The 61,820-nt window shown below is 43.7% G+C and overlaps 5 protein-coding genes and 1 long non-coding RNA gene across 13 annotated transcripts in view; 2 read left to right on the top strand and 4 right to left on the bottom strand.

The window, feature by feature from the left end:
• The first annotated feature begins 1,896 nt into the window (after positions 1-1,896).
• On the top strand, positions 1,897-20,578 carry mcf2b (MCF.2 cell line derived transforming sequence b). 2 transcript variants are annotated; one of them, XM_077019511.1, is made up of 27 exons: positions 1,897-2,404; positions 3,503-3,622; positions 3,876-3,992; positions 4,429-4,578; positions 5,027-5,151; positions 5,346-5,460; positions 5,914-6,033; positions 6,207-6,398; positions 6,576-6,794; positions 6,881-7,052; positions 9,916-10,004; positions 11,045-11,130; positions 11,467-11,533; positions 11,622-11,737; positions 11,848-11,917; positions 12,239-12,331; positions 12,447-12,539; positions 12,770-12,895; positions 13,485-13,706; positions 14,346-14,438; positions 14,733-14,811; positions 15,107-15,158; positions 16,514-16,704; positions 16,938-17,044; positions 17,243-17,355; positions 17,829-17,943; positions 20,439-20,578. In XM_077019511.1, the coding sequence occupies exons 1-27, from the start codon at positions 2,354-2,356 to the stop codon at positions 20,451-20,453; spliced, it is 3,108 nt and encodes a 1,035-aa protein (XP_076875626.1). In that variant the 5' UTR covers positions 1,897-2,353; the 3' UTR covers positions 20,454-20,578. The 2 variants fall into 2 exon arrangements, with proteins under 2 accessions (XP_076875626.1, XP_076875627.1); XM_077019512.1 differs by having other exon boundaries at positions 1,898-2,404; positions 16,592-16,704.
• A 1,882-nt stretch (positions 20,579-22,460) lies between these two features.
• Positions 22,461-28,968, bottom strand: f9b (coagulation factor IXb). 2 transcript variants are annotated; one of them, XM_077019514.1, is made up of 9 exons: positions 28,845-28,968; positions 27,688-27,834; positions 26,941-27,110; positions 26,493-26,517; positions 25,392-25,505; positions 25,055-25,189; positions 24,546-24,826; positions 24,215-24,341; positions 22,461-23,196 (listed from the first exon to the last, which is right to left on the bottom strand). In XM_077019514.1, the coding sequence occupies exons 2-9, from the start codon at positions 27,767-27,769 to the stop codon at positions 22,637-22,639; spliced, it is 1,494 nt and encodes a 497-aa protein (XP_076875629.1). In that variant the 5' UTR covers positions 27,770-27,834; positions 28,845-28,968; the 3' UTR covers positions 22,461-22,636. The 2 variants fall into 2 exon arrangements, with proteins under 2 accessions (XP_076875629.1, XP_076875628.1); XM_077019513.1 differs by having other exon boundaries at positions 27,688-27,884; positions 28,501-28,941.
• On the top strand, positions 28,818-41,940 carry fgf13b (fibroblast growth factor 13b). 5 transcript variants are annotated; one of them, XM_077019516.1, is made up of 6 exons: positions 28,818-28,953; positions 29,247-29,422; positions 39,511-39,621; positions 40,051-40,154; positions 41,325-41,523; positions 41,734-41,940. In XM_077019516.1, the coding sequence occupies exons 2-6, from the start codon at positions 29,374-29,376 to the stop codon at positions 41,868-41,870; spliced, it is 600 nt and encodes a 199-aa protein (XP_076875631.1). In that variant the 5' UTR covers positions 28,818-28,953; positions 29,247-29,373; the 3' UTR covers positions 41,871-41,940. The 5 variants fall into 5 exon arrangements, with proteins under 5 accessions (XP_076875631.1, XP_076875632.1, XP_076875634.1 ...); XM_077019517.1 differs by having other exon boundaries at positions 28,826-28,953; positions 29,250-29,422; XM_077019519.1 differs by lacking the exons at positions 28,818-28,953; positions 29,247-29,422 and adding exons at positions 34,451-35,966; positions 36,241-36,332.
• LOC143525495 (uncharacterized) lies at positions 31,647-36,240 on the bottom strand. Its single transcript, XR_013133675.1, has 3 exons — positions 36,050-36,240; positions 33,985-34,155; positions 31,647-33,564 (listed from the first exon to the last, which is right to left on the bottom strand). It is a non-coding gene; the product is annotated as an uncharacterized LOC143525495 (long non-coding RNA).
• Positions 41,941-56,358: 14,418 nt separating the features above from the next.
• LOC143524896 (uncharacterized) lies at positions 56,359-58,714 on the bottom strand. Of its 2 annotated transcripts, none has more exons than XM_077018303.1 (4): positions 58,417-58,714; positions 57,911-58,144; positions 57,281-57,631; positions 56,359-57,078 (listed from the first exon to the last, which is right to left on the bottom strand). In XM_077018303.1, the coding sequence occupies exons 2-4, from the start codon at positions 58,137-58,139 to the stop codon at positions 57,035-57,037; spliced, it is 624 nt and encodes a 207-aa protein (XP_076874418.1). In that variant the 5' UTR covers positions 58,140-58,144; positions 58,417-58,714; the 3' UTR covers positions 56,359-57,034. The 2 variants fall into 2 exon arrangements, with proteins under 2 accessions (XP_076874418.1, XP_076874419.1); XM_077018304.1 differs by having other exon boundaries at positions 56,360-57,078; positions 57,953-58,144; positions 58,417-58,704.
• Positions 58,715-59,037: 323 nt separating this feature from the next.
• The window catches only part of htatsf1 (HIV-1 Tat specific factor 1), a 5,250-nt gene continuing 2,467 nt past the window's right edge, over positions 59,038-61,820 (bottom strand). Inside the window, exons 7-10 of the mRNA XM_077019510.1 lie at positions 60,747-60,843; positions 60,166-60,255; positions 59,820-59,957; positions 59,038-59,596 (exon numbers count right to left, since the gene is read on the bottom strand). Coding sequence (XP_076875625.1) covers positions 59,303-59,596; positions 59,820-59,957; positions 60,166-60,255; positions 60,747-60,843 — 619 coding nt within the window. The 3' untranslated portion in view covers positions 59,038-59,302. The remainder of the gene's footprint in view (positions 59,597-59,819; positions 59,958-60,165; positions 60,256-60,746; positions 60,844-61,820) is intronic.

The following is a 61,820-nucleotide window of genomic DNA, read 5'->3' as shown; positions in this document are numbered from 1 at the left end:
GTATTATTACAGACTTACACAACCACAGCAAAGTATTCTTACAGACTTATACAACCTCAGTGAAGTATTCTCACAGACTTACACAACTACATAGTGCATCGTACTAAAATACAAAAATACAATCAACTCCAACGACAGAAGCCAGTGGCCAAAACACCAGAGAAGCACAATACACATTTGGAGGAAGACTGCATTTCTTCCTGAACATTTGATTCTCTATAAAGAGAGCATCAGGTCTATTTGATTATATTTGGCAGTGCAGCTCTGTTTGGGTCATTTCACTGATGTATGAAGGACATGTGGCTGCTAGGGTTAATCCCCTTATTGCTAAGCGCTGTCTAAAATAGTTACACTGGAGCAAAACATGGAGTTGAGAAGACCTGTGGCTCATGGAGATTCAGTAGAAGCACTGTACCAGGAAGCTCACCGCCACGTGATCACATCAAGCACTGATCATTCTCTCCCACCAGCTTCAGATCAAAGCATACATGCTGCCATCTTTATGTTAAAGGGATGTGATCTGTGAGCCTACAGAGAAATAGCAGTGCTTTTATAACATTACAACTTGTTCAATGACTTTAAAAGACTGCAGTACATTAAACAAAACAAACACAATTATGAACATAATTATTTCATTATTTAAATTATTATTATATTGGTAATATTAAAGAATGTCAGTTTGTTCAAGTCATGCAGATCCCTAAAAACTCGTTAGCCTAAACCTGCTTTAAAGGGGTACCATCTGGATATAGCTGGCTTAACCTGTATGTAGTTGTGTGCAAAGCTGACATTTAATGTCTATGAGATTAAGATTATTTCATGATTTTATAATTTATGATAAAATACTGGACAACAAAATGCTGACTCTCTCTCAAATATTAAGATTTCATAACACTTTTAGAATTCTAACATGTTTTTTTTAAGTTGCAGATTAATTAAAATGTAACACATAAGTACCCAATACGTATCCATACATAAGGCTGTTAGTGCACTAAGATATGCACATGTATGGGGTTTGATTATATTTGACCTCATAACCTCTTCTGTGTCCAGCAGGAGTCAGCTAACACAGTAGGTCTCCTCTGTCCATTGTGATGCTTTTCCACACACACTGAATATATATAGTATAATGACTGCAAATATACTGATAAAATTGTGGGTGAAAACATATTTGGATTCAGCCTGTAAAAATACATGACAGGTATTTTTGCATGGGATACAATCTTTGTTTACCAGTTAAACTAGTGTTTCTATATAAAAAACAAATTTACACTATAATAGTTTCCTTAATCAATCAGCTCCTCATTTTCAAATCAAAATGTTGTACATTCACATAGCACACTCCGTGTTTACCTGAAGGTGTGTAAGGGTCTTGTCTCTTAGACATTCACTTTCAGCTACTGTGTCTGTGATTGCTGATTAAACATAAAGGCATCACTCTTTTTTGTAGAATTAGAACCTTTACTATTTTCACTACCATGTAATTGTTTTTACATTCTATAATTGAACTCAGCCATTAAATTGTTTTAGTTTTGCATGCTTTCTCAAGTTGATTAATAGTGTCAGAGGCGAGGGAACAGACTGCGGTCTGCACAGGATACAAATTAGTTTAATGGCTCTAATTAAAGAGGCTGGAGTGACACGAGACTGGGTTTTTAACTTCCTGACCTCAGATAAACTAAATAAAATCATCAGATTTAAATAAAGAAGCCTTGTAACCTGCACGAGGAGCGTTACTATTGTTCATGTCATCAGATTTAAATAAAGGAGCTTTGTAACCGGCACGAGGAGCGTTACTATTGTTCATGTTGGACAGAAGGATGTGAAACAAATGTAGTCATGCGGTGTTTAATACCGCATGCCCACTCTGATTACATGTCTGCGCTTTTAATGCTTTCCTCTGTACACTTTTACTTATACCTTTGATTTCCGATTTAGTATCTAGACCTCCCCAAGGACTTCAGCATCCTGGGTCAGAAACCAGCAGCGGTAGAATAAATCATTGTTGACCTCTGTCCGTGGTCCTGATATTACCTTACACAGGCTTCAACACGAGCGCCGTCCTGTATTTTACTGATATGAACATCGCATGCAAAAACGTCACGTTCGTTTGCTTGGGCGATAATTAAAAGGGTGGCGTAAACGCGAAGTGTGTCGCGCGACAGTGCTGTAAGCACAGGAATTAAGGTGTTGCAGGCAGCGAGTTTTGCTCCTACTGTCGTCGGCACTGCAGTAGCGCGCTCTGCGGCTGCCCACTGCCTCGTAGAGTCCCGCAGACAAAGTGATGGAGGGAGGCAAGTTGTGAGACAGAGGAAGGGGGTTACGTCCCCTCGAAAAGGCCACATCTGAAACAATGGCGGAGGACAATCCGCTGAGGGGGTTTCCCCGGATCCGGAGGGCTACGGTAAGACGCGTTTTTGGTCTGTTTTAACACGATGTCTCTGGAATCGTCTATATTGAGCTCGCGCAGGGTGCTAATAGCAGGCTCGTCCGGCATGCGCGCCTATGTACAATTTCCGAGGGGCTGGGTGGGTGTCACGTATGGCGAAGAAACAGTACACACGTCCTCTCTGCGTGTTTCAACTTTTAGACGGGCAGCTGCTACCTGTGTTTTAAAATAGCTTTTGTTGTCACCGATGCCATGTAGAGTGCGTGGTGTCATTCAGCGTAGGTTGTTCTAGCGGTTTAACCGGACCTACCAGTCACTTCACTCCAGCAGCGCAGACAGGATTTGGGGGTTGGGGGGAAAACACATCTTTAAACCTTAGTGCTGGTCTTCACCAACCAGTCATAATTTATACATGCTTTAGATTTTAATCTGAACCCACTGTAAATAGCCATATCTCATTAGTAAATCAACAGAGTTTTCGTAATCCTCTCAAACACCCCCAATCTAGGAAATGTAATCCGTTTATCTGCGCAAAGCCTGTCTCAGGGACGGGTGATTAGTGAGAGATGGGACAGCAGGGAGACTGGATGGGTCAGAGGCTGTGTTGGGTTGCATTGATTAGCCATCTGTCAAGTTAAACATGACACAGTACTGCCTGATGACTTGTCCAGCAACTTTTGAAGTAAACAAATGAAATAACACTCATACTGTTAGTAATTTTACCCCCAAAGTTTGTGGTCAAAGCCTGATTGTACTCAGTTTGGCCAAATCCTCCATTCACGCTGTAGATGGTGCTTCATGATTCACATGTGTGCAAGGGGGCGTCAGAGTGATCCAGATTCCTCTACATGTGTAAACACAGTTGTGGGTGGTTGAACTTCTAAGCCATATGCAATCCAATTACATAATGGATGAACTTGGCACTATTGCATGTGGGAGACCAGAGCTGAATATTAGACCTTGTTTTGTAAGGAAGCTGTGGCATCACAGAGAGGTTTTTGATCAGCGTAAGGCAGCATGAACGCACACACAGAAGCAGGCAGTGTAAGGCAAACAGCATAAGACACGGCCCAAACCATCTTGCATGAACGCGGCTGCTTGTGCGTGTTCCAGACCTCCTTCCCTGGAAACCTCCACCTGGTGTTTGTGCTACGCCCCAGGAATCAGCCCCAGGCCACCGGCTCAGACCTGGGCTTCCGTTTCACACAAGAGGACTTCATGCTCAAGATGCCGGTGAGGAGGACGACACAGTCCATCACAGTTACACTATAGGCATGAATAAAAGGAGAATCACTGAATCATCACTGACCACTTGACCTGCATGAAAAGCACAACACTATATATCTTTATCTCTTCACACAGGCATCACCCGATTACTTTCCCAACACTTATCTCGTTTAAAAAGACTTGGGCAGAATTTCATATCAGTTACTTCAGTGTTCATGTTGCTGATGACATCCACATTCTCTCTCTTTCTGTCTTTCAGGTGGTCATGCTGAGTTCAGTTACTGATCTGCTCCGCTATATCAACGAGAATCAATTAAGTTCTGAGTTTGGCGGAACTCTGGAATGCTGCCCTAGTGACTGGATAGTTCTGAGAACGGTAAACATTCTACTGCATAGCAACAGCATGTCACTAATAGGAATCTGCACAGAACCACACATGCCTGCCCTCCTATAAGCACCTTGCTTCATGCTCCAGGCAGAGTCCTGTCATCTACTGAACTGATTACATTTGAATTCATACAGAACCCTTATATTTATGGTACTCAGTTGACAGAAATGAGAAGATCAATAATCAATCCATTTTAGTTATTTAAAAAATAACTACTGTGAATACACATTACTCTGTATTTTGTACATTAATCTGAATGAACATTATTCCATATCTTACATACCATCAGAAGTGCTTACAATAAGATTCCCAGAATTACATTTGACCTAATATAATTTATTAACTTGTGTAAGTTTATAAACAGTTCTTGAACCATGACAATATGCTTTGTAATATATATCCGCATTTCTCATGCCCCCTGTAGGCCATAGAGAGCTTTGCAGTGACGGTAAAGGAGATAGCCCAGCTTCTCCAGACCTTCGGTACAGAACTGGCGGAAACAGAGTTACCAGATGACGCGAACACAATCGAATATCTACTCAGATCTCACACGGACAAGTACAGACAGATGAAGGTACCATGAGGATTTATGTCTCTATCAGATCGTTTCAGATTAAATGGGAGCTGTTAGATATTAGTTATATACAGACACAGTTGCCTTGTGCTGTTCAGATGTGTATAATCCAGGTTCAGAAAGTAAAAGTCCTCACCAGGATTTTGCTCAGGCTTCCTGGATTGTGTTGATTCCACTCATTTTACCTGGATTGTACTAATTAGAAAATCTAGCAAGCTTGAGCAAAATCCTGGTGAGGACTTTTACTTTCTGAACCTGCTGTTCACTACAGAACTGTGTATAGATTCATGTGTGCTGTAAATGGTAGAACCCAAGCATATAATAATCTAAATGAGAGCATGTTACCCTGGTAACAGTGAGCCTACCATCCTTTGAAGCTGGAATACATGGCGGGAGATGAAATTGCACTATTATAAGAGTGAATGACTGATGACATGAACTGAGGCAGGATGATATCCGGGCGGTCATACGAGAGGGGAGACAGATCCTGTCCAACCTGGAGGGGGCCAAAGCAGCGGAGGGCGCGGCAGCAGAGGACAGAGACATCAACCAGGACAGAGACACGGTGCAGAGGTACCACCACCCACAGACGTCCACACTGGAGCTTCAGCCATTTCATTTGACTTGTGTGTGTTTTCATAATTCATAAGCCGCCACATTATCTTAATTCAGGTGTAGTTATTGTAGTATTTTGTATTTTTTCTACTGGGTAAATTGAGTATAATCTGGTGGACCATTGAACTGGTTCTGTATTCATGTGCCTGCAGACTCCTGGCCCAGCTGAGGGATATGGAAACAGCTTTTGATGGTTTTTTTGAGAAGCACCATCTTAAACTACAGCAGTATCTCCAGCTGCTGAGATATGAGCTAAGCTTCCACGAGGTAACACTAGGTGGAGATATTTTCCTAAAATGATGTTTGATGACCAAGAATTCTTTTTTTAAGCTCAACCAAGGACAAACATGCTGAGATTCTAGAGGATGTGTGAGCAGGAACACAGTGCTGTCCTGCACAGAACTGTCCTGCATCAGCAAGACTTAATCTCCTTTGAGTGCGTCACCATCAGCAACTCTGCACGTTAACTCAAAATTATGCAGTCACAGACAGGGGTGTGGTCTCTCAGAGTTACAGTACAACGCATGTTGGTTCTAACCTGCAATATTAAAAAACAATGTGCAAAATACATTTATTCAAATGCCCAATATAACTTGGTGAGCATCACATCTGTCCTGAAAGTGCTGTCAGTTGAGTCTGTGTCTCTCTCTGTGTCTTTTTGCCTGTGTTTGCCTGTGTTTGCCTGTGCCTGTGTGTGTGCGTGTGCACTGTGTTGCGCAGATGGAGAGCGCCCTGGAGAAGCTGAGCGTGAAGGAGAAAGCCATCCCAACTGCAGGGGCGACGGTGGCTCAGACCGACCAGCTCCTCGTAGACCTGGAGGCCTTGGACTCTGCGGCCGAGGTCTCCCGAAGCTGCTCAGCTACCTTTTAAAAATCTCCTCAAAGTTGATCTAATAACATAAACCATCTGGGTTTATGTTATTACTATATCTGTTTTTATTTACATACAATGATAAACTCATGCGTGTATGTATCTATGTGTGTGTGTGTGTGTGTGTGTGTGTATGTTGGCAGGAGGAGATGGGGCATGCTCAGATTATCATCCTGCATGGTCATCAATTGGCCGCGAGTCACCACTACGCTCTGGCTCTCATAGTGCAGCGCTGTAATGAGCTACGACATCACTGTGACACACTGACCACCGCACTGCGCAACAAACACGACACACTCACACGCACACGGGAACTACTACAACGCCTTGAGGAGGTACATACACACTCAAACGTATACACACATGTATATACACAAACACACACACAAACACACACACACACAGGCAAACCTAACAGCACAAGCCAAGCACCAGTGTTCACCAGTGTTTAAACTGTTCTGTGTGTATGTGTGTGTGTATGCGTGCATGTGTGTGTTTGTTCATGTGTGCAGACAGTGCGCTGGTGTGACGAGGGGGCATATCTCTTGGCCAATCAGCTGATGGATAAGTTCCAGTCTAAGGAGGGGGCTCAGTCAGCCCTGCAGGACATAGACAGGCTGATGGAGTCAGCTCCACCTCACCTGCAGACACTGATGGAGGCATCTCCGACAGAACTCCACCCCGACGTGTTTACACTGGACTTCCAGGCAGTTCTCACCCCTCAGTTGCAGGTGCGCAAACTCCCACAGTAAACCGCAGACAGCAGACCGACAGTCAGCACCGCTGGGAATGATGGCTGTCTTGCTCTGATCCACAGTCCCAGATAGAAGCTGTGGTGCAGAAGCTGACCACCATGCAGGCCATGATCCACAGCAGACAGGCCTGTCTGCGCAAGCTCGCCGACATCCAGGTCAGACCCATCCAGCATGTGTCTCCCAGACCAGAGAGTCCCCCACGCTGCAAATCTCCCCTCTTCTCCCCAAAACACAGTATGCTCAGTACCCTCCACATACTGAACGTTACACTCTACAACAACCCACTCATCTACATGTACATTTAAAGCATTTGTCAGATACCCTTAACAAGAGTGACTTACAGAAGTATTCTGTAATACCTTTAAAACGCTGTAATGCTGTAAAACATACTACCAGGCTAAAGCCTGGTATTGGAAATTGGAAAAGAAGAGTTTTGAGAATTTAAGTGGTTACGAGCCAAATGAAGAGGTGAAACTTCAATCTTCAGTCAAACAGTCTTCAGTCTGTTTGAGTTCTCTCCTTCACCTGGGTGCCAAGTCAGAGTGTTTATGCATGTCTTCCTTTCATCGGAGAGCGATGGTGTGTCAAGCCAAGACAGGAGTGATCAGTTCCCAGCTTATCTTCAAGCAGCATGCAGCCATGGATAATTCTTTTTGATCCACAGTCATCTAGAGGACTTATCTGCTGTGGTGGCCAGGAAACTGTAGACCTTACACAGAGTCCGAGCTGCACCTTTCTGCAGTTCACCTCTATTCGTCACAAATTGTCTTCTCCATGCCTTTCTGCTATGCTCATCCACCAATGATTTATTACACAGAGATAGGACAAAACAAAGGAAGACAACCAAGTAAATGGGAATATACGTAATAGAAACATACAAACGACAACCTGGCTAACAAAACAACTAAGTGACAGAACTAATCATAAACTGACTAAGAAGACCACACACTACTAATAAGAACAGCACCCATATGACATAACCTAAAATCGACAGAGGAACTAAACGGACATAAGGAATAACAAACAAACACAGAGAGACTGAGAAAGGAAATCAGGGTAGGGCAGGGCAGGGTAGGGCAGGGCAGGGCAGGGCAGGGCAAGGCAGGGCAGGGTAGGGCAGGGCAGGGTAGGGCAGGGCAGGGCAGGGCAGGGCAGGGCAGGGCAAGGCAGGGCAGGGCAGGGCAGGGCAGGGTAGGGTAGGGCAGGGCAGGGTAGGGTAGGGCAGGGCAGGGTAGGGCAGGGCAGGGCAGGGTAGGGCAGGGTAGGGTAGGGCAGGGCAGGGCAGGGCAGGGCACGGCACGGCAGGGTAGGGCAGGGCAAGGCAGGGCAGGGCAGGGCAGGGCAAGGCAGGGCAGGGCAAGGCAGGGCAGGGCAGGGCAAGGCAGGGCAGGGCAAGGCAGGGCAGGGCAGGGCAAGGCAAGGCAGGGCAGGGGAGTACTCACAAACACAATGACCGACAATGAGGGATAAAACTGAGGGGATTCAATACACTGAAACAGGGAAGAGAAACGAGACGCAGGTGGAAACATTGAGGACAGGGGCATCAGAGACAGAAGGGAAACCAAGGAAACAGGAAAACAAGGCGGGGCTAGGGCAGATAACACGGGACTGGGAAGGAGGGCGGAGCTGGACGTGACAACAATGTCTGGCCTCAGGATGGTCTCTGGTGTTCTTTGGAAATCTGAGCTATTTGCAAATTCCACTGACTGTCTTGATTGTTGGAGGTGACTTGCTCAGCCTTTGGCATTGCAGCCTTCAGCACTTGGGCATGCCCCAGGTGTAGAGGTTGGATGGACTTGGATGGGATAGACAGACTGTACTACAAACTGTCTGTAGTACAGACATGCTGCTGCTGTACTACAGCATGCTTCCTGCTAGCTCATGCTTACCATCTGGCCTACAGGGTTGCAGCTGCTCAACCCTGGCTCTTAACTTCATCCTTGCTCTCATCTTGGCTAGGACAAGTTGTTGGGAAGCCGCTGAGCTCTGCTCTTCCTGATGTTGGCATCTCCACCTGAGCTACAGGCATGACAATCCTCACTTTCTTCCGTAGGAATTGAGTTAGGTGTCAGCCCGTTACACTGAGAAATATCTTCCCCTCAGTGCTGAGCAACGAGTTCATTCTGAGCTACCTGATCTTGTTTGAGTTCTACTTCTTCGGAATCCCTTCACCTTTTGAAGATCTCCACAGGATCTTCCACTGTTCCACTGGTGGAGCAGGTGAGGTGAGGTGGCCACGATGCTACTGTCCTAGCAGTCATGATCTTGTAGTTAGGGAACCGGTCTTGTGACTGGAGGGTCATGGGTTTGATTCCCAGGCCCTAGACCATGACTGAACTGCACTTGAGCAAGGCACTTAACCCCAACTGCTCCCCGGGTGCCAGGCTAGGGCTGCCCAGTGCTCTGGGTGTGTGTGTGTGTGTGTGTGTGTGTGTGTGTGTGTGTGTGTGTGTGTGTGTGTGTGTGTGTGTGTGTGTGTGCGCGTGTGTGTGTGTGTGTGTGTGTGTGTTCTCACTGCACAGATGGACAAATTCTGTTTGAGGTGTGAATCACAATTGGCGATATTGACAATTTAGTTGTTGAAAGATGCACATCTACTGGCCCTATGACCACTCACCTGTGACCACCTGTGACCACTCACCTGTGGCCTTCTGACTGCAGAGAAACATGAGCTTCTGACTACAAATTCCCAGAGTTCTGACTACAGAGGTCCAGAGTTCTCCCAAAGCTGCTCCTGCTCTCCTCCTCTCCAACATTTACCTCCTTCTTCGGTGCATGGAGCTCCCACCTTATTTGACCAACTCTCTCAACCCTATCAAGAGTTGGTTTTTGAGCCCTGAGTGAATTTGCCCCCAATCTGGAGTTTTTCTCAGTGACCTTCAAAACTTGTCTGCGAACGGCAAATCAGGGATAAAATTGTGTTGCGTGAACTCAGCATAAGGCGCTGGTAACACGAAGGTCATGGGTTCAGTTTCCATGGAGAACACATACTGTCATACTGATAAATATGTAAATATGTAAATGTATCTGGGTAAGAGTGTCTGTCCAGTGTTGCAAATGTAAGTACAGGCTAGTTCACTGTGGTCTTTGATTTCAGGCTTTGATGTGAATTCCAGTTTGAAGTTCAACTTTGACCTCTCTCTCCCTGGCAAACGGGCCTCGCGGAAAACCAACAACACTAAGAAGGTCAGAGACGGTTGCCCTTAGAAACCCAACAGCAGCTCCGAGCGTGCATACCTGCTTATTTGTGTGAATTATAAGGACAAAAATTCCACATGTGGATATAGAGAAAAAGAAGCAACCGTCCTTGTCCAAATGTCCTTGTCCAGAATGTCCAAAATAGTCCTGACAAAGTTTCTCCTAACAAAGTTTGCCCTGACAAACTACATGTTGATTTTTTGAAAACTCAAATAATATATTGTTTAGGATACTGCTGATATATGAACTTTATTCTCCTGCATGTACATTTTTCTTGAACTCAACACAAAGAAAAAAAATCACACATTCACATGCACACATTCCATAGTGTCAAGTTATGAAGACAATGTGGTAAAAGACAGTTGTAAAATGCTACACTTCACAGCCTAACAGCCTCAAACAGCTGCAGTCATTTACAGTCCCTCAATCAGTGCACAGCACTGCAGTCCCACAACATCACATACTGCACAATTCAACGACCACAGCAGTCCTAGTTATTGCAACTGCTGCATAGCGTCACCCTTCCTAAACCTCACAACTGTCACAGTCTGCAGAGTCAACAGTCTCCGCAAACCAGCCTGCGGTTATTACAGTCCCTCTGATATTGCACAGCCTTACATCTTAAAAAAGAAAATCCCAAAATCACTGCATAGCCTCAAAACGTCTCAAAGAATTGTACTGAGGTTGGGAGTAAAGTTTGACTTAAGAACTGGACTTTTAATTGGGCTTCATATGAGTGTGTTTCTTGTGTTCAGAGGTTTTGATGTACATATGGTGTTCAGGTGTTAGGTGTATTTATATTGTTCAAATGTTTTGGTGTGTATATTGCGTTCCGATGTTTGGGTGTATTTACTGTGTACAGATGTTTGGGTGTGTATATGGTGTTCAGATGTTTGGGTGTTTTTATTGTGTACAGATATTTGGGTTTTTTTTTATTGTGTACAGATGTTTGGGTGTGTATATGGTGTTCAGATGTTTGCATGTATTTATTGTGTACAGATGTTTGTGTGTATGTATTGTGTGTGCAGATTGAGGTGCAGCATGACTATGAGGGGAAACGCAGCAGCCTGGTGTATGAACCAGAAGGACTGGAGAACCCAGATCAGCACAGATGGTGTGAACCTCACCAATCCCACCAATCCCTACAGTCACACCTACATCTCTCACCCACCAATCCCCCCAGTCACACCTACATCTCTCACCCACCAATCACCCCAGTCACAACTACATCTCTCACCCACCAATCCCCACAGTCACAACTACATCTCTCACCCACCAATCCCCCCAGTCACAACTACATCTCTCACCCACCAATTCCCACAGTCACAACAACATCTCTCACCCACCAATCCCCACAGTCACAACTACATCTCTCACCCTGCAATTCCTCACCTAGATCTGTCTGTCTCTTCCCACTCACTGTCCCTGTCTCTCACTCCGTGTCTTACAGTCATGTTATGAAGGAGCTGATTGAGACAGAGAAGATCTATGTGGAGGAGCTGCTGTCAGTGTTATTGGTGAGGAACCTTAGTCACTTTTTCTAAACCAATTTATCCTCTTGGATGTATATCACGTTAAGGCTGTTTGTGTGTGTGTGTGTGGCAGGGTTACAGAGCTGAGATGGATAACCCCGCCCTCTCTCATATTCTACCTACCCAACTGCGCAATAAGAAGGAGGTTTTATTTGGAAACCTGCCAGAAATCTACAAATTCCACAGCAGGTACCAAATATACACATACACACACAGACGCACATACACACGTGTGCCTACAATCAAACACACAGGCACACACACAGTCAGTGCCAGCTTATACTGTATTTGCTGTGTAGGATATTCGTTCAGGACCTGGAGAGCTGTGTGGAGAACCCAGAGAGAGTGGGAGCATGCTTCCTGGAGAGGGTGAGCGCCCTGGACCTGCTGGACACTCTGAACACCAGTGCAATAGTGAACATTCCAAACACCAGTGCAATAGTGAACACTCCGAGCACCAGTGCAGTAGTGAACTTTCTGATCACCAGTGCAGTATCGAACACTCTGATCACCTGTGCTACTGTGAACAGTCTGATCACCAGTTCAGTGGTGAACACTGATCACCAGTGCTGTAGTGAACAGTCTAATCAGTACACTGATCATCTATTTCAAGGGTAGAATTCATGTGTGTGTTAAGGGGCTCTGAAGCTGAAGCTGAACCTGAAGCTGTTTCTTTTTCTGGTTCTACAGAAAGAGAATTTTCAAGTGTATGAGCGTTACTGTCAGAACAAACCTGTCTCTGAGGCCCTGTGGAGACAGTGTTCGGACTCACGCTTCTTCCAGGTACACTGCCTCTGCCTCTCCTGACACTGCAGAACAACCTTCAGTGTTGAGTCAATCTTTGGGTCTCTGAACGTGCTGCTAGTGATTCTCTCTGTGTGTGTGTATGTATGTGTAGGAATGCAAGCAAAAACTGAACCACAAACTGGGCCTGGATTCCTATTTGCTAAAACCTGTTCAGCGTCTAACTAAGTACCAGCTTTTGCTGAAGGTAGACATGAAATCGACACTGTGTTCAAAATGCTCAAAACATTTTCATTGAGTCATTTTTGGTATATATGTAAGACTGTATATACAGATGTATATTGTATTGTATGTATCTGTGTGACTGTGTGAATATGTCAGTGTAGTTCTGTTTCTGTATGTGTGTTTCTCGTATGTGTTTCTGTGTCTGTGTGCTTGTAAGTGTGTTTATGCACATTTGTGTCTGTATGTTTGCAGGAGTTGCTGAAGTACAGTACAGAGTCCCTGTATGCCTCTGAACTGCAGGGGGCGCTATCTGCCATGCTGGACCTCCTTAAGTCTGTCAATGACTCCATGCACCAGATAGCCATTACAGGTTATGAGGTGAGGAAAGTCTGTGTGTGTCCCCCTCTGCATGGGTGTGTGTGTGTGTGTGTGTGTGTGTGTGTGTGTGTGTGTGTGTGTGTGTGTGTGTGTGTGTGTGTGTGTGTGTGTGTGTGTGTGTGTGCAAAGGGGTTTGAGTGATAAGGATGGGTTTCTGTGTGTGTGTGGTTGTCCAATCACAAGGGACTACCAAGATGCATAGCTGTTTACACCTGGCATTTTGCCCCTCCTCCCCTGTGACAGAGAGGAGGCAGCAAATGAATCAAGTGAAAAACAGTAGCATTCAGTTTAATCATTACATATTTCCAGCTGGATATAATGCAGCCTGATTCATCGACCACCTCCTCAGAGTGGCTTGAATGATCGGATTAAAATGCATTGAACCCCATTTGTAGTTACGCTGCATGCTGGTCAATTATGATCCAATCACCCACAATGCAAGTTACAGTAGGCTACTGGCATTTGTGAACAGGTCCTATGTGTGTGTGTGTGTGTGTGTGTGTGTGTGTGTGTGTGTGTGTGTGTGTGTGTGTGTGTGTGTGTGTGTGTGTGTGTGTGTGTGTGTGTGTGTGTGTTTGTGTGTGTGCAGGGGGAGCTGAAGGACCTAGGCGGGTTGCTGATGCAGGGCTCCTTCAGTGTGTGGATGAGCCACAGGAAAGGTGCCACACGGGTGAAGGACATGGCTCGCTTTAAACCCATGCAGCGACATCTGTTCCTCCATGAGAGGGCGCTGCTCTTCTGCAAGAAGAGGGAGGAGAACGGGGATGGGCCAGAACGCACAGCCTCCTACAGCTTCAAACACTGCCTCAGGGTCAGAGAGCGCACACACACACACATACACACACACATACACACACACACATACACACACACACACACACACACACATACACACACACACACACACACACACACACACACACACACACACACACATACACACACACACACACACACACACACACACACACACACACACACACACACACACATATAGACACTGTACAGCTTCAAGCACTGTATCAGGGTCAAAGACACACACTCACACTCCGCCTAAAATGTTGAGAGCTTGAGACCAACACAGCTAATCTCCATCTTATCTACATCCATGCGGTCTGAGATGCTTGAACACATTAGAGATCTGCTTTGTTGGATTGGATCAAGCTTTATTGGGTCAGATTGCCAGACTGCAAGCGAATGGTCAACCCTAAAAACTGCAGTCAGTGGAATTTAGGAGTATTTATCAGTTAGTCTAAAATATACTAACTAGAATACTAGAATCAATAAAAAATGTTCAAGGGCAGGTGCTTGCTTTGCAACAAGTGTGGTTCTCAGAGCAGTTCTGGATATGGATTTGAGTGTGGCTATGAGTATCTATGAGTGTGGCTATGAGTGTGGCTATGAGTGTGGTTTTGAGTGTGGTTCAGAATGTGGTTTATTCTCCCTGCAGATGAGCTCTGTGGGAATCACTGAGAACATTAAGGGAGATGTGAAGAAGTTTGAGATCTGCTACAGTGGCAGAGAAGAGGTGTACATAGTGCAGGTAAACTGGGTCATTGCAGCACTACACTGATGTCATATGACATATACATAACTACATCAACAAACATTACCTCTTCAGAGGACATGTGGGGGACTGGCAGAAGAGTTCTGTATACTTTAACGACTAATAACTCACCAATGCTCATTTAAAACAACATCAAGGTCATTTCAACCAGTTCAGGAAATTATCTGCAATTTGCAGATCAATTTAGAAAACAAATCTTGAAGCAGTCATTTAGATTGGAGTAGTTCTTTTTCCAACCACATGGAGGCGCTCTGCTGTTTTCCTCTGCAGGCTCCCACAGTGGAAGTGAAGATGACATGGCTCAGTGAAATCAGAAAAATTCTCACAAACCAGCAGAGGACAGCTCAAGGTTGTTGCTTTGATCATACTCTGCGTGTCGATATCTTTGTTGGGATGTGTTGCAGCTTTTCCAAGTTGGAATTCTTAATTGTGTTGCATTATGTTAGTTCTGTTAGTTTGTCATGTTGTTGAGCTGCGTGGACAATCGGGTTGGGTGTGTTATGTTTCCCAGCATCTTTATGGTCTCACTCACACGTGCTTTTCCCCCTTCGTTGTGTTTCTCTACCCCACTCTCCTCTCCTCTCCTCCTCTCACCCCTCCTCTCTCCTTTCTCTCTCTATCATTCATCTGCTCTAATCTCTCAGATGATGGCCAGGCCACAGGGGAGCAGCCACTGTCTCCGCCTTTAGCTCACAGGTGAAGCTCAGAGAACAGAACTTTTCTCCTCTCATTGCTCTTCCCAAACTCCTCATCTGCCCCCCCCCCCCACATCCCCCCTCTCCTCTCCCTGATTACTGATTAATCTCTGTCTCCCAGTAAGTGCTCAGCTCCCTGCTCACAGTGAAAGCACATGTCTGCTCTCTGTGGGCTTTGATCTCGTTCACTGATTTTGGAATCATGACTTACAGAAAGTGCCATTCAAACTCAACACGCAACACTTTCCCTGTGATTTTAAGAGAGCTGGAGGTGATTTCCCTAAATTGCAGACTACAGTGATGTTCCAATTGGTGATTCTTCCTGTTCGCTCTAAATTTGCACTGCTACATCTCACACACGTGTGTGTGTGTGTGTGTGTGTGTGTGTGTGTGTGCTTATGAGTGCTTGGCTTTAAAACTGAAGCCTGTTTTTATCCAGCACTGAATCAAGGTCGTGGGCCAAGTCATTAAAATGGATCCGAGCACTTTAGCTTTTATTGAATTCAAATTATAGACTTTGGGCTGTCAGTCACAAGGTTGTGGGTCCAAATCCTTTGACCCCAGTGCCCAGAATAGAACCTGAGCTATGTGCACACATTTGCCTTGTACTTGTACTGAGCGATGACGTTTGAATATAATCTAATCTATCTGGTAATGGCATTTGATAAGTTATAGTGCAAGATATTAAGATCCATGCAATTGCTGAGGTTAATGGGACACTGGGCACAAGCAAACCACACTTAAAACCTTGAAGATAGGCCAGTTTCTAAACTGTCAAGTTCCCAGTTAATTGAGCTTTGTGAACCATGTCTTAAGAATGTATAATAACAACATGCATGCATGCATAAAATGACATAATAAATGTATACGTAAAATGTTTAGGCTGATACTACAATGCTAGAATGCTTCTACCGCTGTATACATTTCTACATAAATCATGTTAAACTGGAAATATTTGAATCTTTAAGGTTTGCCCTTGTGCCCTTTGAACCTCAGTTAAATTAGGGTCAACAAAAAATAAAGAATTACAGGCAAAATATGAATTAAATAAAAGTTACAGATGGAATGTCATTACATTGAAGAAAAACAACAAACAGCATCATTATATATATATATATATATAACAAAACTTGACATTCAGGTCATATTCAACGTCTTGTTTAAAGATCACTTATATATTGTGAATATGTTGAGGTTTTATATGTGTTGTCTTCATGAGATCGTACTCGGTGCATAGTGTGATGTAGTGATTGAGAAACGACCCGCGTTGTGATGGAGTTCCTGCCTGTGACGGTGTTTGATGTTGTGTTTCTGTCCCCGTGTGCTCGTGCGTCCGGCACCGCTCGCGCTGGCCAGTGGGGAGAGGGTGTGTGTGCCCTGGAGCTCCGCCCACATCGCTGGCTGCTCAGCTTGTTTTGATATCCTCCCTCACAGCAAGCTGCAGGAAGCACCCCTGAGCTCAGAGGAGGCCAAGTCGGGTCGCTCCAGTCCGGTTCTGACCGATCCCGTGGTCTTCTCCCCCCGTCCGCGGCACCACAACCGTCGCAGTGAGTTTGTGCAGAGCTGGAATGGGCTGTTTGGGGTTTGTTTTGGTCCAGTTTGGCTGTTTGGAACCATCTCGTGAAGTTCAGAACAGTGTTGTTGTGTAATGCAAGGAGATGTAAACAGTTTAATTGGTTCATAGTCCAACTTTTAATGAGTGATGTGGATTGTGTCTACAGCATAGTCTTGCTTTGGTCAGGTACAGTATGTTGAGTGAGTGTGTGTCTGTGTGTCTTAGGTTGGCCTGGCACCTCTAACTCGGTCGACATCTGTGAAGGACTAGAGGACTGGACCACGGACTTGTCCTACATCTCAGACTCTGATGAGGATGAGGACGTTGTGCTGGTGCGTGATGGCCTTCAGATGTTCCCCATGAGCATTCTGACCACAGATTATAATTATGACCCATCATTCATTTCTATGCTGCAATTATATGCTGCATAATAATTTGCTGACCAAGTTATTAATAATAGTATGTTTGTTGGTTGTTCTTAAGTGTCTACATATTGGTACTTTGATCCTCAAATGGTTGGTGCTCTTCAGGTGCCTGGAAGGTACCGTGCAGTGGTGGACCACTTAAAGTGTGGCAAATATGACATCATCGTAAAGAATGGTGATGTCATTCAGTTACTGCATGAGAACACAGCAGGGCTGTGGTGAGTGATTCATTTACATATTAATTATATAAATTATATATGTTAATTATATAAATTTACATTTTTACATTTGAGTCAGTGCTACTTGGAAAAAGCACAAATGTCTGAGCAGACAGCAACAATGTGGTGTACTGAAATTTAAATCGCAAGCAACAACAACATTTTAATAAGAAAATAAAAACAAAAATTGTTAAATGTGTGTTCTTAATAAACATTAAGCAAGGTCCACTGTTAGTTCAAGAATCTAGAACAAACAGAGACTGCTCTGGGGTGAGTTTCCCAAAACGTTCTTAGCGCTAAGTACTTCGTAACCTCGTTGTTACGCACGAGGTTAAGAAGTACTTAGCGCTAAGAGCGTTTTGGGAAACTCACCCCTGGTTATTAAGAATTATCTTCATGATTTGGTGGAATTGAAAAGTGTGTTTAAAAACTAGTACATTGACATGTGATGTGTTTCCTTGTTATCCCTTTAGGCAAGTTAAAAACCTGACTCGGGGAGGTGAAGGAAGACTTCCTGTTGAAACCCTTCAGAAAATACTGGGAAGTGTAAGCAGAAGTTATATGACTAGATCAAGAGGTGAACTTATGGTAAGTGAATCTCTTCAGTTTGATTACACAAGTACTTTAGGTGCAAAAGAAATACTTTTAACAATTAACCCCACTAGTCTACTGCCTATTACAATACAGTTTTGTTTATCTGCTCCTTGTGTGCACAGATGTGGGCTCCAGTCATTGTTTTACTCTCTAGGGAGTTTTTTCTGGAATTTTCTTTCCCAGACCACATTGCAGGCTGGCCTAGAGGAGAGATTTCATGCTCACTGACTGTCTGACAGATTGTCTTTTTATTGAAATGCACAGATACAGATATTCCACTTTAGTCAGTGTTAGCTAGTAAGCAGTTAGCAATAATTGGGCACTTTGACCATATGCATGCATCTGTCATGTTTGTTTTCAAGGGATGCAGGTTGGCTAATTGTTTTAGTAATTTAGTCATTTTGATTTAATCATTTTGATTTTGATTTAAATTTTGATTTAGCAATAACTGTATAACAATGTTATGATGTAATGAATTAAGCCAAATTATTAAGTTTAAATTATTCAGTTAAAAAGAGGTGTGTGGATGTAACAGCTTTTGCATTTGCATTTGCATTTGAGGCTGGCTAGCTATTTAACTATTGGTCTTTATCCAAGCCATTATGTAATTTACTTCCATGAATGTGTGGCGTGCTCTTGCCAAGCTAAGCTAGCTATCTAATCTTCGTCATATTTCAATGGAGATAATTTTAGCTAGCAAAAAGTGAGTGGTGTGCATTTCGCATTTGTTCTCATGTAGCTTTCATCCGCACCAGCTAAGTTAGCAGAAATCGTGTTCTGTCCTTGTTTGAAGCGTTTAAAGGGATGTGTTTGAAGGTTCATAATACCCTACATACTACACACAGGACTACACCAGACTACCCAAATATCCATTTTTAGTGCAATAGTAAGACTCACTGGTCTGAGTCTCTTTATGACAGCGATCTCTGGTAACTTCACAGGTAATTAAATCTGCCAAATCTGAGAAGTATTTGTCTCTTGCTTAGAATTATGCCATAATTCTGTATATATATATATATATATATATATATATATATATATATATATATATATATATATATATATATATATATATATATGGTATAATTTGCATAAATTATACCAAGATTAAAATAGAAATTACTCTCCATTTTACACAAAAACCCAGCCGTTGCCCATTCTGCGCCTTGCTGATCTTGATTCCACAAGTGCCTAAATTGATCCCTCGCCTTAATTAACGTCTTCCCGTGCCTTACTAAATTGTTTCTATACATTAGGATCATGTTTCCCCCAATCTAATTCCAGCGAGAGGCAAAGGACCGCTCTATAGCATACATCACAGGAACATGGGTGTACAATCAATCCATTTAGCCTGCAAAGTTCTGCATATATGGCACAAAGAACAAATTAAGTTTCTAGGAAAAACGTGGAGGTGCTGTAATCAGAGGAACATCCACTCCATCAGGTCATTTTGTCCTCCGAGTCCTGAAGTACCTTATTATCTTGTGTAGACCACTGTATCTACCGAGAACGTTTTTAGGCTTCATCATCACCAGTGTGAGTGCACCCACAGGCCGACACCGACCTGGCACTTGGGAAACTGAATGAGGCAAGATGGATGATAGGGGAAAATAAGATTAGAAAAACAGATGGGGGCCACACCACGTAAAGCTTTGAAGGTTGGAAAAAGAATTTTGTATTTTATCCAAGAAAAATTGGGGAGCAAGTGCGGTTGCTGGAGGACAGGTGTAACGGGTGCCTCGCACTTTGATCTGATTTGATATTAAACTCTTGCAATAGATTGCCTTACGAGTATAGATCACTGAGGTTGTGTCATCACTCTGTCGTTGGTGCCAGGCTCTTATGCCCGTATAAGGTACTCTGGTCTGGCTCTAATGGTTTTTTTTTGTCAGTGACAAAACTTTTGACAACCACATGTTGTTTTGTTAAACAAAAATTATTCTAGGTACATTTGTATCCCAAGTATCAGTGGATTTTAATTTTGATATCATAAAGAGTTGAAAAGTGCTATAGTTAGGTATAGTTTTATCAAGCTAGTTTAATATTTGACATGCAATTGTCAGTTGCCTGTTCAAAATTACCTATAGCTATTCTATAGATAGTACAGGCTACTATTGTTAGCTCTGTTAGTACTGTTAGCACACATTTGTCTTATTCTGAAACACAATAGATCTTTCCCTTCAATCCATAGCCTGTAACAAGCCGACCTTTTACTGCTCAGCATGACCAGATAAAGTGGTTTTTATCTCTTTTAATGGGCTCTTCCTCTGAATCTCAGAAAAAACTTACAAGGCTTACAAAGCATAATGTGAAATGACTGCTAAAGCCCGTCTCAGACTTATTGATGCAATTTTATTGTGTCGTAAACAAGAAAAGGTGTCTTGTTTCTTTTATTAGGCAGTGTCACATGACATGATACGTGACACATAAAACAGATGGCTCACTTTTTGGTCATGTATATTTGTCTGATATGATGTGGGTTCTTGCAGGCTCGGGAGATATGAAGACCATGAAACTCATCAGCCCGTAACTGGAGCATCCACACGGACACGGACCCATCACACCACCAGAACACCAAAATGCTGCATTTGAACTATCCACAAACTAGCCCAAACACAGAAAACCACATCCCCCCACCACACACACATATACATATCCACCCACACACAGCAAAGTCTGAAAGAAGAGTAAAGAAAGCAAAGGAACAAATATCAATGTGAATTTCATCTCTCATTAACTGGTTTCTTCAATCATGTGGTGCAGATGGGATCTGGGTCCAGAACAGCTGGACAATGGCACAACCTCGAGCACAACCTGATGTATATTTCACACGGGGGACGTTATCATCAGCACAAGTAACTAGAAGCTGGGTTTCTTCTGTATATTCACAGTCTATCGTGACTTATCCAAGGTCCCATCCACTGGTTGGTTCAGAGCAGTGACACAGAACATCAATGTACAGTGTGTTGATGATTTTTTTTCCTTTTCAGAAACAGAGCCAGTTAAGATTCTTGGTTGAAAACTATTAGTATAGGAAATGTATGGTGGGACAGGACCTCTGCAGTTTAAGAACAACTTTGTGTGCCAAAACTTGATATTCCGTTACCATTTGTCACAGTTTTTCTAATCTTTTTTTATACTTTGGTAGTTTCATAGCCTCACAATACTTGTTTGATCCAGAGAACATGAGGATTACTTGGAAAACCTTACAATTTCTCACAATGTTAAGCTTATCACTTCAGCTGTACAGTCCAAATGAGCAGCTATGATAGCTAAAGGCCACTCCCCTGAGCTAAAGGCCACTCCCCTCAGCCAAAAGCCAAGCCCCTGAACTAAAGTTGACTCCCCTCAGACAATGACCACACCCTCAACTAAAAGTTACTCACCTCAGACAAAGACCACACCTCTCAACTAAAGCTCTCAACTAAAGTTGACTCCCCTCAGACAAAGACCACACCCCTCAACTAAAGGTGACTCACCTCAGACAAAGGCCATGCCTCTCAACTAAAGTTCACTCCCCTCAGACAAAGGCCACACCTCTCATCAAAATGTGACTCACCTCAAACAAAGGCCACACCCCTCAGCAAAAGGTCACTCCCCTCAGACAAAGGCCCCTCCCCTCAGCTAACAGTGACTCCCTTGAGACACCAGCCCCTTCCCTCAGCTAAAGCCTTCTCCCCTCAGCTGAAGGTTGCTTCCCTCATTCTCCTCATGCTGTGAGGTTGGCACATGAAGCAGTATTTCCAGTTCTAATTTATTCAGTGATATGGTCTAGAGAGAGTGACAGGGTGTTTCACCAAAGAGACCACCAATGATTTGATCATTTTGCATGTGTGGCATGTTCATAAACGCGCATAAGCAGTGATTTGCAGCCCGCATATTTCTTCCATATGTGTGTTTCATTACTTTCTAAGTGTTTTAAAGCCATAATTGTAGAATTATATCTACAGTTTGATTTATGGTTATGAAACCGATCCCATGTCAATATAGTATATAGTCTATAAAAACACTTTTGCTAGATATGTAAGCACAGAATGTATGATGAGAACACCTATTTGTTTCATTTGCAATGTCTCTACTTAAATTATCACAGTAAATATGACCAACTGTACAGACGATGTATTTGGTCTACAAAGTATGTTTATTTAATCCTGTGCCAACAAGTAATGTATTTAAATTTGATTTTACTGGATGTTCAGAAAAGCGAAACATCTAGCAATGAATGTTGTTATATCTCATTTAGACATTAGCCTGCTGCTATTTATGAAGCTCAGTCCAGCGGCAGCAGAAGACCATGCAAGGCCAGCGTCGCCGGTGTTTCAGGACTGCACCGCTGTTTTGTTTTATATGCAGTGCTTCATGGCCAGAGCTAAATGCAATACAGTGCAGTCTGAGTTCCAACATGCTATATATTTTATATTATGATAGGGTGACCAAATGTGGTTCTTTGTGTTCTTAAACTAAGAACATGCTTGATCTCACACCAGGGCATTTTTTGTGTTTTAATAAGAATCTGCAAAATATGTAATAAAGTAATAAAATATGTTCTTTTTCTCCATTAAAGCTACAATAAGCACATCTGTAGAGCTGCATTACACATAAACCAACTTTTGAAAGAAGACAGAACTGGTAAAATTTTTGGTGAGGTGTGAGTGCTGGCTTGGAGTTCAGAAACTATACCAATCATCTATTTGTCATAGGACCCTGCTCTGATCCCGGTGATGTTGGTAATCCAGTTCATATATCTGGACACACGTGTGTAAATTCCATATTTACCCTCCTTGGCACATTCATCTCCCCAGCTGATGATGCCAGTAAGGAACCAGGTGTCCTGGTAGCTGGTGGCATGGGGACCTCCGCTGTCTCCTTGGCAGGCGTCCTTACGGACGGTGTTGTATCCCGCGCAGAACATGAACCGGGAGATCTTATCACTGCTTTTGCATTCGGTGCGATCCACAAAGGGAACCTCCAACTTACGCAGCGTGTCGGACTCCATCCCTCCGTAACGGATTCTGCCCCAGCCACTCACCAGGGAGTGAGGAACCATGTTCAGTATGTTCTCTGTGAACTGTTTGGGCCCCAAGCAGATGGGCACGGCATAGTCAGAGAATACGACAGGGGTTTGGAGCTTCAGCAGGGCAATGTCGTGGTTGTAGCTACGCATGAAGTTGTAGCTGGGATGTATGTGGTGTTCTGCTATTTCGTGATCACTCTCTGTTCCCTCTGCTTCTTTGATATTATGTTCCCCTGCGGAGAGAGGAGAGATGATGAGTCTGGCTCGGTTTGTGTCTCGGACTACAGAACCCTCACACAAACCCAGATAAAACCCAGACAAGGAACCAAACAGTCTGGATAGTTTGTCCCTGCAATTACTATGCTTTACAGGAAACCTCTCATCTAAATTAAAGCATCAAGGCAGTCATGGCCGGGCGGTTAGGGAACTGGTCTTGTGACTGGAGGGTCGCAGGTTCGATTCCCAGACCTGAGGCCATGACTGAGGTGCTCCTGAGCAAAGCCCTAACCCTCAATTGCTCACTTGTATAAAAATGAGATAAAAATGTAAGTCGCTCTGGATAAGGGTGTCTGCCAAATGCCGTAAATGTAAATTACTATATTCTTAGCATAAATAAACCTAGAAATGATAGAATGATGTTCACATTACAAACCAGATTTTTATTTGCTCAGATCATATTTGCCTATCTTGACGGTTCACATTGATAACTGCAAGTGACCTGTATCTATCTGTCATGTGAGACTGTAATTGCATGCCTGATTACATTGATATATTCAAACATGTCAGGTCACTCTTTCCACCACCAACAAAAATGTTAGATTTATGAAATGACTCATGAAATGAAAAATGCAAAATGGATGTGCTAGTAGCTCATGTATACATCACATTTTGCTCTGGAGGACAACAAACTTCATCAGCTATACATGATCAGGTTGAGGTGGTCATGTTTTGGGGGCTACCGTTGTAATTTAGCGCACTGTTGTGCACTTACACAGCACTTAATGCACACATATAGGCAAAAAGTCATGTGAATTTCCAATAGGATCTTTCTCATTCAAGTCACATGACCAGGAATCAGATACAGATCCGATCAACAAGCACATACAAAAGTAACTCAAATTTGATTTGAAAAGGTCAGATTTGTATGTCCACACAAACCTGAAGGATTTGTGTCACATTAAGGCACAAAGTCAGACCTGAGTCAATTCAGATTGTGAGGGTCATTAAACAAGATCTTACAGGTTCTCTTACCCACTCTGACATAGATGTTCCCGATCTTCCCCTCCACCAGACAGTGGGCTGCTGTGATGACCCACACAGCACTCAGGAGAGACCCGCCACAGAACACAAAATTCTTCTCCTTTTCGACGAGCGCAACCTGGTGTGAGGAGACAGAATGGCGACCCGTTGAAGCCGCCGTGAGGTCTTTCTCTTTGTAAACATAGAACATCCTCACTTCTGGATGGAATTAAATGCCAACTCATTGGCTACAGGCAGATCTAAGCTACTGGTCTAGTTCAGCTTCTTGAAGGACATGCTACAGAAGATACATAAATAAAAAACACACACACACGCATACTACCTGCCATGGAATTTCCCCCTGTAATGCTTCCGTCCCTCCGACAATGCGGTGTTGGTTGTTGGTTTCAGCTTTGATGGTGGGCCAGACCTGTGCTTTGGTTGGCTGTGAAGTGCTGTTGAGCGCCCCCTGCTGGGTTGTGTTGATGAGTGCTGTCTGATTGCTCTCGGTCATGTTATGGTGGTTTACAGACTGAGTTTCTTGGACATCTTCTACATCGATGGATCGAGATGAGTCCAGAGCAGCAATGACTTCCTTTCCCAAACGACCGCACGGATACTCACCTATCAATATGTGTATTTAATAAAAGACCAATCATTTCAAAGCCATATAGAGGAATAACACAAATGTAATAAAAAAATGAAAAACACTAATACATTAGCAACATTATGTACAGAGCCATCATGATGTGCTTTAGTGTTATTTGTAGTGATTTATAGCTGGTGTTGTGCATTGCCATACAGAGTAGCACATCACCATAATGAAGGAAGTGATATACAGGATGCTGTTACCTATGGGCTCACAGCCCCTGCTGTCCAGAGCCAGTCTGTAGCCATCAGCACAGTCACACACAGTGCCATACGTCTTATCCGCCACACAGAACTGCATACAGCCTCCGTTATTCACGTCACACTGCCTCGCCATCTCTGCATCACAACCAACACATACTGCTTAAATTGGGCAGCGTGCTCAGAGACTTTTATAAGAAAATACTACAAACAAAGGATTTATGAATGAATTTGACACAGAACAGTGCCAGCGTAAGATGTATGTGTGCATTTTGACAGGAGAATCCTTACGGAATTATTATATGTACACACACAGACACACATACAATGCATTTCTTACCTAATTCACAGTTTTTCCCATGAAAACCAGGTGGACACCAGCAGATATAAGAACTCATTGCATCCTCACATGTTCCAGCATTGAGGCAGGGAGATGAAAGACATTGGTCACCATCTGAGAGAGACAACAGACACTGGTCACCATGTCAGAGACAGAACAGACACTGGTCAGTATCTGAAAGAGACAACATACAGCATATATACTGGTCACCATCTGAAACACACAACAGGCAGACACCAGTTGTCAACTGAGTGACACAGCAGACAGTGAACCGACTGTACAGAGACACGGCAGAGACCATCTGAGACGCCAGACTATCCTATTGGCCCTGGACAGGGCTTCTCATAATGTAGCGTCACACTCAGGAAGCAGAAGAGTAACACAGCTTATTATATCAGCTGGAGCACTAAACTAACACTAACGAAACAACAAAAAGGCCTTTATTCATACTACCATGTTCCTTCACACACCCAGCCCTGCATGCATACATATGATCCAGTGATACACAGTCAGGCCCTATGACCCTTAAGATAAGTGGTAAGAAAGAAGTAGATGGAAAAAAAAATAATATAAACACTTGTTATTAAATAATAAATAAAGTATAATAAATATTAAGCTATTCATATAAGCTACTGTGTGCACATTTTGGCTACTACTGGTTGCATTTCTATCTGAGTGTGGCACTAAGACTCTACATTAGTAAGGCAGGGCTAATGTCTACACTCATTACTGTGTAGGTGCTTACTTTCCTCTTCTATTGATATTTTGCATGATCTGTAATGAAAGCACATTAGCAATATAACAGGAAATCTGATCAATTAAGTACTGTTTTTTAACTTTTTTTTTTAGACCTTCAACTGTTGACCTAGACTAGAGGTTTGCATTGTTGTTTTTATCCAAGTAAACACATAGCCTAGACTTGCTAATTCCTGTTTTGATTATGGGCTGAAATTGCATGATATACCAAGAAGTATATGGGCTGGTATTACCTGTTTATGCCAGTGATATTTGTTGATATACCAGTGATCGCTGGCATACAGTGGGAATACAATATACACACATGACATATACATAAACATCTGAGATATAATAAGTGCTTACCAATATAACCGACCCAGAACTCCCTCTGAAAAAAATATTTAAGAACATGTTAAGTTGTGCAATGAAGAGATGCAGGCAATCACTCACCTTGCAGTTGCTACGACAACCCTAATCATACAGTCATATTCACCCACTATACAGTTGCTAGGACAACACTAATCACACTGTCATGTTCGCTCACTATAAGGCTGATAGCACAACCCTAGTCATGTAGTCATGTTCACTCAGATATAATATTCAATCATTATAACAACTGTATAGAGTAATATTCTCTCACTACAGTCACCTTGCAGCTGTGCTGTTACAATGATACACTCATGTCCTAAATACCATCACATCCCTTCACACCTCCACACCTGCACACCTCCACACCTGCACAGCTGCACATCTCCACACCTGCACATCTGCACACCTCTCCACGCTGGTGCCTGGGTTTCCTGTGGCTCACCGTTTTCTCTTCGTCCTCAAACACCTCGCGGGCCTCCTCCAGGCTGCATTTCTCCTCCAAACATTCTCGCTCCAGGTTGTCCCTCTTCATCTCCTCGAACGCTCCCGTGTTGTAGCGCCTCTGTCTGCTCAGCACATGGGCCGCGTCCTCCCTGGACAGGAACACTGACACTATGCAGCGTCAGACAGAGAAGAGCTGTTAACATGAGAGCTGTTAACATGGCTTCTGAACAAATACTGCTAAAGACTAAAACAAATACAGTAATAGAGAGATAAACTGATCCTAGATAATGCATAACACTATGAAACTGAAAGTTTAATTTTATATTTTATCTTGCTCCCAAATATTGTCTAGTTTGTATTAGCAGGATGAATTAATAGAAATGTGATTGTATGTTTAACCGCATTGTCCCAAACCCTAAGCAACACAAAGTGAAAGCACAGAGTCCAGCGTGTAGATAACCGCCTCCATGGGGGTGCAAGAGAGCAGAAGACTGTCTGAGGATGAACAATCTCATAGGGCCACCAGGACCCCATATAATCCGGGCAAGTTCCAGAAAGTCTTAAAAGATTCATTTTACTTTGTCTTGGAACTTTTTTTCTGTGAACTTTGGTTTCTAAAGTAGCCTATAATTTAATACGTACAAGTAAAAATAAATATTTTTATTTATACATATAAATAAATAAAAATAAAAGAATTATACGCAATTTAGAACAAAGAATCGAGATAAAACGAGGTTCACCTTACCTCCTGAAGTGAGCCATATCTCATGTAGCACTCCACATAAAAACAGCAGACAAATCTTCTCCATTTTCTTACAACTGAACATTTGTGTTCAGCCCAGCACTGGCACCCGGAGCTTCCGCTCTAAAGTCCAGCGCAGCTGTGTTTGTACTGGTTGGAAGAATCGATGATCGCTCATTTCAGTGTCTATACTCCGAACACTTGGGAAACAACACAAACAACTCCACAAATAAACTTCTCTTATTTTGTGTACATTTTGATTCTCCTACCACTGTTCAGGACTGGTTATAACGTAACAAAACATAACACAACCTAACATAAAATAACATAATAAATATATTTTTCATGTGGCCATTTTGAATTACTTCAAATAATTTCAAATTCCCAGTCATTGCATGACTGCCAATGGAGCTGCTCTTTAATGCCTTAATGCGCTGTACTATATTTTACAGACTGGCAATAACATGAGGGAATATAAGGGCTGCGCAACCTTTTGATGGATTCTTGGATGTGCGTTAGACTAGAGCGCGTGCAGCTACAGAATCTAGTTCTCTTGGGTTTTAAAACTTGCACCCGCACGAGTCCAGTCCTCTCACAAAATGGGTTACCGCAAAATGCAGTGTAGACGCGCAGTAGATTTTTAATGCGTGGACGATACCGAAGGATGGAGTGACCCGAGCGCGTGCCTGTAAACGACTGTGGCTTTCGAACATCTTCCTTTTATTATATCAGACTGTACGTCTATTACATTACGTAAAGTCACCAACCGCAGCTCATTTGTTCTCGTGTTCACCAAGACAATTAGGTTTTACTCACCGAGAAAAGAAGAGTGTGTATGTCCCCTCCCAGTTCTTTTACAGTGTTTTTTACTCTGACATTTTAGCACAGATATTTTCTTTCCCCCTGCCGTTCAAGTGTGTTGTGCAGTACATTTTCCAAAGGCACTGCACAAAGTAATGCCACATCAAATGTGGGCAAAAGAGAGAGTTCATGAAGTCTACGTCTGTTGTTAATTTAGGTATTACTGTGTACTGTCCAAAAGTGGAAAATGACTTATTGTTCAAATGTCACCACAGTGTTCATAGCCAGAAAACTGGAAAAATAATCATGACGAAATGAAGTGTGGAGAGTCAGCATGACCGAAACGGATCACACCTCACCATGTGGTTCCGTGGATATGTCACAAGGCGCATATCCTCAGCGGCGTATGGTGACGGTTATCACCACATTGCAATGCTCCTAAATCATCACTGGTTAATACTGAAAAAGGTGCGTTGTTTTGCTCTGCAAAAATATAACATTTTTGTTAATTGCATGCGGTGACACGCAACGTTTAGCTGCTTTCTTTGATTCAATGTAACAAAGAGAACGTAATGCATGTTGTCAGAGATGGTAGTAGACTGGCAAACCGTAGTAGAGACTATTCACATACATAATAATGCTTCAGGTGTAAGTTCGGTTATATTACGTATGATTTTATTTTAAATGTTAAAATTTCAGCAGCAAGACAGTTTCTATTTCAGAAATGTAGTTTAAAGTCACACAAAATTCTGTCATTTCAGTAGCGCTCGCGGGGGGAAGGCTGGTGCCTTTAAGGAGAGATCAGCCAGTGTTGAATAGAAGAGCCAGTTTTAAATGGTGGCCGATTTGATGTAAGTCATCTGGAATTGTGCTTCCAAACTGGGATCTATGAGCGGGAAAGCGGCAAAGGCGAAAGAAGACAAGGAGGCAACCAAGGGTAAGCTATAAAAACACGCTCTGACAACAAACCAGCTGACAGGCCACTTTATGTTCTTGTGAAAAATGTACTTACATAAAGAAGAGCTTCTTCTCTTATGGGGAGAGTGGGGTTTTTAATTCTGATAAATGGCGTTTGAAGAAAAAGACGGAGTCTTGGGCTTTGGGAGATTTTATTTAACGCACCGATATTAGGCGTCGCTTGAGAAACCATAAAAATATTGATTCAGATTCTGTTCGCAACAACATTCATATTTTGTGTTTTGGTCAGACGATTTTTTAACGCGTGAATTAAAACATAAAAAAGCAAGTGACACTGTAAAGATTCATATTTAATGTCTAGGAGACGTGATGCGGTCACTTTAAATCCCTTTTAATAGCCGCGTGGGCTACTACGCTTCTAGTGAGATTTCGCTGCCACATTTCGTTCGTTGATATAGAGCGAAATCCTGTGATTTGATAAAGTTATATCGATGGTAAAGCTACGGTTATGTCCATGCTAAGGACTGGCAATAATAAAACATACATTTATTGCTTTTCTGGGAAAGAAACGTGTCTACATTATGCAGTCTCTGCTCTCCGCTCGCGATGTAGGATCAGTACTTATTGCCATGGAGACGAAGAGGTAGTCGGTCTCTTCCTCTTTAAAATATAATGGCCTGTTGAAAGCACCGTGAATGTTATGTTTTTCCTCCTTCCTAATCGCATTATACTGTAAGTCTTAAACATGTACTTCAATTTGTTACAATATCCATTTAAAAATAATTAAACTATTGTTATAACTTTAGTAAATGTAAAATTTCAGGACAATTTGTAATAGGCAAGGCACATTCATTTGTATAGCACTCTTCACTCGCAGTGGCAATTCAAAGTGTTTTACACAGACAGAAGCACAATAACGCTTATTACATCCTACAATCTACGATATCCTCAGGGATACAATACATCCTAGGTGTTTTCTGTGTGAGTGTGTGTGTGGTGTGTTTCTGAGCGTGCTGGGCTTATACAGTAAGCAATGTCTCTGTGCCCATGAGACAAAGCTGGACTATACATGGCTGTGAAGGGGATTAAATGTGATTAAAGTGTTACTTATTAAACTCATTAAAGTTTATTTCATCATGGAAAAGTAGAGTAGCCTACAAACTATGGATGAAAGTGGCATGAGGACACTTTAATTGGGTGTGTAACTTTTAATTACTTTAGTCAGACTGTCTGTGCAATCTGACCCTGTAGAGACAGACTACCTGTGTGGGCCCTGTCTGTCTGACCCTGTAGAGACAGACTACCTGTGTGGACCCTGTCTGTCTGACCCTGTAGAGACAGAACACCTATGTGGCCCCTGTCTGTCTGACCCTGTAGAGACAGACTACATGTGTGAACCCTGTCTGTCTGACCCTGTAGAGACAGAACACCAGGGTTGCCAACTTTTCAAGATCACTTGGAGTGAGATTTGAACCTGGAGGGGGTGACGAGTGTAAATTGTTACCGGGGCGGTGTAAAATGGACACAAATTAAGTATTATATCATGATCGATCGATCGCCAGTGGTTGGCGCCAGAGCGAACTAGTAACTCATTGAATCATAGATATGGATCAGAGGTAAATAAACTAGATTTTTTTTTGGCATGAGAAATCGGAAGTGTGGCGTGAGAGCATGTGAAGACAGTCAAATGTGTGTGTCTCACACTCAATGCGTGAGAGTTGGCAACCCTGGAACACCTATGTGGCTCCTGTCTGTCTGACCCTGTAGAGACAAACTGCCTGTATGGGCCCTGTCTGTCTGACCCTTTAAAGCGTTTGGTGTCTCTGAAAGCCATGTCTTCACTATTTAAATTGCTTCAAGCATCTGAATTTACCTAAGAAACCTGACGACAATCCATCACCGCATATTGAATGTGTATTAAATACACTGAAAACTTAAATGTATTGATTTTTTTTTTACAAAATGTTAATGACATTTTTATTCAAAGTTAATTCTGATTAATAGCGAGGCGGATGTCAGAGTCTGAAAGATACTCCTGGTTTTCCTATCGCCATCATCCATCTTTTCAACCCACATTCAACAACAAAACACAGCACGTCACAACACACGTCATCCATGACCGTTCTCGCGCTCATCGATTTGTGGACCGTAATGGCTTTGGTACAGCTGCGACCAGGGGTCACTGCTGTGTTAATTATCCTAACCAGGCGCTTTCTCGTTAACATCGACTGCCCGAGCTGGTCTTTTCCTCTGAGTTTAAAGCAGTGCACGGCGCTATGAAAATAAATCAATCTGAGGCAGCGACCACGTTTTGCATAGAAGGAAACTTGTAAAACAGGACAAACACGACCAGCGGATTGTTGTTTATTCATGCTACACAGCAATCGGACTTGAACATGATTAAAGGGAGACGCTTTTGACTAAGTGCAAACAAATATTTAAATCGTTTCAGGATGCATTCTCATGAAATCACCAGATGTTTCGTTGTCTAAGTGAATACCAGTTGCAGTGTCAGAGATATTAGTGCATGTTTAATAAGCAGTGAGTTACAGCAAAAACATTCAAAATGCGTAATTTGGCCACTAGATGTCATTATAGACTGTACGTGGTAAATGGGCTGGGCATTTATTGAACAACACAAAATTCAGTATTTTCAGATGGCATTCATTAATCTACTTTTTTGTTTCGCAGAATGAAAGTGGGGTGGTTTAGCGGAAACCAAAAGTCATCTGGGTCAAGTAATCTGTACATGCATCTGTGTGTGTGTTTTGTGTGTGTGTGTGTGTGTGTGTGTGTGTGTGTGTGTGTGTGTGTGTGTGTGTGTGTGTGTGTGTGTGTGTGGTGAGCACTTATATTGCAAATTTCCTAACAGTTCATCTTCTTTTCTGACATTCTGTTGGCTTGTATGAAGTGTGCACAGTTATGGATGGTGAGTACATTCTGAGGCGGGAGGTCTCTTCATGTGTCAGCTCAGTGCAGACAGGGTGGAGAGGTCTGTCTCCTACACACCAAGTGCCAATAAGCCTTCTGCTTCACATTCTGGAAGCTCATCAGTCTAGAGGAGAATAGTCCAGATGTCTGGGTTCCAGATAGCACCAGGTAACACTTGCTGGATATTTTACGCACCTGTTGGATCACCTTTTCTATAGCAATTACAGTGTAAATGCACAGCAGGGAACAAATTAAACATCCACTGTACATTTGAACATTTTTAAAGCAAGTTTACTAAGTTCAGTGTGAGATTCTCTACTGCTATAATAGCTGCTACAGTCAGTGTAAGTTGAAACTAACTGATACTAACGGAAAACTCATTATATGCGTATACTAGGATATCAGTTGTGTGGGGGTGCGGTGTTGAGTACAGTCCCCTGTCAGTAGTTTGTGGGTGCGGTGTTGAATACAGTCCCCTGTCAGTAGCGTGTGGGTGTAGTGTTGAGTACGGCCCCCTGTCAATGTGTGGGAGCGATGTTGATTACAGCCCTGTCTGTAGTGTGTGAGTGTAGTGTTGAGTACAGTCTCCTGTCCGTAGTGTGTGGGTGCGGTGTTGAGTACAGTCCCCTGTCCGTAGTGTGTGGGTGCGGTGTTGAGTATGGCCCCCTGTCAATGTGTGGGAGCGATGTTGATTACAGCCCTGTCAGTAGTGTGTGGGTGCGGTGTTGAATACAGTCCCCTGTCAGTAGTCTGTGGGTGTAGTGTTGAGTATGGCCCCCTGTCAGTAGTCTGTGGGTGTAGTGTTGAGTATGGCCCCCTGTCAGTAGTGTGTGGGTGCGGTGTTGAGTACGGCCCTGTCCGTAGTGTGTGGGTGCGGTGTTGTGTACAGTTCCCTGTCAGTAGTGTGTGGGTGTAGTGTTGAGTATGGCCCCCTGTCAGTAGTGTGTGGGTGCGGTGTTGAGTACAGTCCCCTGTCAGTAGTGTGTGGGTGTAGTGTTGAGTATGGCCCCCTGTCAATAGTGTGTGGGTGCGGTGTTGATTATGGCCCTATCAGTAAATCTACATACACACTAGTGATTACTAGGAGGCTGTGGTGCACACTTGCCCAGAGCGGTGGGCAGCCCTAACCCGGCACCCAGCGAGCAGTTGAGGTTAGGTGCCTTGCTCAAGGGTACCTCAGTCACGGCGTCAGGCTTGGGAATCAAACCCATGACTGTGCTGTATGACCTCCTGTTGGTGAAAGACCTAGTGACACTAATGTTGGGTTTAATTCACATATATTATTTTATGTAATTAAAGCAATACAAATGATTTTTCTAAAAACAATTAGTTCTTCATTTTGAGACCTGTAAAATTATCCTTCTTTTATTTATTTTCTATTGGTCTTTAGAAAAGCGAAAGTATTTCACTGGAGTAATTGGTAGAATACATAATAACTAAACTAATCTGTAGCTGCAGGCCTAAACTGAAGGTTTATTATTTATTTGATAGGTTCATTTCCACATGCTGTAACCTGTTCCTTGTGTTTTGTATTCCGATAAAGCAGTTCAGATTAATTGCATCACGAGGTAGGAGAATGACTGGTTTTAATTATATACTGTGGTATACAAACCACAGTGATAATTGAATTTTAATAATAAGCCTGATTACCGTGATTCCCTGCGGTCTTGTTTATAAAGGCCTCGGTGGAAATAAAGCACTTAGCGTCACGCTGCAAGCTCGTGTCAGGAACGTCCAGGTGCAGCGCGCGGGGTGTTTGGGAGCTGGCTTGTTTGTAAACAGCTCGGTGGGGGTCGTGACAGATTCTGGAGCTGCTGACCTCTGTAACAGGACAAAGTCCAAGTGTGAGCGTGGTGTCAAAAACGTGGTGAAATGATGTGTATTAGCGCTTTAAAACATTTTAGTATATTTTATACTTAATTAATATGCTTTAATTTTGTAAAATAAAGTATTATTATTAGGAAGTTGTAAATAACAAAGAGAAGGTCGAGTGTAAAGTACTGGTATTATGTTAGTACACTGGCATTTAGCAACTTTCATATATTCTGTTTTTCTTTCTGTTTAAGGAGCTACGCATAGAAAATAGCCCATTATGTAAGTACATACACATTGGTCCTTGTATGTCAGTCTGCGTCCTACACTTACCCCACCCCTCCAGCTTTTATTCTTTTATTTTTAATATGATACATTTGATTAACAGGGAATGAATTACTTAAAAGCTAATGAGATTTACCATTACAAACATAAGCGTCTCTTAGGTGCCATGACCCAAATATTCTTCCGTGGGTTGTCACTGCTAATAGCACCATCTAGTGGTTGAGTAGTGCAAATGAAAGATGGGTGGGGTTGTTTTTCTTTCTGATGGAAAGCCCTGGAATGGAAAACGGCATGAAGTTTAATTATATTGACTTTAATTTGTTCCCCTGAAAACACTACAGAGGCATTTAGCATCTTTTGAGGTGTTACGGCAAATGTGACTGAAGACTTTTTTTAGAAAGTCCTCAGACACAGTTGCCAGTACATAGACATTCAATTTGTACCAAAATGTATTGCCGTCTGCGTTTGGCTATTCTGGGACCTGCACATTTAGGCTTTTTCAATTTAGTGAACATCCAGTGAGAGATTACCACACGTTACATTTACATTTACGGCATTTAGCAGACGGTCTTATCCAGAGTGACTTACAAAGTGCTTTGCATCTGATCACAGAATTCATCCTAGGTAATAGTACGGATAGGCCAGGAAATTTACAAAATCTATAAAAGTTACCCTTTTGTAGAAAGGTAGAAAAATCCATTACGTTTTTTTTGAAGTTTAAAAACAAGGTAGGACTATATGAAATTGTTTTTTTTGCTGGAGAAATAATTAAAAACATTTATATATAACTCAAGAATCGCTTATAAATGTAATACATCTAGAAAAATGAAACAAACCATTGTAATTTAGTTCCAACCGATTATCAGTATGAGAGTAAGTTTTAGGCATAAAGGAACATTAAAGGATTTTTAATGCATTAGAGGACAGGATTTTAGATATACATCACAGTGTAACCTGTTTTCTGTATTGCTATGTTACTGTGTAAGCTCTTTTATTTGAGTGGAGAAGGCAGGCATATCATTCCTGCTTCACATCTGCACTGTGGTCCGACAAACTGGGTTTCATTTATTTACAAATTACACTTTCATAAGAAGAAGAAAGGCCAGCCTAATTCAATTCTCCCTGTTTGAGTCAAGCCCGGTTCCTCATTACATCAATAAGCCATTAGGCTGTGAGTGAACAGAAGTCTCACTAAATGACGTCAGCTGTTTTGGCCGATGTGCCTTCATTTCCACCAGCTGCTGTAGAATGCGCGAGGCTTTAGGGGGTTCAGAAAACATCCAGACGCGTGCAGTGTTAGCACTGATATACCACAGTGCTTACCGTCTTTGATACTGTGGCAGGCATAATGCTTTTGATTAATGTGCGAAGTCTTCTTAATGGTTAAGCACACTTTCGTCTAGGCTGAAGTGTTCAGATATGCAGCTACATCTTGGATTTCCACCCACTTGATGTTTGTTGCTGATTTCAAAATAACCCAAATACTCTGTAAATATACTACCACTTGTAGCATCGAGTAGCCTACCTTTTCAAATGTAAGCCACCCTGAGGCTCGTGCACTCGCGTGCTGCAAGTGCACATTTAAATCTGTTTGGAGTGTCGCTTTCCCGTTACTCACCTTACTAAGACATGTTGGTAAGATTAGAGATGCCGTCCAATGAATCATTGATGAGCTACTCTAGAGTCAAAATGGTCTGTCAGTAATATCCGATAATGACCTGTGTTGATTACTATGTTTGTCCGGTGTTAATGGACAGAATACTCGAGAGGATGGTATCAAACTTTAGAGCGTCTCTTCTTCGTTCACAGTTCGAGCTGAAGGAGTACGGAAACATTAGTGGGGGGTTTCTCGGAGGCTTTTAAATTAGGGATGGCATTTCCTTTAAGAAGATCAGCTTCAGGTATACTTTGTGCATTCTGTGTCTTGCGAGACTTTCCGCATCTGTGGTTATAATCGAATGTGCGTTTGCCTTTGTATATATAGAGACGAACGTATAATAAAACGTATAACGGCGCAATAGAGCGGTTTTCCCCGTTAATGAACCATTTGGCGAAATGAAGACGTTTGCTAGGCGACTAACGTGGGGTGCATGTTGTAAATGTCAGAACCTGTGATAAATATTCCGGTATAGGCCGACATGAAGAAAAAAAAACATTTGTGTTGCTGTTAGGATAACTGTAAGGATAGTTTGGTGGGCTTTGTGGCCTTGTTTTGAATATAGAATATGCCATTTTGGGAGAGGACATCTCTGTCTAGATTTCCTTTATTTCCATAGATGGCGCCGTGCAACTTTTCACATTCACCCCAAAAAGTAAGTCAGGAGAAACGCATTACGTGAAACTGGGCGGCTTCAATTAACCTTATTTTGTTAATGTGTTGCAGTGCAGCGTTTTTGGCTACGTAGTAACTTATTACAAAGACAGAGGCAGCGAGTCTAGATTTACGGAGTATGGAAGATTTGAACAGTATACCTCATGGCAGAATAGGATTCACGCTTATATTAAGGCTTTGATTTAAATGTGTAGTATTAAATGTGTTATTGATTAGAAACCTGACATCTGTACATGTGTTATGTTTAAACGTACGCAATAGGAAGTCGTTCTATTATATTATGCATGAAAAGGCTTACAGACGACAGTTTCATGTGAACGGACTGATATTTTCACGCCGTCTTGTTGAAGACCACAGTCACGTTTCGCTGCTTGTCTGTCAGCACGCAGCCCGCGTGAAGCGGCGCTGCAGAAGCGACTCCGTGCAGGAGAGATAGTGGTGCAGAGAGGCGCGCGCTCTTCAGTCTGGCGTCCGGCGACCAGGAGCCTGCCATAGCGCTGATGAACACCCTTCTTGATTCATTCACCGGGATCGTACCGCTAAAACCGACAGGGGCGTCTACCTCATCTGTCTCCCACCGGGTTTGATTAGACAGGGGTATTGTTCAACTACCTCTACATTTTGGGGCGGTCTTAGGGATCCGGACGTGTCTGGGGATCCTTCTGCAGATATTGGCTGCTGAAAACAAAACATTTGCCACGACAAGCAGGCGAGACCACCAGAGGAAACACCTCGCATTCTAGAGCACAGACAACCTGACTTAACTTGCCCCAAGACGAAAAAAAACTAAAGACTCCCGGGAAGCTGAAAGGCGAAGACAACCCTTTCCCAAGCATCTGTCTCTTAGGGAAAAATGAGCGATTTCAATAGCCGTGGTGTGTTAACAGGTGCTAATATTTTGCTGAATCGGTCCGTTGCTTAAGTGGGTTCTTCGTCCTCGCAAAGCCAGTCTTGCTGTTAGGGACCATGACAGTCCAAGGATGGCACGGATTTCCACGTGTTGTGCATCTCTCCCATACAAATGCGATAGCCGGGTGGTAAGGAAACCTTTGCTAGAACAGTGCTTTTTTCCCTGGAAAGACAAGGAACCATTTTTTTAATTTGCTGCTGCCCGCGGAAGAGCCGTATCCTAACCCTAGGAGCAGAAGCTGAATCAGGTGGTTAATGTTCCTAAACTAAGACGTTTGAACATCTTTAGTTCTAAATCTGGGTGAGAACAGAACACGCGTGTTATAACCATTACGCATTACGTCGCAGTCATGGATTATTGATCATCTCCAGAAGACGTTATGTTTTGAACAAGTCTTATACAGAAGCTATTTTGTGTGTGGTGAAAAGCGCAGAATTTTAATCTGGGACGCGTCGCCACGCCAAAACGCCAAACTGGCTACAGCCGCAGCGATCGCCAGCTCCCTCATTCGACAGAAGAGGCAGGCGAGGGAGCGCGAGAAGGCGAATGCCGGCCGATGCGCCAGCAGCCCCAATAAGAGTATAGGGACCTGCGAAAAACCCAGCAGGCTCAACTTGTTCTCACGCGTCAAACTCTTTGGCTCAAAGAAGCGAAAGCGGAGGCGGCCAGGTGCGGTGTTACGTGCATTGAGAACAACACGAGAACATCATCATCATCGTCATTATATTTTCACTATTTATCTTCTTCATTCTCATCCTCATCTTCCTTCTTCACCTAATGGATGAAGTCACCTTCTGAATGTCCATGCCACTGGCTGTATGAACAACGCAGTAGCTGCAAGTTACTGGTAGGCAGGAGTTCTCTAGAATGTACAGTCAGAGATGACAAACCAAAGAGGATGTTAGGTTTCTACCGGTATGCTTGGATCGGTTTCTCTCGGAATAATATCTGTTCCAGCCTTCCCTTTAGGACAGTCAGTGGGTTATATAGCACTCAAACCCTGTGCGATAGATGAGTCAGAGATAATGCAGCATGCAGACTACTGTGCTTTTATTGTGACCCACACAATTATCACACCACATTTACCTAAATTGTAATTACCATCTTCATTCTGTTGCTAATTGTCTTTGCCACTGAGTGATAAGTGTATTTATGTACGAGCTCATGTTGAAATGCCATAACATTTATATGGCTGTGTTTGTATTGGTCTTAACGGGTTGACAACAGCAATTACATGTTAAAGACTATAGAGCAGCTTGTCTATTTGACACCGTCTGTAGTGGCGAGGAGTGTTTTCACCCACGTTTCCAGAGAGTTCACTGGTACTAAACCCCTTAAGGGTTCATGCCACAAATAATGTATAACTGACAGGAAATGTAAATATTCTACCCCAAACAGAGAAGATATGTAGTCAAATTAATTTCATCATTGTTATTCCACTTTGATATTTTGATATTTGAAATGGACAATCATCACTAATCCTCAGCAAGGAACATGCCATTTTAGGGATTTAAAGTACAACCTACGGCAGGATATGGAATCCAAATCCCTGTTAAAAACTCAACTCTAATTATTACAAAAGAAAAAAGCAGCTCTATTAAGAACCCCACCCTAATTCTAACCCCATCCTAACCTAATCCCATCCTAATATATAACCCCGTCCTAATATAATCCCATCCTAAACTAACCCCATCCTAATCCTAAACTGAGAATGTTCTGCTCCCTGTGCTATTGCATGCATTGCATCGTCAGTTTCTTTGTTGTTGTTTGTATTTCTTTCTTTCTTTCCTTCTCTATCTCCACTAACTCCATGTCCTTTGCTACGTGAATGACACAGAGCCTCAGCTCAAGGGCATCGTCACCAAGCTCCACAGTCGTCAGGGTTTCCACCTCCAGCTCCAGGCTGACGGCACTGTAGATGGCACCAAGGAGGAAGACAGTAGCTACGGTCTGTACCCGTACGGTCTATACCCGTACGGTCTATACCCGTAAGGTCTGCAGCCGTACGGTCTATACCCATACGGTCTATACCCGTACAGTCTATACCCGTAAGGTCTGCACCCATATGGTCTATACCCGTACGGTCTATACCCATACGGTCTATACCCGTACAGTCTATACCCGTAAGGTCTGCAGCCATACGGTCTATACCCATACGGTCTATACCCGTAAGGTCTGCACCCATATGGTCTATACCCGTACGGTCTGTACCCATATGGTCTGCACCTATACGGTCTATACTCGTATGGTCTGTACCCATACAGTGTGTACCCGTATGGTCTTCACCCATACGGTCTGCATGAACACGCATCATCAAGAGCAGGTTGAGACACCTCCCTCCTCAGATCATACTCACTTAATGTGCTTTCCTCAACAGCTATTTTCAACCTCATCCCTGTGGGGCTGCGCGTGGTGGCCATCCAGGGAGTTCAGACCAAGCTATACCTGGCCATGAACAACGAGGGCTATCTGTACACCTCCGTGAGTACCAGCTCAGTACCTCCTGTCTGCACAGCAATGAGAGTGCAGGCATACAACATATACAGACAAATCCAGACCATAAAAACACACCATCCACACTATACAGATGATATAATCCACAACACAAATAGTGCAGTACAGACCATCTACAGCACACAGGCCACACAGTAGACACACCACTCACACCATTCATTACGGGAGTCCCCATGCACACTGTACCCCCCAACACAAAACCTTTCATTCTAGCATTGCATATTAATTGGAAATTTTACAAGAATTGCCAACTATATGTTCATTGGGGCATCTGTAATCTTTCCCATATAATGCCCCAAGTGCTTTCCTATTTACAGCTCTAGGCATAAACGTATGCTTAAGGTGCATCATTGTGTCTTCCAAGGCTGTGAAGATTTGATTTGCTATTAAGTACACAGTAGTTATTAAAAGTGAAGAGACCACCAGCACAGGCTAATGCATATTCTGTTTTGAGAGCTGCCGCCCTAACCGATATTCTTTGATTTAATGTGTTGTGACACTGTAAGTAATTTAACGCTGTGGCAATATGTGTTCCTGTCATTTGGAAATCTCCATTTTGAAGCAAGGTTGCTGTTGCTTTTGGAAGACACTCTTGAGATGTTCAGTGCGTTTGTCCTTCCCATCTGGCACTGCTGAGTCTTTTACAATAATAAAGAGGTGTGGGGCTTGTTAATACTGTGCAGGAAGTGCAGAAAGTCGTGTGCACATATTGTCATTTTCTTTGAGGCGTGTGTGCGTGTCCTTTGTTTGTGTTGGTGTATGGGTGTCATCTCGTTGATGGTGAGAGGTTATTTTCCTGAGGATAGATGTATCGATCCAGAGGAAACAGGATCCAGACGGGTTCTGGCCACAGCCATTTAAAAGTAATCAACAGCGTGCCACAAAATGAGAGGGGGTGATGTATGGTCCTGTTAATATTCTTATCTAGGGACACCATCAGCAGGAAGTTCACAGAGGTTTAGAGATCAGATCAAAATGCTGTTAAATTGCTAAGAAAGACAGTGGTCAATATAAGAAAACATACTCACAACTCTTTTCCTGTCTCTTTCCATGTTCCTCATTCTCCTCCATCCGTTTCCCCAATTTGTCTCTTTTGCTACCACCTCCACCCCCCTGTTCTCTCACTCTTTTTAATAGGAACACTTTACACCAGAGTGTAAGTTCAAGGAGTCTGTGTTCGAGAACTACTACGTGACCTACTCGTCCATGCTGTACCGGCAACAGCAGTCGGGCCGCGGCTGGTATCTGGGGTTTAATAAAGAAGGCCACATTATGAAGGGCAACCATGTTAAAAAGACCAAACCAGCCGCTCACTTCATCCCCAAACCTCTGAAAGGTTTGTCCTCTAAGAATCTTCTAAAAATAGCCATACAAGGCAGAGAGAAGTTAGCATTGGCTAATGTTCAAAGCACAAATTTCATCCATCCATCCATCCATCCATCCATCAATCCATCAATCCATCCATCATGCATCATTATAGCCGCCTGGCTTCTTGTGGCATTTCCTGAATTTCCTGACCCCCTCATTCTCTTCCTGTGTGCTGCAGTTGCCATGTACAGAGAGCCCTCTCTCCACGACCTGAGTGAGTTCTCGCGGTCGGGAAGTGGCACGCCCACCAAGAGTCGCAGCGCCTCCGCCATGCTTAACGGCGGCAAGACGCTGAGCCACAACGAGTCCACATAACCGTGGCGACTGGCCATGGCCCGCGGCTGAACAACCATCGACAACTCAGCACAACAGCGTTTACAGGGGGGTGGTTAATGGTGTGGGGGGGGTGGGGGGGTGGAGTGGGTCAAAGGGCGGGGTGGGGGGGTGGGGGGCATCATGCTTTCAGCAGTTCGTTTCCTGCTATCACTGTGATGAGAACACAAGTGCAAAATCTGACAAATCTACAATCCTCTGCTGCTCAACTTTGTGAGAAAGATCCAAGTGATCCAAGCCATTATACTGCTGTAGAGGTCTGTGTGCTCCTCACTGGGAGGTCTGTGTGCTCCTCACTGGGAGGTCTGTGTGCTCCTCATGGGCAGGTCCATCAGCTCCTCATGGAGAGTTCTGTCTGCTCCGCCCGGGCAGGACAGGTTCTGCCTGTAGCCTACCAAGCTGTGCTTCTCTCCAGACTCGGAGGGTATTATCTCTGCCAAGCTGGCATCACGCACGTCTTCTCAAACACCTGTTTTGTGTTTTGTTTCATCTCTCCTGGGAGACTCGAGCCAGACGTCTTTGTGCTGTGACGGCTACAGTCGGACAGTAGCTGCCTTGTCCCTCACCACAGAGATAGACATCCCAGGAGTTTTGGAGATACCAGTCTTTCTACTGTCAGAAAATTCTGTAGCAGCTGATCACTGTTACCTGCATTTTAAGGAGACATTTTTTTGTCTTTTGTCTCAGAGCTTTTCCTTTACACGTTGCTAATTTGTGACTGAGATGGAAATGTGGTTTGGTCTGTCTGCACACCAAAGACATCCTTTGTCTCTTTCTTTGGAGGTGAGTGATTTGTATAGCTTCGATTTCACAGAAGGATGGATGGGATGAAAGAGGAATGAATGCCATGTAACCAGTGTTCACATGTTCAGGGGAAGAGTGTCCTACTCTGTATTGATCTCTGCTTTGTGTGTGTGTTTGTCAGGTTACAGCTTCCTTTACTTCCTGTGTTTTTCATTTTTTTTTACATGAAATATCCAGAGCTTGGGCCCAGTATTTTAGAAAACACTGAACATAATACATCCCATGACCTAACTAAGAGTGCTGTTGTAGAGAACAGAGGCAAGCAAAATGTTTCAAACCTAGCAGAAAACCATTGCTTCAATAGGGCTAAACTAAAATTTCATTTAAAAAAACATGCATTATAAAAAAAATCATGTTTTTTTAGGAAGCTAATCTAGTGTTTCCTTGCAGTGACCCTTGCTATTAATTAGGTTCAGCTTGTCTCAGTGTTTAATGCATTCTCAATGCATGGGAGACACTGTGGGGAATAGCTGCATGTTTTATTGCTGTGTGTATTTAAACCCATATGGAACCGTGAGCTCCAGCAGACACCAGAATAAACTTCATGGTGTAACCATTTTTATCCTGGTATCTTCTGAATTGATATTTGTTGTACACATAAAATGCACTTAATAAAATGTTTGTATAAATATATACTACATGGCACTTCATGTCATTTAAATGCTACAGTCCATTTTTAGTACGTTAACGCATAATTCGTATTGTCAAATGTTGCCCAAACATGGTAGCAGCTGGTAATAAATCAGCATGATGCCATGAAAAGGAATTTCAGTCTATGAAGAAGACTAGTGCGTTCTATTCAGTTATGCCGTGAGGTGTTGTGCAGTATTAGGACAGCAGGTCCAACAACAACACTGCGTGAAATCTCAGTCATGTGAAATAAATACGTGTTTACCTCCTGTTACTGTTTTGTTTATGAAGTGTTTAACCTCTTCCAGTGCACAAGCAGTGAGTATTCAAAATGTCCGCCCGTGTATTGCGCTGCAAATTAATTAAATTTCAGACCAGATTGTGTGAATAAATAAGGTTATAGAATAACGGTCAGGTTGTTGATGGAGACTACAGTCTATTTTTAATTTTTCACATCCATAATGATACAGTGAAGAAGCATCTCCCTAATCGATGTGCTGGAAGATGTAGTGGAACACTACACTAAGAATATTCTCTTTTATGTAAATTCTAGAAAATAAGCAAATGTGTGGTGTGGGGCTAATTACTCTATAATATGCAGCCGCCTTGCAAAAACACCCTAAATCCTAGATCTGAAAGTGCCATTCACTCGCCCCCATGTCCAGGCTAGATTGTGTATCACACAGAACTGTCTAGAATTCACAGGCTCCATGCTAGACTTGAGATGGTTACATCATCACCACTGCGTGAGCAAAAGTCATTATATCCTGTGTTAATATTTCAGAACCTATAATGAATTATAAATGAAACATGTCTTTGGACTCAATGAATCCGACGAGGCTGAATGATCAGTTTCTTGTGGAAAAGCTAAACACCTTTCCTTCATTAGCATTCATGCCTGTGTGACACGTTGTGCAGGAGAGACGAACTCAAGTAGGTGCAGGCATAGCAAACATGTTGCTTCACCAAACGCAGCGACGGGGTTCAATTACCCGACATATGCATCGACCAATGTGACCAGCACACGAAACAGGAGCCACTATGTACTATACTCCAAAGGGAGAGAAAGGGATGTGAGGAGAGGAAATGAGAGGGAGATGTAGACTGATGATGGACAGCCTGCTTCTTGTCAGGTGTTTTTAAATCATATTTCCAGAGGCAGTGCTCAGGAAACTCTGCCCTGTGCAGTGTTCAATAAAGGAGCAGAGAGATGAGGATCAGTACGTGCTGAACTGGGGGCCAAACCAAGATGAGCTTTCTCCCAGGAGCCCCGCCTTTAATAACAGTAATGCAGTATGGAACTGCAAATACACACCAACACTCGCTCACATCACTAAAGAGTTATATACCATAAGCCAGGGAGAACCACTCAGGAGACGGAGTGAAACAGATTGCGAGTTCAAAAGAGTAACAAAGATTCGGGACTCACATAGCTATGCATTCTTATAACAATACCACTGTTGGAAAAAAAGCTGTTGTTAAAGCTTTGCGAGCTCTGTGAGTGAGAGCTGCCTTGCAGGCTATGAAAGTGAGGAACTGCCTTTCAGAATTTGAATGTGTGATCAGCCTTGCATGGCCTGAGAGAACAACTGTATTTTAGGCTGTGAAATTGCATCTACCTTCCAGTCGCTGAGAATGGGAGTTGTGTTGTAGGTTGTGAGAGTGTGAACTCCCCAGCGGGCTCCGAGAGTTGAATTACCTTCCAGCCTCGTGGGCTCCAAGAGTGTGAACTGTGAACATGAGCTGCTTTCTGGACATAGTGAGTGTGAGCTCCCTTGAAGGCTTTGAAAATGTAGCTGCCTTGCAAGTTCTGAGAGTGTAGGCTGCCTTGTGGGCTCTCAGAGATGCCTCATGGGATTTAAGAGTGTGACTGTCTTTTTGGCTCAGAGTTTTGGCTACCTTGTTGGGCTCTGATAATTCCAGCTGCCTTGTAGGCTCAGAGATCTGACTGTCTTGCAGTTTCTCAGACAGCAGCTGGTTTTGTTAACTCCCTTCCAGCCTCTGAGACTACAGCATCTTTGTGGGCTCTGAGGGTGCAAGCTGAGATCGTGAGAGCTTGCAACCGCTTCTGACAGTGCCAGCTGCCTACCAGGCTCTGAGCGTGTCATTGCCTTGCAGGTTCTGATAGTATGAGGTGCCTCATAGGCTCTGGTAACTGGCTTCTGAGTTATGTAAGCTGCCTTGCGGGCTCTGCGAGCTTGAGCAGCTTTGCGGGCTCTGTGAGTGTGAGCGGCCTTGCGGGCTCTGCGAGCTTGAGCTGCCTTGCGGGCTCTGTGATCGTGAGCTGCGTTGCGGGCTCTGTGAGCATGAGCTGCCTTGCAGGTTATGCTAGCGTGAGCGGCCTTACAGGCTCTATGAGCTTGAGTGGCCTTGCAGGCTCTGTGAGCGTGAGCTGCGTTGCGGGCTCTGTGAGTGTGAGCTGCCTTGCGGGCTCTGTGAGTGTGAGCTGCGTTGCGGGCTCTCCGAGCGTGAGCGGCCTTGCGGGCTCTGTAATCGTGAGCTGCCTTGCGGGCTCTGTGAGTGTGAGCTGCCTTGCGGGCTCTGTGAGCGTGAGCCTTTTAACTCTGATTTTGATGGACTGGAGGAAGTGGAACTGGCATGCTGCACCACTGCTGGTTGCCATGGCATCAAAGCACAAGTGACTTCGCTGGGCTCGTGGTGTATGCGGGTGTGTTAGCGGAGCAATGAAGAAGCTCTGCTCTCAAACACACACACACACACACCACCTCAGCTGCGATCACACTCACACACTCCCTGAGTTCAGCTCTGCTGACACACTCCCCCAGCTCTGCTCTGCTCAGACTTACGGGAGCCATTTCTCCTGCGCGTGTCGTGCAGAGGCCATGATGGCTCGTCCAGGGAGAATGAGGACGATGACGGAGCTGCTGTGAAGACCGCTCATGGAGAGCAGCATAAAGTATGGACACGCACAGCAAAACACCACCTGTTGTTTCTGCATTTGGCTTTTGCTGGCCTGGCCCCAAATTGCCTGGACCCACAGACACACACACACACACACACACACACACACACACACACACACACACACACACACACACACACACACACACACACACAGATCAATCATTCAGCTCTGGTTCAAGGATGATGTGAATCAATAGAACATACATGACAGCTGGTTAATTCCATGAAAGGAAACACACACACGCACGCACACACAGACACTCGCACACACACCGTGCAATGACAGGTGAGTCTGTGGGTCATCTAGCACATAAGCATATATCCAGTCAGTGCAGATGTTTATTTAAGATGATTACATGAGATGATGGGATGAAATATGGAGACCACAGATTGCCCATTGACTGTGAGTGCGGGCTGCTGTATGCGCTGCCAAATTAAATATGTCAACATAAGTTATGTGACAGACAGGCAGAATGATCTAACTAATGTTCTTCCTGACCCTGTGCCCTTTACACCTATGTCCAGTTTGCAGATATATGCTCCTAGACATATAACTGGCAGCTTAATCAGAAGATCACAGACTAACTGAAATTATAAAATGCACAAATAACATCCAGTATATCTCTTATATGTTTAATGATGATTATGTATTGAACAAACACAATGATTCATTAAGAGTTCCAACCAGTTATCCATCAGACAGTTACGTGTGCAGGTTCTGGCCTGACTAATAAAACACATCGCACGTCACAGATGCAGTTTGACGAAAGCCAGTGAGAGCAAGCAGCTAAATAATGAAATTCAATAGCGTCCGCGGCACATGCAGTAAACGGCCACTGAGGGACGGAGGCAGCAGAGCTACCCATCAGGACGTTTGATGTGCTGCTCAATCTCCTTCAGCTTCTGTAGCTCTACAGGACGGCGGGACTGTGCTCCTGTCAGCAGGACCTACCACCCTTTCTACCCTGTCAACAGCACAGCAGGGAGCCGAGGCTCCTGAACGAAGCATCGCACTGCTCCCATTCTGTATGAATACATCACATACTGTTTTTAGGAACGGGGGACATTTACGTGGGACTGTGTTAGATAGTTTGTCACCCTCTCGAGCCAGAAGTGCTCCAGGTCAGTAATGACACGCTGAGATGATGAGTGCCCTGTTCAAAAGACCTCCACTTCGCCAATGAGAACATGGAACTATTTTGACTGAACATCCACACAAACCGCCAGGTCACCCGTTTAATATCTTAGCAGCGTGTTAAAGGGACAACACCATTACCAGTGCCTGCAGGTTTAGGAATCAGAAGCAGAGGGTGGTGAGCACATATTAGCTCCTAGCCATTTACTCTGTGCAGTGTTTTGTTTTTCCAGAACACTGATCCAAGTCACTCACCCTACGTTTCCATTTCTCCATGGTTCACTCGAGGCTGCCACCTTGTGGCAGGACATTCATGCAACGAAACCTTTGAAGAGTGAAGCGCAAATAGATACGCAAAGTGTTAATCAAACGTCACAGCTTGAAAATCAAACAAACAAATTAAACACAGTACTGAGGTAAATAAGCATCATACCAACTAAATGTGTCATCTGTGATCCAGTGTGCACCACAGAGCGATGCTGTCCAGTCAGGGCAATGTGGTGCAGCAGGTGGAGGTGTGAAACTGTAGGGTACTGTAGGGTACTGTAGGGTGGTTAAAGGCTCTGTTCCACACCTTCACAGAGCCAGAGAACACCTGTGGAACTGGCAATGCCAAGGCCGTAAACACAATCACTAGAAGGCCTGCAAACTGATCCTGTTGACCCAGGGGAAGAGCTGAGATTAGAAATGCGTTAACATCTTGATATAAGTGCTGCTATTGATGTGCTGCAGCTAAGAGATGAGATGGACTGATGTGGAACATGTGCAGGTCAATGGAGTATCGAGATAGGATTAGAGTACTAATTAATTAGGGTTAGGGTACTGTTTAATTAGGGTTAAGGTACCAATGAACTAGGGTTAGGGTACTGTTTCATTAGGGTTAAGGTACTGTTTAATTAGGGTTAAGGTACCAATGAACTAGGGTTAGGGTACTGTTTAATTAGAGTTAAGGTACTCATGAACTAGGGTTAAGGTACTGTTTAATTAGGGTTAAGGTACTGATGAACTAGGGTTAGGGTACTGTTTAATTAGGGTTAAGGTACTGATAAACTAGGGTTAGGGTACTGTTTAATTAGGGTTAAGGTACTGATGAACTAGGGTTAGGGTACTGTTTAATTAGGGTTAAGGTACTGATTAACTAGGGTTAGGGTACTGTTTAATAAGAGTTAAGGTACTGATGAACTAGGGTTAAGGTACTGTTTAATTAGGGTTAAGGTACTGATGAACTAGGGTTAAGGTACTGTTTATTAGGGTTAGGGTACCGATGAACTAGGATTAGGGTACTGTTTAATTAGAGTTAAGGTACTGATGAACTAGGGTTAAGGTACTGTTTAATTAGTGTTAAGGTACTGATGAATTAGGGTTAGGGTACTGTTTAATTAGGGTTAAGGTACTGATGAACTAGGGTTAGGGTACTGTTTAATTAGAGTTAAGGTACTGATGAACTAGGGTTAATGTACTGTTTAATTAGGGTTAGGGTACTAATGAACTAGGGTTAGGGTACCAATGAACTAGGGTTAGGGTAATGTATAATTAGAGTTAAGGTACTGATGAACTAGGGTTAGGGTACTGTTTAATTAGGGTTAAGGTACTGATGAACTAGGGTTAGGGTACTGTTTAATTAGGGTTAGGGTACTGATGAACTAGGGTTAGGGTACTGTTTAATTAGGGTTAAAGTACTGATGAACTAGGGTTAGGGTACTGTTTAATTAGGGTTAAGGTACTGATGAACTAGGGTTAAGGTACTGTTTAATTAAAGTTAAGGTACTGATGAACTAGGGTTAGGGTACTGTTTAATTAGAGTTAAGGTACTGATGAACTAGGGTTAGGGTACTGTTTAATTAGGGTTAGGGTACCAATGAACTAGGGTTAGGGTACTGTTTAATTAAAGTTAAGGTACTGATGAACTAGGGTTAGGGTACTGTTTAATTAAAGTTTAGGTACTGATAAACTAGGGGTAGGGTACTGTTTAATTAGGGTTAAGGTACTGATGAACTTTATCTGCTGCAACCGAAAATCAACATGCCCCATTTTGCATGTTCCATTGTGCTTCCTGATGCTTCCTCTCTTTATTATCATACAGGAATGAGCACTTTGCATTCTTTTCTCTTTCTTTATGGCCAAATCTAATTTAGTCTAATCTCCCATCATTCCTGCCCCTGTGAAGTTCCTCGTTCTACTGCAGTATCCAGTCACAAATGTCTCATAAACCTCAACCTGCTGAAGGGAAAATGCTGATCACTCACATCTCCAGAACGACCCTGGAATGGCCCCGACTTCGTTGGGAATGTAGCCAGCTCTAATCCCACACCGCAAATCAATTGCATCCAGGACATACCTGCACTTGCAGGACACACCTTTGCTTGTAGGAGACATCTACAGTTGTAAGACACATCTACACTGGTAGGACACACCAACACACTGAGTGCCATATCCAACACCAAGTGCCATGACCAGACCAGTCGTCTGGTATGTGATATTTGTATCTTCACCAGCCTGAGGACTGATGAGAGACCCCCACCTTTTTAACAAGCAAGGAACAAACTAGTCCAAGACTGTCAGCCGTATCAGGACCAAACGTACTTGTGTCCGAGGTGACTGAGAGATGCCAGTGGGAGCTCAGGTCTACGAAGCAGCACATTTCTCACCTCTCAACACTCACCTTACGTCTATTACATGTTTTTAATTAACTTAGTTCATCAGTAATTCACATTTATGAACAGCAGCGTGATCCATCCTGGTGCTCCATTATTGCCAGGTAGCCTTCACAGCCACTTTTAGAACAGTCACTCTTAATAATGATGAAGTTTAGATCACTGGGAGGCCTCTGCATCAGGTTAATTAATTCACACTTTCTCTTCCTTCATCCTTCCTTCCCACTCTTTCATCATCTCTCTCTTTCTCTCTGCCCTCTTTTTGATCCCGCCTCTCTATCACTCTGTAGATGAGGATTTTCCCAGAATAGAAGACCATAATGAGTGGGAGCAGATGGCCACGGTCAGTACGTGGTGCTCCTAAGTGTTACTGGACTGAGCGAGTAACCCCACACCCCACAGCAGCTCCAGGCAAACGGCCAGCGTTGGACAGCCTGACTCCCTCTTTAAGGGACGCAACCTCTTTCATGGGCACGACCTCTTAGCTCAGGCAATGGATGGCCGCTATAGTACATAATGAACACAACTGTTGGAAGGCCGAAGAACCCTGACAATCAAATATTTTACTTCTAGTTTAAATATTACTTGAGGTTTATACACAGGTTGACAAAAAATTGCGAATCACAATAATATCTCATTTTGTTAAGAGATAACTTTTAGGCTTGACTTTTAACTGGTGTGTTTTACTTTTTTAATCGTCAGGGATTATATTTAATATAGAAATAGGAAGTGTCTGCAGTATCTAAGGTAAGCTTCTTTATTCTGCAATGTTTTCACACTTTCTGTTGCTAAGATAGGTATCACCATTCTTCAGTGTCTTTTCAGCTCAATCGTGACATAATCCCTGTAAAGAATAACAGAATACTTAATATAGATCACTGTGGCTGTTCACTGTTCACTGGAGTGTTTAGAGGTAAGAAAGGAGGAATCTAGTCATATATATGTGATAAAAGTTGATCAGTTTGATCAGTTCCTACTGAGAAGTTTGATCAGTTAAGACATCTTTTTTATTTTCTCTGCAGCAGGCAGCATTACTCCATAAACTCCCAGAGACTAATGAATGTAAAAGGACATGGTCTTTATTCAAATGCATCTCATTGTAGTGATGAGTTAATGGCATTAGGTCTTAATTATGCAAATCCTGGTCTGAGGTTAGCACAGTTAGATCAGGGCATGGGCTGTATTTGGCCAGGAAGCAGGAATGGCTGCTTGCTTAGGGAATCCCATGATTACATTTACGATTACTGTCTCAGAGCCAGATGCAGGCTTGAACCTACAAGGCCTGGTTATAGCCAAGGCTAAATGTTAAAGGCTAAATTTTAAACCCCTTTACAAAAAAACCATTGGCTGGATCGCCTTACAAGCACATGTGAGAGCTCACAGAGCTACAGTGCAGTCTCAGTCTCTAAGAGCTACAGTGCAGTCTCAGAATGTAAAGAGTTACAGTGCAGATTCAGTCTCTATAAAGCTACAGTGCAGGCTCCATCACTTCAGAGTGACGGTGCTCCTCCACCAGACACTGACCTCCACACGATGTACTTTCCAGGATTCTTGAAGATCGTCATTTAACCTGATCCTCAGGACTTCAATTAACATTTTGCTGAACATCAGAACAAAATTTCAGAGAAACACAGTGAGTTCTACCTATGAAAGGGCTAGCACATGACCCACAGTCTGAAATCCATATTTGACTGTAAAAATGACTGCGGTTTTGCAGTAGTCTTACACTGTTAAACCTCCAAAGACATCTGCAGAATCCTGACAAACAAACAAGTGCCCAACAGGGTTTAGCAGATGACAAAAACTACAAGAAACAAAATAAGAGAGTAGCATAATAATCAAAGACCCTAGTGGCTGAGCATTGTGTATCAGTGCATTCAGACCATCTACTATCTCCCCCCCACACACACACATTCTCACACACACTTTGTTTTTCATCCCACGCATTTAGTTTCTGCCTGGATGACAGGAACCATTTCCATTAGGGAGAAAAATAAATGGGAGTCTGGTTTGCTGGACTCTGAAAAGCAGAAATATCAGTGCAAAGTCTAATCTGGAATCATTTGTGTGTATCTTTTTTTGCAACGGCTCAATGCTCAAAACAGACCAATAACATTTTTCACATTACTCTTATCCATAAATCTGACAGCCCACATATTTACTCTCACCCCCAGTCTTAGTTCCACTTTAATCTACAAGGATTTTAGTAGTCCATCTGTACTGATTTTAAGCCCGACCCCATCTGTACTGAGCTTAGCCCCGCTTCCATCTGTACTGGCCTTAGCCCAGCCTCCATCTGTACTGGCCTTAGCTCCACCTTCATCTGTACTGGCCTTAGCTCCACCTCCATCTGTACTGGCCTTAGCCCAGCCTCCATCTGTACTGGCCTTAGCTCCACCTTCATCTGTACTGGCCTTAGCTCCACCTCCATCTGTACTGGCCTTAGCCCAGCCTCCATCTGTACTGGCCTTAGCTCCACCTCCATCTGTACTGGCCTTAGCCCAGCCTCCATCTGTACTGGCCTTAGCTCCACCTCCATCTGTACTGGCCTTAGCTCCACCTTCATCTGTACTGGCCTTAGCTCCACCTCCATCTGTACTGGCCTTAGCCCAGCCTCCATCTGTACTGGCCTTAGCTCCACCTTCATCTGTACTGGCCTTAGCTCCACCTCCATCTGTACTGGCCTTAGCTCCACCTCCATCTGTACTGGCCTTAGCTCCGCCTCCCCCTTTACTGATGGCCCCACCGCTCAAGTTTAACTTTATTTATGTTGCTTTATTAACTTATCCCAGAATTATTTTCTTCATATTACTGTTTTCCAATTAAATGTGCTAAAATACTCCAAATGTTTTGGGATCGTTATCTTGTTGCATGTATTCCGTTATAGAGTTGTTTCTTGTTTAAAATAAATCTTATTTAAAGCCTGAGCATCCAGTGATTATAGGTTCAAATCTGGGCCTGAGGCAACGTGCATCTGTGCAGCACGTAGGAGCTCTTAGCGGGACGAGTGGTGTGGCACCTAACAGCCAGTGATTTATACAGATGTCCATGTCTCACACAGCACCAGATCTGTCCTCATCTGAATGAAAGAATCACACAATCACACAAGAGTGATATACCGAGAGGCTCACAGCATTGGGATTTACCTGAGAATAATATATGATTGAAAAAATCTGAAAAAACAGTTAGGCTTGGAAATGACAGTGACACTGATGTATTATATAGCCTATAGTGCACAGAGCCTGTGAAGACCAAAACACTCCTACTGTTGTATATACATATACACACTGTTGTATGTGGATGGAACAATATTGTGGGGTCTGTGTTGTGGTTGGGTCAGTAATGTGATGTGTGTGTGTGTGTGTGTGTGTGTGTGTGTGTGTGTGTGTGTGTGTGTGTGTGTGTGTGTGTGTGTTACATGTGATTTGGCTAGTTTTGTGGAATGTGTGTTTTATAGGTGCATGGGTCAGTACTGTGGGGTGCGTGTTAAAGTCGTTGGTTCCCTAAAGACGAAGGGCTCTAGTTTTATGGATACAGGAATAAGTCGTATAGGGACGTGTGGGCTTGGCAGGAAAACTCTATGCTATTTTCAAGACACCGGCGACAGAAGCATTAGTTCAGCACACAAATTACAAAGAGAGGTTGGGTAAGACAGCATACGTTATCAACGTGTGGTTAGGTGTGCGGCCGCAGTATCCAATCAGATTAATTTAACTCTCATTTCCTTTAAAACACGAGTGAGCATGAACGAGCGGTGGAGCCTAAATCGTTTCCAGTTTAAGATTGGGACTTTCATGGCGGTGCAGTCGCCATGGCAACATAAATGGCACTGGAAGCAAACATCCCAGGTCTGATGAGATTACATGATCCTGGGCGGAGGCTCAAACAGTCAATTAAAAAATTTGTATGTACATTTTCTTTTTATAATAATAACAATACATATTTAAAATACCAACAGTTATGACACTACAAATTGTTCACTGTGTTGAAAAAAAATATTCGGAACATTTACTTATGATATAACTGTTTAAATTATATAATTTTCCAAGCATAATGACGCGCTAACTGTCTGCGTCACGTTAAAATGCGAAAATATCATTCAGTAAGCATTAAGTTGTTGCAAGATCTATTTTTAATGGATTGGTGTTCGTGAGAAATTTCACGCCTTTGTGTGCCTGCAGGAAATAAGGAAATATGCGAGGACACGGTGCTACAAGGGCGGTGTTGACCTGCAAGTCCTGAGTAAACGGACTTTGCTAACTTTAATTCTCCACAAAATGGAGTCGCGTCCTTATTCCAACGTAGGGTGCATATACAAAACACGACTGAGACTACAATACGAACGGACTCACTACAAGTGGACAGGAGATTGCAAGTACATTTCCCGCTCTGATGATTCTTCATTTCTACTGTGACTCTTGGATGGTGGAGTCAGAACTTGGCAAAGCACAAACCCGTCCAGCACTGTTTAAACGCTTCAGGCTGCTGGTGGTGGTGTAGTAATGGTGTGGAGGATATTTTCTTGGTACACTCTGGGCCCCTCATACCAACTGAGCATCGTTTAAACACCGACGCCTACCTGACTACTGTGTGCCACCACGTTCTTCCTTGTGTTTCCAGCAGCATAACGTGCCATGTGACAAAGCTTAAATAAACGTAGTGTGTTGTATATGTGGGTAGACCAGTAATGTGGTGTGTTTATGTATGTTAGATATGTGGTTGGATCAGTAAAGTATTGGGTGTGTAGTAATATATGTGGGTCATCATTACTGCAGTGTGTATATGTATACTTTGGTGTTCGTGTGTTGTTGTGGGTGTGATGTGAAATGTCGCCCCCTACTGTTCCAAATGGAGATCCTGTAGATTTGCTGGAAATGGGCAGCTCTTATGGAAACGAAATTTCAAAGCTGAAATACACATGTGAACGATGAACATGGGTTAGAGTTCTGACATGGCTCTGGTGTCATGGCACTGCGTTCCCGACTGGGTCTAAACAAGCCTCCATCAGTCCAGAATGCTATTGCTGGACTCCTGCCTAAAACCCAAACATCTCATCTTGTTGGTCACAGTTCAGTTGTTGGTCTTGTTGGTCAGTTCACTGGCTGCCAGTTACACTTTCATACTGTTGTGATTTTCATCTTAATCCCTTCATAGTTTGTTTACATTACAGTATTGAATCAACAGCTTATCATAATTTATATATTTTGAATAGTCATAAAGTATTAATCAAATCTCTAATATTAATCACTATATGTTTTGCTTACATTATATTATTGATCAAGTTGTTTGTTAGTAAGAATGACGGTGTAAGCGCTTGTGTGACACTTCCAATACTCCATGCGTTTGCAGTAGGCTAAAATGGGATGTGTAAGAGAAGGCCCACTGTGACCTTATGTGGTGAGGCCAGGTAGTAAGACCACGCTTCCAGAATAGAGACAGCTGTAGGTTGAACTACGGAATGTGCAGCTCCTATGTTTAGAGGAAAGCATATATAATGGTGAAAAGAGCAGACAGCTTCAGAGCTGCACATGGGGTGACATGATTAGGTAATGTGAGCTCTCCAGAGATCTCTGTATTAAATTAATAGGCCTATGTGTATTTTTTAATCAAAGGATAAAGACAAGACTGGTAATGTTTTCTTTTTGCAATCAACGAACACGCTGCGCTAAGGTAAGAAAAGGTTAAAGCGCAACAATACCAACCACAAAATACTATTTTGTATTTTAGCTAAGCAAACCTATCTTCCATTATGATTCACCAAGGATGCAACTGTCAGCTCCTTAGTAAGACCCAGGATTGTGAGAACTGCAACAGGAGTGGAACCTTCTCCTACAAACCCCTCCAGCTCTGGAATACCCTGCTGTAAACGCAAGGCCTCACCCTCTCAGTCTGGAGACCTGGGTGTTGCTGTAACATCTCTTCCGAGCTGCAGGTCTGCCCCTGTGTCTGGTGTTGGACAGTGGTGTGCTACTTCTGCTCATGTCCCTCGCTGTCTCTCCACGTCATGAGGTCAGCTCATTAACTGCAGGTACGTTGCACCATGGTTCTTACTGGTGCTGTTTTATCTGTGTATTTTCATGCACTAGCAGGCGCTCTGTGCACGTTTTATCGTCTGTCTCTGTACGGAGCAACATGTCCATCCCTGCTGCCTGATTGGATCGTGCTGTGAGAATGTGGCGTGACGCCTCGGATTACATCATCGCTGTGATGCTTAACCTGACTCTTTGTAAAACTGCTTTGAGACAGTCAGTTGTTAAAGGCACTATATACATAAAATAGAATTTTATTGCATTGAAAACTAGCAAAATAATGTTTTGGCAATTTCTTTTAATAGCAGAATAGCTATAACTGAAAGCAAAACATCATCTTCAAATAAAGTTAAATCTGTATGGAGATGTCCATCATATAAACCAAAACATCATCTTCAAATAAAGTTAAATCTGTATGGAGATGTCCATCATATAAACCAAAACATCATCTTCAAATAAAGTTAAATCTGTATGGAGATGTCCATCATATAAACCAAAACATCATCTTCAAATAAAGTTAAATCTGTATGGAGATGTCCATCATATAAACCAAAACATCATCTTCAAATAAAGTTAAATCTGTATGGAGATGTCCGTCATATAAACAGTCCTCTCTAAAGCAGGTAACATGAATAAAGGGCGACAGCTGATCAAATGAGGAGTGGTGCCAGCTCACTCGTCTCTGCAGGACGCTCCACCCAGCGTGTAGTGGTGGAGCTCTGGGGCTCTAAATTACAAACATCATCTCACGCACTTGCAGCAAGCCACAGCCAGTCTGTACCTGTGACTGTGTTTCATGTCACTCTGTGACCCTGAGATCAGTGTGAGCTGAGCAGAAAGCAGTTTTCCCTGATTTAAGACACTGTTTCCAAGGTGTCATTAACGTTGTCATTTTGGACGGTAGTTTCTCCTTGGACGGTGTGGATAAAGCCGTATTCTTTTGGAAGGGCACACAGGGACATCATGACCTCAATACCAGTATAAATCCTTACTTTTTTCTGGCATTTGCACTCCTGTAAAACAAAATAAAAATGTAACCTGGTTTAAGAAGAGGGATGACTTGCAAACTAAAGTTTAACAAAACAAATCAAAGCACCACCAATGTCTATTTCTTCACACTTCTCTCTTTACCTGCAGTGGCATATTCACCCTGTTTATACCTCAGCTACATGTTCAAACACTGGACACAATGTTGAACAATAAATCTGAACTCACCTGTGTCAGTGTAAGCGCTCCCAGAACCCCACTCGGGCTCCAGGTCAGGCTTAGAGGAGTGGGCGACCATGGCACCTCCTGTTGACCGATCCGTGTGTAGGAGATGGAGGAAAGAGGATGGGCTGTTCTGTGGTATGCCAGGCTGTCGGTATAGTAACGGGGGCACGTCATAACTGGACCCCTGTCTAGTGGAGTACGCCCAGTGGCCTGTGGGGAGTGTGGCTGGACCCATGATCACTCCCTGATTCTGAACTGCTTCCTCATTGGATGATCCCTGGCCCAGGACTGAGGCGCTTGAAGATGGCAGGCTCTTAGACCACGACGGAGACCATGAGGCTGGAGTGGCCACATCTGGAAACAACGTCAGATGTTATATATGACAGATATTACAAAACTACCAGTGGCGTCATGGTCAAAGCCAGTATTCTTTCAGCTACCATGGTCAGATAGTAATGAAGAATGCGAGTTATCAATTAATTAATAACAGCTGTCCGCCAGCAGAGGGTGCTATCTAAGCCAATGAAAAGGGGACATATGATCATTTCCTCGAGGAAGAATAAATAGACTCTTTCGAGTGATGTCAGTTTATGCCTGAGGGTCCATTTTATGGGGGGCACATATAATTTTCACCTTCTTTCCTACATGGAAATGAATCATGCAGCACTGGCCCACCAGATTTGGAGGGCCTCTGGAGCTCCCTGGTCTTCGTACTGAGGTCTTTTGGCATGCTGGTCTTGTTCAGGGCGCGAAAGAAATGTTCATCCACCACTGTGTTGATGTCTCCGTTGTAATAGGTGAAAATGATGCTTTGTGAGGACTCTCGGCCCTGGTCGCGGGGCCCCGTGTTCCTCTCTTCCATCGTCCCTAAGGCAAAATCACATCACAGCACTCAAAATACAGCAGAACATGCAGATTACCCAAAGTGGCCCCCAGAGCGTTTTTGCGCGTTTGTATATGAGAGGATATTACAGAAATAACTTATTTTAAAGTGACTACTTTTATTCACATGGTGTTTAAGGTCGATTTAATGAAAAGGGTTATTTGTTATGAGCACTCACAAATACACAGTACGGTCATTAATGAAAATAATTAAAAAAACAACCACAGCTGATAGTTCTTGTTAGACGCGCGTATACCTGCTGGTAATGGTTTCTAGCGTGGTGGCTGGAGTTGTTCAGGTCCACAGATCGCGTTTAGTCTCCAACATGACGCGCATGAAGGTCGCTGGAAACACTCCGACGTCCCCGCAGGTCTCTGCTGAAGTTAGTGCCACCTCACGGTAGTCTTGGTCGGATCCCCGCCTAGTCATAACCGATACCGCGGCTCTGCCTTACGTCGCATGCATTTTAGATAAAATGTGGCCGGGCAAGTTCAACCAGAGGTTCATAAACGAAGTTGTTTTGACAGCGAAATGAAAATGTAAAAATAGCTCTCACACAAGCTTCTCATTACAAGGTAGAATAACTAACCGCTCGGGGCATGACAATTGATATGTCAGAAACAAGATCACAAGCTTATGGTGAAGCAGGTTTAGATTAGATATATTCTGTGATATTAACGATTTACTGACTGAAGTATGCAAAACTACCTCACAGAACACGTGGAGATGTTTTCATTTTGCAGCAGATCTGTATATGTAATACTAGAATATTAAACTAATAACATTAATTAAACACCTACATTCCAAAGTGGCAGTCCTTAAAAACAAACCCTGAACTCCAGGATAACTACTTATAAAGGAAAAAAATATAAATGTCCACATTTACACAAATTCATCTTTTATTATAAAATAGTTAACAAATACGTGCCAGTTATAATTTTCACTCGGAAGCAAAAACATAAGAACGGTCAGTGTTCACTCCCCAACACTCCAGTTTTATGAGATGACGGACCACAGACAGGCAGACAGACGGTGAATTCTACGGCCCTCAGGCAAATAGGCATAGCTGGCAGAGCCTAAGACCCTCGGTGCTGTTTATGTACGGGTGTTTAAGGAATTTGTGTTGCGGTCCTATTTCAGCCCTACGCCTCCTCATCACTGCTTGCTAGGCTGCTGTCTGTGGACTCCATGCCTGCTGCTTCCTGCTCTGTATCCCGCTGCCCTGCAGGCTGCTCTGCCACGGCGCCCCCTGCAGGCGGGGCCTGTTCCGCCACTGCCCCGGGCCTCTCTGCCTCCTGGGGGGCAGACAGCTCCTTCATTCCATCAGAGTTCTCAGGTTGAGTCGCCTGTGCGGCTGCCCCTTGGGGTTTCTCATCACCCAGGAAGGCAGACCAGCCCTTCAGGCGTTCCTCCCTCTCACGTGTTGTCTCCTCCACCTGACGGAGCAAAAACCCAGCAGAGGAACAGAGAGCAAAACGTCAAAGAGGACTGAAAGACACGATTATACACACACACACACACACACCCTTGTCTTCAGTAGGCAGCGTGAAGTTAGCAGAGGGGTTAGCTGGGTGTATAGCTGTAGGGTTAGTGTATTTGTCCCGAGCACAATCACAGCATGTCTGAACAGTGTACAACAAAAGTGTGTTGGCGTCTTGCCTGGTAATCGGTGACTCCATCCCACAGCTGTGCCATGAGCTTCCTCCCCCCAAACCAGCGTCCGTCCAGCGCCACCTGGCATGCGTCTGCCTCGTCCGGCTCTTTAAAGGCTACAGACGCCACGCCGTCAGGGTGTCTCTGCCACACACAAACACCAAGCACAACTCAGCTGCCTCCCACCCAGGACACGGCAATAGTGGCGGCACGGGCAACTGCTAATGTGGGACTACTAATGCTAATGCGGCATTCTATGGGCTGCTTCGTGTGATACTGCTGTGAGAAATGTCACAGTTCAAAGGTCACGCAGCCTCAGAGCTGCGGAGGAAGAGGGACGACCCAAACTCACGTCGAAGATGATGACTTTCTTCACCTCCCCAAATTTTCCACACTCGGTCCGCAAGTCGTCACGATACTCGTTCAACACCAGCGGGTCTTCCTGAATAAAACACACAGCACAGTGAGCAGACCTCCCAAACCCTCTGGTCTTTATAGGAATGCCAACAGTAATGTCAACTCGGGGCCTGGGCTGCTTGGGTTCTCCTAGCGATGCGTTTCCTGCTATGGTGAGTGTCAGTGCTCTCTGCAGGAAGGTGTGTCTGCATCAGGAATGTGGTTAGACCTGGATAGTCTCCGATAGTCATCTCACTTATCCAACCCTAAGATCAACTGAAAACTCAAATATAATCTTTCACAGGCACACCAGCAGTACTATGCCAAGTATGGGACAATTTTAATCATCGATCAGAACAAAAAATAAATAAATTAATTAAAAAACACAGGAAAATAGGTCATCAGCAGGAGACATGCAAGTTTGACTAGAATGGTTTTATCTTTGAGCATGTCTAATTGTGTACAACACAAGTTTGAGTAGGGCCATTTGCACTGTGGAGAACCGCAAGCCCACCGACCCCCCATGATGAGTCTCACCTCAAAGTCTTTGGGGTGGAACATGTTGCGGATGATGATCACACGTTCGTGCCTCTTACGCACCTCCCCCTTCTTCTCTGGCCTCCAGTCCAGCTGCCTGACAGCACAACCAGGAAACAGCAGCAGATTAATCCGGCAGACAATGCCTGCAAAACTCTAGAGCGCCATCTGTTGGACAAGGCTACAAAGACACTGTATGACTATATAAGGTGGTGCTTCCGCCACTCCGTGAAATAGAGGCGAAGGTTTGAGGAATGGCGTTCCTATCAGATTCATGAGAGTCTGACAGTTACCATCTCCAACTGTCTTGTTTACACTATCCTGGTTTGAAATTGCTGTGATAAAAACTCATTTAGGAGCTAAAACACACTCTCCCAGAATTTGCAAAGCAATGCCTATTACATTAACACGGAGTACGCATGGTATTGGAGAACAGCTGGAGGGCACAGGAGCAGAGCTGCACAACCTGCTTCTGTTCCTGGACTAGTGGGGCTCTCACAGCGTGGAGCTCAGTGGGGCACCTGCTTCACCTGGACTAGTGGGGCTCTCGCAGGGTGGAGCTCAGTGAGGCACCTGCTTCACCTGGACTAGTGGGGCTCTCACAGCGTGGAGCTCAGTGGGGCACCTGCTTCTGTTCCTGGACTGGTGGGGCTCTTACAGCGTGGAGCTCAGTGGGGCACCTGCTTCACCTGGACTAGTGGGGCTCTCGCAGGGTGGAGCTCAGTGAGGCACCTGCTTCACCTGGACTGGTAGGGCTCTCGCAGCGTGGAGCTCAGTGGGGCACCTACTTCACCTGGACTAGTGGGGCTCTCACAGCGTGGAGCTCAGTGGGGCACCTGCTTCACCTGGACTAGTGGGGCTCTCACAGCGTGGAGCTCAGTGGGGCACCTGCTTCACCTGGACTAGTGGGGCTCTCACAGGGTGGAGCTCAGTGAGGCACCTGCTTCACCTGGACTAGTGGGGCTCTCACAGCGTGGAGCTCAGTGGGGCACCTGCTTCACCTGGACTAGTGGGGCTCTCACAGGGTGGAGCTCAGTGAGGCACCTGCTTCACCTGGACTAGTGGGGCTCTCAC

Source organism: Brachyhypopomus gauderio, chromosome 10 (genome assembly GCF_052324685.1).
Source record: "Brachyhypopomus gauderio isolate BG-103 chromosome 10, BGAUD_0.2, whole genome shotgun sequence".
In the NCBI taxonomy this organism is placed as follows: domain Eukaryota; kingdom Metazoa; phylum Chordata; class Actinopteri; order Gymnotiformes; family Hypopomidae; genus Brachyhypopomus; species Brachyhypopomus gauderio.
The sequence above is the reverse complement of the archived record's forward strand: the minus strand, read 5'-3'. Positions and strand labels throughout refer to the sequence as shown.

What these genes read in the sequence shown, in the direction of transcription:
- LOC143524896 (XM_077018303.1), bottom strand. Translation starts at nt 58,139, where the DNA reads ATGGAAGAGAGGAACACGGGGCCCCGCGACCAGGGCCGAGAGTCCTCA. An exon ending in ATTTCCATGTAGGAAAGAAG is followed by an intron (nt 57,632 to 57,910) that starts GTGAAAATTATA and finishes CGTTGTTTCCAG; the next exon opens with ATGTGGCCACTCCAGCCTCA. An exon ending in GAGCGCTTACACTGACACAG is followed by an intron (nt 57,079 to 57,280) that starts GTGAGTTCAGAT and finishes TTTGTTTTACAG; the next exon opens with GAGTGCAAATGCCAGAAAAA.
- fgf13b (XM_077019515.1), top strand. Translation starts at nt 36,302, where the DNA reads ATGGCATTTCCTTTAAGAAGATCAGCTTCAG. An exon ending in GGAGGAAGACAGTAGCTACG is followed by an intron (nt 39,622 to 40,050) that starts GTCTGTACCCGT and finishes TTTCCTCAACAG; the next exon opens with CTATTTTCAACCTCATCCCT. An exon ending in AGGGCTATCTGTACACCTCC is followed by an intron (nt 40,155 to 41,324) that starts GTGAGTACCAGC and finishes TCTTTTTAATAG; the next exon opens with GAACACTTTACACCAGAGTG.
- mcf2b (XM_077019511.1), top strand. Translation starts at nt 2,354, where the DNA reads ATGGCGGAGGACAATCCGCTGAGGGGGTTTCCCCGGATCCGGAGGGCT. An exon ending in TACTACAACGCCTTGAGGAG is followed by an intron (nt 6,399 to 6,575) that starts GTACATACACAC and finishes TCATGTGTGCAG; the next exon opens with ACAGTGCGCTGGTGTGACGA. An exon ending in ATCTACAAATTCCACAGCAG is followed by an intron (nt 11,738 to 11,847) that starts GTACCAAATATA and finishes TTTGCTGTGTAG; the next exon opens with GATATTCGTTCAGGACCTGG.
- f9b (XM_077019514.1), bottom strand. Translation starts at nt 27,769, where the DNA reads ATGTTCAGTTGTAAGAAAATGGAGAAGATTTGTCTGCTGTTTTTATGT. An exon ending in GTTCTGGGTCGGTTATATTG is followed by an intron (nt 25,506 to 26,492) that starts GTAAGCACTTAT and finishes TGTCTCTCTCAG; the next exon opens with ATGGTGACCAATGTCTTTCA. An exon ending in TGGGAAAAACTGTGAATTAG is followed by an intron (nt 25,190 to 25,391) that starts GTAAGAAATGCA and finishes GTTGTGATGCAG; the next exon opens with AGATGGCGAGGCAGTGTGAC.